This window comes from Microplitis demolitor, chromosome 8, assembly GCF_026212275.2.
Source record: "Microplitis demolitor isolate Queensland-Clemson2020A chromosome 8, iyMicDemo2.1a, whole genome shotgun sequence".
Lineage (NCBI taxonomy): Eukaryota > Metazoa > Arthropoda > Insecta > Hymenoptera > Braconidae > Microplitis > Microplitis demolitor.
This window is the reverse complement of record NC_068552.1, coordinates 10,279,695-10,351,783: the sequence shown is the minus strand read 5'-3', so window position 1 is coordinate 10,351,783 and position 72,089 is coordinate 10,279,695. Positions and strand designations below refer to the sequence as shown.

General features: G+C 33.2%; 2 protein-coding genes and 1 long non-coding RNA gene across 3 annotated transcripts; all 3 read right to left on the bottom strand.

The window, feature by feature from the left end:
* Window positions 1-39,520: 39,520 nt before the first annotated feature.
* On the bottom strand, window positions 39,521-40,426 carry LOC128668388 (ATP-dependent DNA helicase PIF6-like). The gene has a single exon (XM_053741250.1). It carries the CDS (start codon window positions 40,391-40,393, stop codon window positions 39,584-39,586), a length of 810 nt encoding a protein of 269 aa, XP_053597225.1. The 5' UTR covers window positions 40,394-40,426; the 3' UTR covers window positions 39,521-39,583.
* A 356-nt stretch (window positions 40,427-40,782) lies between these two features.
* LOC128668475 (uncharacterized) lies at window positions 40,783-44,303 on the bottom strand. Its single transcript, XM_053741555.1, has 4 exons — window positions 43,398-44,303; window positions 42,682-43,255; window positions 40,970-42,372; window positions 40,783-40,815 (listed from the first exon to the last, which is right to left on the bottom strand). The coding sequence occupies exons 1-4, from the start codon at window positions 44,301-44,303 to the stop codon at window positions 40,783-40,785; spliced, it is 2,916 nt and encodes a 971-aa protein (XP_053597530.1).
* Window positions 44,304-44,324: 21 nt separating this feature from the next.
* LOC128668384 (uncharacterized) lies at window positions 44,325-45,258 on the bottom strand. Its single transcript, XR_008404122.1, has 3 exons — window positions 45,080-45,258; window positions 44,842-44,947; window positions 44,325-44,778 (listed from the first exon to the last, which is right to left on the bottom strand). It is a non-coding gene; the product is annotated as an uncharacterized LOC128668384 (long non-coding RNA).
* Window positions 45,259-72,089: the final 26,831 nt, after the last annotated feature.

The following is a 72,089-nucleotide window of genomic DNA, read 5'->3' as shown; positions in this document are numbered from 1 at the left end:
TATGCTATTAGTTAATTATAAAAGTCAAAATATGATAAAATTATTGAATAACAGTCAATTAGTATTAGATATTATCATTTCGTTGTTCTTATTCTTATAATTTCCAATTTATTTGAATTTGTGTATTAAAGAAAAATTAATTTAAATCTTACATCACAGTTGGCGAGTTTATAATTTATATTTCCAGATAATTATGCAAAATTCATTTTTCTTTAGTTTAATGCACAAGAATTCGATTCGATTGTAGAATTTATAGTTTAAAATCACGCACCTTTCAACTTCTAACAATCTGGCAACGCTGTACAAAAATTAACATTGCGGTACATCGCCGCGACGCGACTAACTCTGTGCGGAAATTTCACGCGAGTGACGAAGGGTTAAATGATCTAATTATTCATCCTCCTACAACCACTCGATTTTAAGAAATATAGAAAGCAATTTAATTAATATTTTCGATTATTTAGAAAAAAAATAAGAATTTCTTACTAATTTGTTATAATTACATAATTTTTTCAAATCAGACTTATTAAATTTAATTGATTATTTATCCAGAACCCAGTTGAAGTATTTTGCTCTACTATCATTGTTAAAAATGACATTTATTATAAAAATGTATGTATGATGTTTTTATTGAGTTAATTTTTATAAGTAAAATTATAAAATTGCGGTTGTTGATTGCAAATAGTAACGAACTAAAAAATATTTTCATTGTTAGTTGTAAATAAATTTAATCAGAAAAATGAAAAATTTATTACTTAAAACTTAGTTTAATTCAAAAATCAATAATTATTAATTAAATAAAACTATAATAGTAAGTTATTTGAATATTTAATAATTGATTAGTAGATTTTTTCATTTAACAAGAATGAATCATGATCCACTGCGCGGAAAATTCACCAACAGTGGCTCAAAGTTGCAAATCGATAATCGGCCAGTCATAACTAGCCGTTCATTGGCCAGCCATCGGCAGCGTTGTCTTTTCGGGGGCGTTTCCTTTACGGAAAGTCATATTCTGATATGAAACCATGATGCCATAACATATACATTCAAAACTTTAAATAGAAACTCACTTCGATTGGACTACGCTATTTTGATAAAAAAAAAATGGCTACTGGTATTAACCAGGCTTGGGCTATTACTACTACCTCATACAAACACTATTCGTTCGCGATGCTTAGTTTCAGCCGCAAATCGTACTATAGGCACAAACACTTCCTCTTTTATAAAATATATACAAGATAATTTATATTAGTAATGAATTTTTATTGTCCACGAAGCGGGCGCAATCTGCTTGTTACATATATGTAAGAAGCAACCATATTGCTCCGGACACCTAGGCTGCTGGGCAGTCTAGCTGTGCCGTCAAACCCACCTTCATCACGTGACACCTCAGTTACCCCCATAGGTCAAGGGATCCGAGGGCCTTAACGGCAGAGGTAGAGGGATACATAATTGTACTGCACGCTTGAGTGGTCACATCGTTGAATAGATACACTTATGTAGAGCATTCCCGGGTTTAAGTTTATATAATAAATACTTCTTTGGTTTAAGTCTGGTGTTAGTTATTTCTTACAGTTCGGAAGTGGGATAAAGTATTCACGTGCTAGTGAAGTGGAAATGAATTATTACATAATCATTAATTATCGTGTGAGTGAAAGCATAATTAGCAACGAATCAAGAAGCTATCGACCGCGAATCGAGAGCTTGTCTACATCGATTGGCATCGCGTCCCAAGCTCCCACAAGCTACAGGGAGTAGTGGACCTCTGTTGCGAACAGGGTCAGTGCACCCCAGAAGAGATCAATCGTCGTCTCAAGATACAATGTATACGAGACGATCGAGATCTCAGAGCTCAACGCGACGGTCGATTTACAGCGGTAGACGCCGTTTACCTTCGTACAACCAAGAGTGGCATGAGGTGCTAAAAATACTGACCACAGCGGTAACGATGCTGGCGTCAATACAGTCCCAGAATTTGTCACCCAGACCATTCTCCGTAGAAGGATCACCTAATGCTTCAAGTCACCCTCGAGGTTTAGAGGAAAAAATGTTGATTCCCCTCTTTGGTCCCAAAGTAAAGAGTTAGTCCATCGAATCGTGGATTCACAAGGTCGAGGAACTACAGGGATTCTATGGGTGTTTAGATACGACGACATCGTGTTATGCGTTAGATAATCTAAGAGGTATAGCGGGTAAATGGTACCGCGGATTACCAACCATTGCGTTCACGTGGAACCAGACGAGACGCATTCATGGATAATACCAGGTATTTAGACCGCCTGAAGGTAATGATGCAGCGTAAAAAGAAGTGCAATGAGTCCATGATTTTTTCTTCGCCAAAGCCGCGTTAATCGATGCGTGCGAGATAACCGATTATACAGCGGCGGACTGCATCGCTCAGGGAATTGAGGATAACGCCCTGAGAATGGCAGTCAGCCGATTCGAGTTACAAACACCGGAAGATTTTCGCATTTAACTGAGCAGAGTTGAAGATTACGGAGAACGACCGACGGAGAGACGTCCTCTTAGAAAGTGGATCAAGAAGCCTCGCCGGCCATTTGCAAGTACTCTTGCTGCACACGTATCCTCTCCAGCTCCAGGATCTGAAGAAGAGCCGAGATGTCGGAAAGCTGGTCGAGGTAGAGCTCGAGGGTCAGCAAGGACTCCTAGTGAGCCTACTCGACCAGGTACGTTGAATTTAAATCGACTCAAGGGCATCCAGTGCTTTAGATGCCAGGAGTACGGGCACATTGCCAGCCGTTGCCCGAAGTTGAACTCAGAAAATAACGAGAAGAGAGTCCTGAGTATTGGTAGTGCTCCAGTGAACGAAGATCAACGACTCCTAGAAGCTACTGTAGGAAAAATAGCCTTGAGAGCATTTATTAACTCCAAAAGCGACTGTATCACGCTGCAGAAATCTGATGCTGATAGATTGGAACTAGAACTACAGCCAACGGACATGACTCTGCGAGGGTATGGGGGAGGTGAGTATGGCTTTAACACTATTTTTCTACTTACTTATTGCATTTTTTTTTATTTATTTTGACACTATAGTTTATAAATAAAATCACTTTACAAATATCAATACGGAATAAGTATGAAAATATTATAATTATGATCGCCACATTAGTGGTAGACTTAGATATACCTGGAAATTTCAAACTTTGGAAAAGTCAGGAACTTTGATTTTGATAAATTTATGGCCACTATGTCCCGTTGAGAATAATCATTCTTTTCATTATATTTTTTGATTTCAATAATGCTCAAAGTCAAAACTTTTTTATTATACTATAGAATAAATGTTGTAACAAGATCAAGTCTTAATATTAATATTTAAAGGTCGCTCAAAATAATACCAAAATTCGATAAATTTATTTTCAAAAATATTGAGTGACTTGTAAATATTGATATTTTGAGTTCGAATTTTAGTATGTTTCTGTACGACCTACTTAGGAATGTTTGAGCTAGTGAGAAAGGGAAGATTTAAAAAAAAAAATTGAATTTCGATGATTTCAGAAATTTAAAAAATTCTTGAGTGACCTCTAAAAAATTTTTTATCGAGTTGAAACTTAAACAAAAGTCTTCAAATACGTCAAACTAACATTTTTTCGTGTGAACTTCAAAATAAAAAAAATGTCGGAAAAAAAATTGTCACCTTAATATATATATTGAGACAATGTGAATTGTCTTCGTCGTCCTCAGCCTTGCGGTTCCCATTTTTCCCGTCTTCTCGTCGTCTGAAACTACCCAAGTCATAGTGCCGTGGTCACATGACTAATTTTCACATCGACGCATGACCGTAAGGGTGAAGTGGGGACAGAGTTCAGCGGCAAGTCCCAGACCCTCAATTATCGGTTAGACAATTCAGACTTCGATCTTGGATCTATTAGCGTCTAGACGTATTCGAATATTCTAATTTAATTAAATATTAGCCGGCAATTTACTTGCATTATATTCATTTATTATTTAATTTACTTATTATACTTTACATCTAACTGGCAACTTAGCTTGCGATTTCATTATATATCATATATTCTTATTATTATTTGAGACTAAGGCATATTTAATTTGTTAAGTTCATTAGTACGTTACCGCTGATACATTTGTAGTATCAGCGTATTAATAAAAAAATATATAAAATCAGTGTATTCTTTGATCATAACAACCAACGCTTTTCACGTGGCCATCCATTGTTATTCGGACCACCTACATTGTATTATTCAGCGACATTTATTGTAAGTAATTGAGAATTATTATAACTGGCAATAAACTTGCATATTTTCTGTATAATTTCATATTCTATCTACTACCTTTTAGTCATATCCTAAATTACTGGTAAAATTATTTAATAAGACATAATACTGATTGATTAAGTTATATACGATAATTAAATTAATTATAAGGAATAATTTATAAATAATAAGCCGTGAGGTGAGTCAACAGATTTTTATATACGTTGCCGAGTTTGAATAAGTGCGGGTCCTTGCTTTGCAAGAACTCTAGCCCATTGCTCTGTCCCAAGTAAAATAAAATTTGTTAGAGGCCAGCCTAAGCCAGGGTTCAACCCGCGAATTCTGGTGGCTGCTGGTAAAAATCGCGAAATGAAAAGCGGTTTGTCTCAACTGGCGCTCGAACAGGGACTTTGCAGTAATTCAAACGGGTAACAGAAAATTTTATTGATTTTTCTCACGGCTTTACAGCAAAAATTTTATACAATTTTCAGTAATAATCTCAAAAATTTTACCAGTATTAATAATTTCATTTTTCTACATTCATCATTCCATTACATTTCATAATTCATCATTCATTCACCTGTATTAAAATTTTATAAAATATTTAATTGCTCTTTCAACTTATTTATTTTAATTATTATCAATTTATTATAAATTATTTATTTTAAAAATTATTTATCACTGTAATATTGTGTGCCGGTTTCGTTCTCATAAATATTTCCGTATATTTTGACCTTGAGCGTATACTAGCTACACGTGTTGTAACTCGAGACACTAGTATTTACTCTTCACAGTTTATTATCCTCTGCTTACGCACAAAAGACAACCCAAAGTAACTAATAAAAATAAATACTTAAAATATTAAAATAAAACTTTGGTTTAAATATTTTCTAAGTAAAGAATTTTATTATTTTCTGTACAACACAACAGATTACTATATTCGTTTCCAGTTTAAAATAAAATATCTTTTGCTCGACAAAATTGTTCTCAAATAAACTAAGCACTTAAGTAAATTATCAATAGAATCTTTGCAGTAATAAATAAAAATCTTATGAGTCATTGAAAATTTCAATAACCAAAACAAGTTATAAATAAAATTTCTATTAGTCATCAAGGGTCTCAATAACTTAAATAAATTATTAAGTTATAAATAATTAATCTTGACAGTTTTAAAGTTTCATATTACAATAACTCGTGATTAAATAAATCTATTGATAATCTGACAAGATTATTATTAGTTCGGATTAAGAAAATTTTATTAATAATAAACTTTTATAAACTATTATTTTGAAAAATTTTACTGAGACAGTTTTCCCGCCAAAATGACACTACCGAGAACGCCGATTCCACAATCATCTCTCCCAGTCACTTCGGTTAATAATCCGGGCAATCTTATTCATTTTCCCACCGCATCAAGCGCAATGGATGATCTAGTAGATCTTACGCAGAACGATGAGATACATAATAGTACCCTTTATACCCAAAGTCAATCTGTTAATAATAACAATGTTTGTACGACCAGTTCGGGCGGTAATGTTAGCGTCCACAACCACAATGTTAGTGGGGTTGTGACAATTTCAGAGTCCCAAAATACGACCTCCGTTGCCGTATTACAAAATGTAGTTTCGGGCCTCCAGACAGAAATCGAAGCTTTGCGGGCAGAACGTCAGCACTTGCTTCGTATATCGAGCACGGTTTTGCGACCCCCAGGTACTCCATTTCCACCCTCATCTTTTCAACCAGACGCATCAAGCATGTGGATGCCGAGAGAGCTGTTCCCTGCTGCTACTGTGACGTCACAGGCAGCAAACCCCCTCTCTACTCGCCAAGTCATCTCACAGCCACATGCACCCGTATCGGCAACGCAAGCGAACGGACAACAGTTTACCATGCCTGGCTTACCTGCGCGTGAACCGTACGCGCACTCAGTGGTCCCACCACCAGCTCATACGCTTCCAATGCATACGAATGCTCAGCCGACACTCTCGTACACATACATACATCCATCTAGCAACAATAATGTACCCGTACTTACAAATACATACCAACAAGCCTCATCAGTACAAGCATACCCACACGCTCAGCCGTCAACCTGGCACAATACGTATACAGTTCCAGCGGGGAATTCAAATATGAGCGGATCTAACTCCATGCGATTGTATGATCTCAGTCGTCTCGTGAAATCTTGGAATGTTTCGTTCCCGTCTCAAGATCGATCTTCTCCCATTGACGCCAAAAAATATCTAAAAATAATCGAGCAGCGGATGATCAGCAACGATATTTCTTTTGAAAATTTCCATGCAGTGATAACTAACACCCTTCGCGGCGACGTACTCGAGTGGTATTACCAAAATGAAGGATTATTTCACAGCTGGGTGGCCTTCAAGGAATTTTTTAAGATTTGGCAGGTTCAGCAAACAGACGAGTCGGTGCTGCAGGGGATATATTCGGCCAAACAAAGCAGCGACGAGACAGGAGTTGCCTTCATTAATCGGATGCAAAGTGAATTTGCAAAATTAGAAGATCCGTTACCGCAAATGAAGCAGATTCGAATTATAACCTCGCGATTTAATTCTCAGTTTTTACAAAAATTTTCGGATACGACTATTATGACTTACGCGGAATTATATACGCGGGTCAGCGCCTGGCAGTCAACAGCTGATGCGCTGAATCCTCACTTTAAAACTCGTAAAGAAAATAATAGTAGAATTAAAACTCGCATCCAATTAAATTCTATAAAAAGTACAGAAACAGGTCAAGTAAATAGTATCGAGACGTTACAGCCTTCTGCTGTATCGCCCAATAATAACTTCGCAAATAATAATCTCAGTAGAAATAATAGTTTTAATAGAAACAATCATTTTAATAGAAATAATAATTTTAACAATAATAAAAATTTTCATAATTCTAAACACACTGAAAATTCAGTACAGTCAAATCCAGTTAGTAAAAATGTAGATTTTGAGTCTTCTCCTTTATTAAGTAATTTCGAGTCTATGATGAAAACTATTCTAGAGAAATTAGATCAAACTACGGTAAAAATGTCTTCGGGAAACGTAACTCCTATTAATCCAATTCCAGTATCATCAAATAATAATGCAACAAAAACTCCTGTCTGCGGTCGTTGCGGAAAAATTGGTCACGTTGCCGAAGTTTGCTGTGGACCAGTGACCGACGAATTACGTATTAAAGCAGGATTACCTCTCCGTCCACGGCCTCCGATTCCAAAAAACGCGTAAGCGCCCTGGTAGACACCAATCACGTTACCAGGGCTCCTGTACCAAATAATAATTCAGACAAGCCTATTGCCAATATTGAAGATAAATCAAATATGCTCAAATTAAATCCTGATGCTCCTGAATTCGTCATCAGTCGTGGAAAATTCTTTTTAAATTATCCTATAGCTGCTGATACTCCAAAATTGGTTGGTAATGAGAATCCTGATACTGATTTAATTGATTTCTCAACTCCCCTCGATCAAATTGCCGACAAGTTGGTGAGTGAAGAGTCCAGTTGGGAGACCAGTTCGGAAGCTTCTCAACAAATTCGAAATACTAAAAGGTCAAAGATTAAAAATTCTGTAAAAGTTTTAAAATCCAAAATTAAAAATTCCATAAATCCGTCGCGTAATTCTCAAAATAAAATTAATAAAAATCGATTAAAATCCCCAATTAAAAATTTACTACTAGACCTGGAAATAAACGAACTGCAACAACCAACTGTCACAAAGCTTGAGAGTACCTCGGAGACAGATGATGCCCCTCTCTGTGATCTAAGGGAGGATAATAGTCCTTTATATGATTCAGAGATTGATGAGTATCGATCTGATTCGAGTGAAAACGTTGCCTACTCTCCAAAATTCACCATTCAAATGAATTCAAACAATAAACAGAGTACATTACTGCCAATGCTCAGTAATGATAATAAACTCAGCACATTGACCTCTTCAGACAGCCTCACAGCTCCGTCAACAGTAAGTCGCATGATTGCCAATATATTTATCGGTAAATGTGAGCTCGAAGCATTACTGGACAGTGGGAGTGAGCGCAGTTATATTTCTGAGATTGCGTACGAACAGCTCAAAGAATATCAACTGCAAGACCTCACACCTGACCCCACTAGCACTCATGGAGTAACCATGGCTAACTCCAAGTCCACGCAAACTCGTGGTGGAGCTCCATTTAAAATTAAACTCGATGGTCATGCTATTATCACTTGGTTAAGTGTTTTATCTGAATTGTCGACTCCAGTAATTCTTGGTCTTGATTTCTGGCAACTAGCAGATATCCAAGTAAATTCCAAGGAGAGTATTTGGAAATTAAAGACCAGTCATGTCATTCATACATTTTTCTCTCGGTCCGGGTTCATAAATCAAGCATCATTAAACGTACTATCGTCAGCTGAACGCGTCGATCTTGAAAATTTCCTAGCAAAAGAATTTGAGAAAAATAAACAAGTCCAATTGGGTTTAACACATTTAGTTCAACACCGTATCGAATTGACAGATGATACTCCAATACGTACCAAACCATACCGTCGAAGTCCGCCAGTAATGAAGGCGATGCATGATAAAGTCGACGAATTACTCGCGAAGGGTTATATCCAGCCTTCAAATAGTGCTTGGGCATGTTCGCCAGTGATGGTACCCAAGAAAAACAATACTTGGCGCATGTGCATCGATTACCGGCCATTAAATAAAGTCACGAAAAAATCTGCTTATCCGCTACCAATTATGCACCGCATTTTATCAAGTCTTCAAGGTGCTAAAGTAATTTCGGTACTTGATGTCAGTGATGCCTTCCATCATGTTTTAGTTGAGCCAAATAGCCGTCAGTACACAGCATTTTGTGTAGATGGACGAGGATTATTTGAATGGATTCGGATGCCATTCGGTCTCACAAATGCACCCAGCACGTACCAAGAAGTTTCCGATATAGTACGACGAAAAATTATTGAGTCATTAAAAACCCAGTTTTCTTACACTGAAGCAGAAAATAAAATTTTCGCATATCTCGACGACTGGATAATAATCAGTGATGACTTACAAGAGCACAAAATTCTTCTTCAAGCCGTTTTCGAAGGATTCCGTAAGGCTGGAATAAAAATGAATGAAGAAAAGAGCCATTTTGGATGCTCTGAAGTTCATTTCCTGGGCTTTATCATTAATGAAGATGGTTTGAAACCAGATCCAGCTCGATTGGAGCCAATTGCAAACTATAAACTACCTACAAATCGTAAGGAACTGCGAAGATTCAATGGATTAGTCAACTGGTACCATAAGCATCTTAAAAATGTCGCACAAGTTCAAGGTCCTTTGAACAAATTAACAAGTACCCGAGTTCCTTGGGAATGGACAGACGTCGAAGAAAAAGCTTTCGAGGAAACGAAAGAAGCTTTGTTAAAAGCTGCAACATTGTCATTGCCACGTCCAGACTTATCGTATCGTTTATATACCGATGCTAGCAACACTGGGTTAGGTTCTGTTTTAACTCAGTATGATCCAGAACTCGATCGAGAAAATTTAATTATTTGTTTAAGTCGACCGTTAAACAAAGCCGAAATGAATTACACAACAACAGAAAAGGAATGCCTCGCTGTCGTGTGGTCCTTACGGAAACTACGCGGTTATATTGAAGGTTTACCAGTCACGGTCTACACTGATCATTCCGCATTAAAATGGCTTCACTCGCTAAAAGATCCTGCAGGTAGATTGGCCAGGTGGGCAATTGACATTTCCGCTTATGACATCAACGTTGTTCATTATCGGGGTACACAAAATGAAGCTCCAGACGCACTTTCGCGTCGATACGAAGAACCAGAGACTGCTGATTTAACTGCTTCAGATTCTAATCCATCTTCACTGTATGTAATTGCTCAAAATTCCGCTTGGTATGACGAGAAAGTCCGAGTTGTTCAGAAATATCCAGAGAATTATCGTGAATGGAAATATGATGATGATAAGTTGTATTTTTACCGTCCACTAGCTGTCAAGGAAATACTTGGTGAATTAAATCCTTGGAAAGTCGTTCTAACCGAATCAGAAATTCGTCCAGCCATCGAGAAAGCACACTGTGAAGCTCAATCAGGTCACCTTGGGATTGACAAAACTTATCAACGGATACGAGATCATTTTTACTGGCCAGGAATGTTCAAAGACGTCTCATCTTACGTTTCAGCTTGTGAAACTTGTATAATGACTAAAAGTGATCAGACAAAACCGCAAGGATATATCGGAACAAGACCACCAACGCAGCCTTGGTCTATTATTTCTATTGACACAATTGGTCCATATACCCGTTCAACTATGGGGAACCAATATGCTCTGGTTATTGAAGATCTTTATACGCGCTACCTTGAAATCTTTCCTCTGAAACAACAATCGGGAAAAATCATAAAACATCACCTGATGTCTGTATTTAATCACTGGGGTCCTCCTTGCCAAATTATTTCTGATAATGGCAAAGAATTCATCAACAAAGATATAATTAATTTAATTAGTCAATTTAATATCAAATTTACACCTACTCCTATCGGTCACCCCTGCGCAAATCCTGTTGAACGTTGCAATCGTACAATTAAACCTATGATTGTCGCGTTCACAAGCAAAAATCAAAAAGATTGGGATGAACATATCGATGATTTCAAATTCGCGTATGATACCTCGGTACATACTGCTTTAGGCGTCTCTCCATTCTATCTAAACCACGGACGTGACGCACGACTAATTAATGACACTGATCCTCTTGAAAATCTAGATGTGTCTGACGTTACCGTTTGGCAAGCCCGAATGGACCGTGCAGTTGAACTGAGACATTTTATTGAGCAAAATATGTTAAAAGCTAGGGAACGCACGCGAAAACAACACGAACAAAGATTTTCTGACATTCCTATAGATTTAAAAATTGGTGATCAAGTTTATTACCTAAATAAAAAATTAAGCAAAAAAGTTGACGGTTACAGTGCTAAATTAGCACCAAAGTATTCGGGACCCGCGATTGTCTCTAAAATTTTAAGTCCTTTAGTAGTTGAATTACAAGATAATGCCGGTAACGATATTGGCACATACTATTACAATGATTTAAAAATTCCTAGACGGTCTCGAAGATGTAACTGATTATTCTCAATATATTTCAGATCATTCATCATGAAAGTTAAAATTCATGGAAAGTCAGGATCAGATACTGAAGCCTCATCTCATGAGTCCGAGGCTGAAGTGTCTGATACTGAAGTATCATCAAGTCATGCAGTCATACCATCATCTGACTCATTATCACCCATATTTAACACCGCATCAATATCCACCGCTGAGTTACCCCTTGCTATTGAGAAGACAACAGCAACTTCGTCACCGGTGGCACCGATAATTGCAACCACCGTTGCAGCATCACCAACATGGTCTACTGGGTCAGCAACATCGACTGGACCCCAATTTGCGTTGCCGCCATGGCAAACTACGACTGGCCTCGACTTTGGTCGTCCATCATCCGCACTCTACGTGTCAAGTCCATCAGCCACGCCCACATCAGCAATGTTCGAGACGATGACTAAATTCATGAAAGATGAATTTAGTAAGTTACATGCTCGCATTGACCGTGCCATAAGTCACCGCCCGGCGGTCACGTCACTATCATCTGGGACATCAAGATTCGACATCCAGTGGATGGAACGCATCGATGAAAAGTTAGAGGACCTTCAAATTGTCATCCAGACCAACACTGATCAAGTCGCGGAGCTGAAAGAACAGCTTGATTCTTTAAAATCGTCATCAACTGCTCAAGGATCAGGTGTTACTGCTCACCTCACGGCTCAACTTCAACAACTAAATGAGCAAGTCCAGCGAAGCCAGGAGATGATTGCAAATATTAAATTGCCAAGCCCCGAAGAACTTGCCAAGAAATTCCAGGCGATCAACTCGCAAACGCAACGGACCGTTACCGATATCAGTTGTCAGACCACAACGACCTTAGCCACAACCTCTACTCCAGTCAAAGTAGAGTATGACATCGGAATCACGCCAAACAACAAAGCGGTGTTGCCATTACTGGCTCAACAAGCTTCTGCTTGCGGTCCGAATCCAGGACTCAAAATCCGCGATGGTGCATACCAACGTCCACCGCCGGAAAATGCCAGATTTCCACCATCATCACTGCTTGCTAGGCGAATGTCTCGCCAAGAGCTATCGGAAAGGGAAGTTTCGACACTACGAGCTTCGGGAGCCATTTCCAAAGACATTAAAACGAAGATCCAGATGGTAACGTTCGCCAATTCGTTACCGTATTCGCAGACAGCTCCAGCGCCAAGGTATGAGGTTCCATTGCAACCTACAGAGGCTTATAAACAATTTTTGTCTGGCTTACCACCTACTCCAGCATCAAACTCCATCGCAGCCACAACAGATCCAACAACACAAGTTGTGATCCATAATGGTATTCACTTTCTGGATTACACAAGTTTCTGTAAAGCAATTGAGAAAATTTGTGTCACTGTCAAGCCTCGAATATGCCATACCGAATTGAGGGAATCATGGACACAGACGGTAACGACTCAAGCCCAGTCGTTGTTCATCTCCAATACGTGTCAGAATTGTCGGCAACGAGACCACAAAATTGCCGAATGTCAATTACCATGGCAACCCGACATGTGCCATGTTTGCTATCAGGACCAAGTGACGACGGCAACGTGCTTCCGTCCACACGACAAGAACTACAAGGACTATATTCGGGGACGTTGTCAAGGCTGTGGCATCCCAAGCCAATTATTTGACCCACACTGCAACTTTTGTAATCGCAGATACCCGGGGTACAAAGATTGGATCTCAACGAAGTACACTCCGGAGGACATTGAGCGCTTCCATCGTAGTCACCTGCGCGCTACCAAGAAACTAGAATAAAATATCTTACGTTACCGATTTAGACTGTAAATCTAAATAAAAACACATACATAATCTCATACTCATCTCATTAATTCATTTTATTATTGTTGCCAATTGTAATAATTTTCAATTACAGCTTCGAGTCCAGTAGCAGTTGGTAGCAGAGAAAAGAAAAAAAAAAAAAAAAAAATTTTTTTTACTATTCTTTCTTTACAGCCCAGAGGCTGTAGAAAACAAATATTTAAAATTATATTTTTATTTTTATTGTATATTTTATTTTTTTAGTTCGTAAGTTGTAAAGATTTCCGGATCCAGATCGAGGTCCCAGGATCGAAGTGGGATTGAGATTAGAGTGGCTGGACTTGGAATTTAAGTCACAATACTCCTAACGGCTTGCGATCGCTCTCAAAATTATTTTTTTTTTACTGGCAATCTACTTGCATAGCTGGCGATCGACTCGCATTTTAAACACTCAGATTCACTGGCAATATAGTTGCACAGCCGGCGATCGACTCGCACTTCAAGTTTAAAATTCATACTGGCAATCTACTTGCATTACTAGCGATTAACTCGCAAAATTTTTGAAACTTACAATTTCAAGCGATTTATTCGCACTGCTGTAAATAATTTAATGTAAATAATTTAATGTACATATTTTTTTTTTATAACTATTGTATAAGAACCACTGGCAATCTACTTGCACATCTGGCAATCTACTTGCATATCTGGCAATTTACTTGCATCTCTGGCGATCTACTCGCAATATTTTCAGACAACCTAGACGAGAGGTCAAAAAGGTAACCTTGGCTTAGTGGGGGGGATTGAGACAATGTGAATTGTCTTCGTCGTCCTCAGCCTTGCGGTTCCCATTTTTCCCGTCTTCTCGTCGTCTGAAACTACCCAAGTCATAGTGCCGTGGTCACATGACTAATTTTCACATCGACGCATGACCGTAAGGGTGAAGTGGGGACAGAGTTCAGCGGCAAGTCCCAGACCCTCAATTATCGGTTAGACAATTCAGACTTCGATCTTGGATCTATTAGCGTCTAGACGTATTCGAATATTCTAATTTAATTAAATATTAGCCGGCAATTTACTTGCATTATATTCATTTATTATTTAATTTACTTATTATACTTTACATCTAACTGGCAACTTAGCTTGCGATTTCATTATATATCATATATTCTTATTATTATTTGAGACTAAGGCATATTTAATTTGTTAAGTTCATTAGTACGTTACCGCTGATACATTTGTAGTATCAGCGTATTAATAAAAAAATATATAAAATCAGTGTATTCTTTGATCATAACAACCAACGCTTTTCACGTGGCCATCCAATGTTATTCGGACCACCTACATTGTATTATTCAGCGACATTTATTGTAAGTAATTGAGAATTATTATAACTGGCAATAAACTTGCATATTTTCTGTATAATTTCATATTCTATCTACTACCTTTTAGTCATATCCTAAATTACTGGTAAAATTATTTAATAAGACATAATACTGATTGATTAAGTTATATACGATAATTAAATTAATTATAAGGAATAATTTATAAATAATAAGCCGTGAGGTGAGTCAACAGATTTTTATATACGTTGCCGAGTTTGAATAAGTGCGGGTCCTTGCTTTGCAAGAACTCTAGCCCATTGCTCTGTCCCAAGTAAAATAAAATTTGTTAGAGGCCAGCCTAAGCCAGGGTTCAACCCGCGAATTCTGGTGGCTGCTGGTAAAAATCGCGAAATGAAAAGCGGTTTGTCTCAATATATATATATATATATATATATATATATATATATATATATATATATATATCGGTTATTCCATGCAAATTCAACGACGTTGCGTCGGTGACCCTATTAGATTTTTATGATTTTTTAATATGTTTTTATACATGTAGAAAAAAGTCTTCAGCTAAATTTTTAGCTATTTATCTCCACCCCTTCCGGAATTATCATTTCTGCTCAAAAAGGATATAACTTTGTGTTGCGTAATTATCAAATGTTCGCGCCAAAACATTTGATATCTCCGCGCTCTACTCTACCAGAGGTGCTGCTATCGACGCGCCCTCTGATACTCGGAATTTCAACTCGGTAGCCAGCTACGCGGCAACTACCATTATTCTACAACACATGTAAGGTGCACCACGTACTGTTTGACAACACCGCAAGTTAATTAAAAATCAAGCTACATCGTGCGAATTAATAAATACCAGGAGATCAAGTCAATTCAGCTCATCTCACTGATTCATCAGGTAATTGGTCATGCTCATCTTTTTGTAAAATTCACACTTTTTAACTTATAATTACTGTGATCATTTTTGTTGACCGCGTGCTCACCTATCCATGCCGACTATATCTATGTATTCGCTATCACATGACTTTGCAGTCACAAATAATTAATATTCAAATCACAATTTACATTCCAATTATAATATTTACTTATTACTCATCACTCGACTATTTTATTTTGTACTCTGTACCAACTTCTGTGGTTGATGTCATCATGTAATCCACTCTGTTATGTATAATCTCAAAAATCAACTTCAAATTTTATTTGTGACTGCAAATGAATCAGTTGGCGATAAGACTCGGCACTCGACTAGTCTCTAAATTCTTGCTTGGTTCGAATTTACACACAACATGTTGCATAATAAAAATTATTTTGATTTGTAATTAGAAATTAATTGTTATGTCTGTGGATTCTTAATTTTTAATAATTTATTGCTTCTCTGCGCTGAATATAGGTCTTTTACTTCACGTGTATGGTGCCGTGTAAATTTATGATGAAACTCTACTGAAATCAATTTCATATACAATGCGCTCTGCAAAACAAACTCATGCTCAATTAATCTACAAGAACTCTATTACAATCAAATTATACTTATAAATGTGCTCTGTTAATAGTTCTCGTGCTCAATTATGTACTCAATACTATTATCTGTGATATAATTTTATTAAACATGGACAATACACCAAATATGTGATTATTATTTCTTCCACCATACCGATCCAACACAAATAAATATTTAGCGTAATTAAGCTTAAGTTAATATTTTACATTATGGTCCTTCGAGCCGGATTGGATAATGGAAACCACGTAAAAGTCATCACAGAATAAACTCGTAATCTTATGATTATGCATAACTCTAATTGTGTAATTATTTATCAGATTCAATGACGAAATTCAACGAGCAAGACTCAGCAAGAGAAGGAGGCTCCAAGACGGATAAGTTTCAACCTACCCCTCTCACTCCAACTATCGTCATCCAGACGAGTGAAGACCCTCAACTTAATCCAACAAGGATTACACCAGCTGGTAATCCCAGAGACTCAGAGGTCACCGACGTAGAACTGCAGAAGGCCCTCGCACTCGAAACCCAGGACTCGAAAAAATGCACTCGTAGGAAATCAAACAAGGGCTGTGACTTTGAACTCAAGATCAGCAGTCAGCTGTCCAGACTGAAGCTCATCTCAGACACAGAAGCCCTGGCAGTATCTCTTACGGTTGCTAAGGGTGCTGCAGCACTCAAAGCTCGACTCGAAATCCTCACCCAGGAGTGGCAGCAATTCTCTATTGTCTATGACTACCTGGGAGTCAACGCACCTGAGGGATTTCTTCAGCACTCGTACGTCAAGGATGGGGTCTTTGATGTCGCATACTGGACATACCTGGGAGCTCGCACTCGCTTATCTACGCTCATCCACGCACTCGGAATTCCAGCTCAGCCCACTCAAGCTCAGAACTCGACTCAACACAGCAGTGTGACTCTGGCTCCATTCAACATCACTCCATTCTCTGGTGACTACGCCAAGTGGCCAGAGTTCAGGGACATATTCTAGTCCGTTGTGATCAATCGTGCTGGCCTGGAAGACGTTGAACGTCTGCACTATCTGAAGACATATCTAGCAGGTCAAGTGGCTCAAGCAATTGCCAACACGCCCATGTGTAACGAGAGTTTCGTACTCACATGGGGTGCCATCTCCAAGAGGTATGAGGTACCTAGGTAACTCATTGGAGCTCAACTCGACAAGCTAGTCAATCTACCAACACTCACATCACGCTCATCCAAACAACTCTACTCGCACATTGATCAAACTCACGATGCGATCAATGCTCTCCTGGCTCAGAAGGTGAACCTTCAAGATGGTGACTGCTACCTGCTCGCTCATGTCATCATTTCCAAACTCGACTGCTCAACTCGTGAGGCATGGGAATTGTCATTGGGAGCATCGGTGGAGTTCCCAAAACTCAGACAACTGCGTCAATTCCTGACGGAGCGTACTCGTGCTCAAGAAAGGTACGAGGAGAGTATTTCAATGACTAGAGATCAGCAGAAATCCTTAACTTTCTCATGAAGCTTCTCACCATAAAGCCATTCTCAGGGACACTAGCCTCTATGCTGGTTTTATATCTTCGTCTCAAGTCGGTGTTATGAACGCCTTCCTAGCTACTGACTGCTGATGAAAGACATCTCATAAAATCTTTCCGGCCTCCTAAAGGCTTTTAACCAGGCTTATCTGATCTATAGATTCTGGTGAGCTATCAGATAATAGTGATACAGCCGAGCTCAGTGACGAAATAACTGCTCCTACATAGCCTTGTGTCTCAGTAAAGTGATCATCGCGCTTCTTGGCTATGTCAGTTACGCTGCACCTTGAGGTTAACTTTGGGAGCCTCAAACCTAAAATCTTCATTTTTAGGTTGCTTTTTGAGCAGAGATTTTCTCACCTCCTCAGTCAAGCCTTTTGACATGCAATCTTGCTACTGTTACGTTCGATTATCATTAATCTTTACTGGGGCCTTTGTCACAGGAATCTCCTCCCCCAAGACCTCTCGAAGCTCATCATTTAGATCGTAGTTCTCATCATCAAGCTCTCCTTTCTCCATAGGCTCAGTGAACTTTTCAACTTGATCCTGAGTTTCCTCAATAACCACATCTAGTAATTCTACTTCCTCAGCCTCTTTGGCTAGTATAACCTCTCGAGTCCTCTCTATTGAGTATCACCTACTTTCAATAGAGTCCGTAGCAATCTAACTATTGTATTTATTGAGCAATTTATGAAATTGATTGAATTCATATTATTGCCATGTAACACATAAAATTCAAACATCTCAATTCAAGTGTGTATATTAAATTTCGTTTTATTGACAGTGTATAAGTAATATGATATAGCAATAACATGAATCATATTAATTATGATAATAATATGAATGTCATAATAATGTAGCAATTGCACATATAACAATTAATTTTTCTTATGTAATTTATTTTTTATTATATTTCAGTCTTTACTGATAATATAGAGAAAATCTTGAAGTAACAAATCTCAAATTTTTCTTGATAAACAATAAAGCTAGTTAGAAAGTTTTGAGATTTAGAAATAAAAACAATTAAACAGCAGACTTCAAATGATAAATTTATTTTTTTTAATATTTTGTTTATTCTATATCATTCAATTATAACTCTAAAGGCAATTTTTTGAATCCTCGTTTGTTTTGGAAATCCAGGATTTGGTCAATATTACAATATATTAACAGTATAGAGATATATTAGCCGCAATAATGAGAATTTGGATTTCTAAAAAAACCTGGTTTGAAAAACTGGCTCTTAGTTAAATAATAAGTAGTTAGTTGACAGAAGCACACCCTATATATTCTAGATAATAATGAGAAATCTACGTTTATTTCGGCTGCTGAATGACCTTTTTTTCTCTTGTACTTGAATAATCTTGGGAACGAGATCTAAAGCGTGATCTAGAACGCTTTTTCGATTCTCCCATGTCTACGTCGTTTTTTATTTTCCTTGAATAAACAAAAATATTTTTAACAAATTTATCTCACGACTATTGTCGTCGACACAACAAAATAATATGAGTCCGCAAGAGCGCGCTAAGCAGTGAGGGCTTGGAGTGGAATTCAAAATTTCAAATTTAAACTCTAAAAGTTGTGTAGTCGATACGTACTTGACAGTACTACATGTATTCAATCAAATAATCATCAAAAAACAAGACCCGTAGTAGAATAAGTTATAAAATTCCATACATAAAAAAAAAAATTCCCACGTTAATCGAATGGGAAATGGAAAATCGCGATGAGACACTCCTTAATATTAAAATTAAGAGCTGACATTTTGAAAAGGTCATTTTTTTGGTATCCTGAAAAATATTTTCAGAGTACTTTTTAAATATATAATAAAAAAAGGCCATTCGATAGCCCAAATGGATGGTAGATCTTCCAATTAATCTATATGAAAAGATTCATACATACATACATATCTTGTGATACATGTTAGTGTATATTCATAATATGAAATAAAGCTCGTTTTCTAAGAGCGAGGGTAAAAAAGGACATCGGCTATTTTTGATAGAGAACTTCAGATAATTAATTTGACAAAACATTATATAGGTAATATACCAAACTAACCTTCATGCAAACGAAGTATAGAAAATTTGATTAATATATGATCATAATTGTAATCGCTATTCCGATGGCAAGACCATCATGAATAATTATTTATGTTTCTTTATTTATAAAGATTATAATTACGAAAATTATAAAAAAAAAACGTATCTTTATTTATAAAGAACACTCGTGTCAAGTAAGCAGGTTTAGATCCAAGTGAAGTGTGGAAGCCCGCGTATACATAGCAAAGATAACAGCATATTCATTCAAGTTAAGGTGCCGCCTCTGGCGCACTCCAACGACTGTTGACAAAGTCGTTTTCTCACAGGTCCACAAAAAAAGATGGTCTGTGCTGGGTGTTCAACAAAGAATTTTCGACGTATTTCTTACCGCTGAATACGAATCTGAAGTCAAAATTTAGGGACAAACTGCAAAAAAACGGAAAAAAAAATTTTTTAAAACCGATAAAATCCATGATCTAATGGTATTTTCGGTATGCTATGATCAAATTGCAGTTTCTGCTTTGCTTCTCTCCATAGTATCCATCAATGATTCGCAAGTATGTTTATTTGCTACTTATAGTGTTTCATTGAAGTCTTTTATCGAATAAATTTTGTCTTTATAAAATAAAACGTCAAGACATTGAATCGGTACATTTACCGGCAAAAACCTGCTACCACAGAGTTTGGACTACGATAACAGCTGCCCTTCAACGGGAATGTAGAATGATTTGCTAGTCAACATTTCGTGGTATCGAAGCCAGCGAAGGCGCGCTGTTTCACAAAACAAGAAAATTGTCAGTCGGAAAGCTCTCATACTTAGACCTGAGGAGGTATGAAGGTTATCACCCCTAGAATGGCTGACTCACCTACGATCGCACCAGGTATTTTAGTGTGCGGGGTATGTTTATTTTAATGGATTGTAATACTTCTTCTACTCAAAATTTAGCTGGATCTTCTAGTATTCATGACGATCATGAATGTTCTAAGAATCCTAATCTCTTTTGCTCCGTTTGTGCAAAATACGTTGGGATAAAAAATACAAAGAAACTCACAGATAGGCTTGTGACTTTGTATGAAAAGTGTTTTGATATGGAAGTTTCTTTCAATTTAAAAAATTGGATACCTAATGATGTTTGTGGTTCATGCTTTAATATGGTTAACCGATTTAAGAAGCATCAGAATAAAGAGAAACTTAAAATTAAAATTCCAGCTATACGAAAGAAGTCTCATGGTGCAAGTGATTGCTACTTTTGCACAACGAATGTTGAGACTGCGGGCCGAATTCAAAAGGACAAAATTTCGTATTCTTCTGTATCAGGTGTGCAACAACCAGTTGCAAACTTTATAGAAGGTTCAAAAGATAATACGTCACAATACAGTCTGACCAGTGGATTCGATACAATGGAAGCCGACATTGATCCTGAGAATGCAGCTCTTAATGACGAAGAGTCTGCTGCTGGCAGTGAATCTGATTCCAGTGAACCTGATGAAAAAGTTCCTTCGAGCAGTAAAGAAGAGTACAAATCGATCGGTGAAGAGGAAAAGCCAGAAAAATACAATCAAAAACATTTAAATGATTTATTTAGAGAAACTAAACTCTCAAAAAAAGTGGCTGAAATATTGGCTTCGAGTATGAAAAGGAGAAATCTTCTGATAGAAGGTACTAAGATTTCATTTTATCGGAATCGAGAGGAGGCTTTCCGTAAATATTTTGAAGAAGAGGAAGATTTGCTTTATTACACTAATGTGAAAAGACAGTTCTTCTTCACAACACCAACAAGTGTGTGTTGCTTCTTTATCTTTAGCTCACTCAACCGCACTTAAAGAAGAGTACACAAATCTAGAAACTGTCCTAAAAATAATTAAGTATGAAGAACATAAATTGCAAGTATGTGGTGATTTGAAAATTTTGTTCATGATTCTGGAACAATCTGGATTGACGAAGTTTCCATGCTGTTCATGCCAAAATGTTCATTACTCCTCTTCATATTAAACTTGGGTTAATGAAATAGTTTGTGAAAGCTCTTGATAAAGATGAAGAGTGCTTTGCATACTGCGTCTAAGTATTTAAGCACAAATCAGATGCGAAATTGAGAGAAGGCATCTTTGATGAACCGGAAATCCGGACGTTTTTAAGAGATGAAACGTTTTTTTCAGTAATGGATGAATAAGAAAAGGCATCATGTCTAAGTTTCAAGGAAGTGTGTACCAAATTGTTAGGTAACACCAAGGATGCTGATAACGAAAATATTGTAGCCAATATGATCACACTTTCAGCGTTCAGGTTGCCTAATGAATTTGAAATTTCACTTTCTTGATTCGCATCTCAACCACTTTCTGGAGAATAACGGAGACTTTAGTGAAGAGCAAGGAGAGAGATTTCATCGAGATCTCAAAGAATTTAAACGGCGATTTCAGGAGCAGTGGAGAGTAAATATGTTTGCAGATTACTGCTGGATGCTACAAAGAGAAACTCAACAGAGAGGAAAAAAAAGTAGCAGAAATCCGTTGCACAGGTCATTTTAGGAAAAAGGCCCGGAAAACGACAGAAATCATAAGATTATAATTATCATGCAGAAAAAAATATTAAATCGTAAATTTTATCGCTTTTTTTTTCATTTTTGTCCGTTTTTTGCAGTTTGACCACCAATTTAGACTTCAGATTCGTATTCAGCGGTAAAAAATACATCGGAAAATCTTTGTCGAACCCAGACCACTTTTTTTGTAGACCTGTATAATGAAAGAAATACTGTAAAATATAATATAGTTGTGAAATTAACAGGTTATTTCCTTTACAATGGAATACAACTGATGAAATTGGATTATAGTAGGACATGCATAAGTTACGTGGAATGAAATCCAGATCTTGAATATTTTTTGATTCTGTTAGAATTTTCAAAGCTTTCAAATTATGGACAGAAATAGTCAAAACATAAAGTTTAAGGTAAAAAATTGAAGCTTATTAAACAAGCTTTGAGATACTTTCTACGGAAATTGTCGATGGGTTTTAGTTTTAAAGTTATATGAACTCATCAGTAAGTAAAAACTGACTTTTTTGAAAAATCGTGGAAATTTCAAACAGCTATAACCTCTAAACTAATCAACTGATTTAGCCCATCTTCGAACTTGATCAAAGTAATCACCTGTAGAATGAGTGTAAAAAATTTCATTAGGATCTGATAGGAATTATTGAAGCAATCATGTCCTCAAAAGTCGGTTATATATATATATATATATATATATATATATATATATATATATATATATATATATATATATATATATATATATATATATATATATATATGTATATATGATGTCACAAGTTTTTGCATCATACTACAGTCATGTAGAACGTCAGATGGGCATCAAATTTAAATAGGATGCCGTGACATTCCTATAACCTACGTATGACGTCACTGTCGTTGTTGGATTTGTTTATTGATTAACACATATTACTATTGTATCATTTAAAAAGTTATTGAATAACTTTTTTTTCCATTCATGGCAAAATGAAAATTTCATTTTATTATTAATTTTTTTTAATTTTCTAAATTTTATTTGCATCTTTATTCGTAGAATGTTGTCATGGAAAACTTTGTATTGAATATGTTACCTACATACTTATTGTATATTCGAAAATAGCTATAATACATACACGCGGTGAATTTGCTGGTTAAAAATTAACGTAACAATTAGCTTGCAGTTAGCATACACTTAGCATGTAGCAATCAGATGGGAGGTGTAGAAAAGGGCTGAGGACGCCTAGTGAGGTCCTCTACACTCTCCAGTTCACTAAGAACACATTGCTGTCATATTTTGTACTAGTCAAGTCTAGTCAATTTGTTGTATTGTAAAGTTCATTAATTTATTGCCAAGTCCGTTTATTCATTGAAAAAGTCTAGTCAGTTTATTTGCTGTAAAAGTCTAGTCAGTTAAGAAATTTCATTTTAAATCTGTGTAATAAAATCAGGATTCCAAATGGTGTTGATAATGAGACTGGCATGGATACTCACGCCTCTCAACAGGGTAAAAATTTAAATTTAAGGGCAGACGTTGATAATCACGTCCCCTGTCGTTTAGAAATGAAGGACTCATCAAACGTCGTTGAATTTCCTGTTGTCAACTGTTTAAAAAATTTCTTTGAAAATAAAATAAATAAAAATACGGGTGACAAAGCTGGTAAAATTAAGGCTCAGTCTATTGTAAACAGCATGAATAGTTTTATTGAATCGAGTCATGTTATTGAACAGACTCTTGTAAGTAGTAGTTGTAGTAGTAGTGATAATGTTGTTGCTGATAAAAATCAATTTTGTGTAAATAGTTTCATTAATTTTAATGGTCATGATAATTTTGAATTCTCAGAAACTTGTTTTAGTAGTTTTTGTAATTTATTTGATAATGTTAATGGTTTTAGCGTTTTTGAGGATTTGCCTATTTTAAATAATGACGAGGTACATCTGAGGGAAGTCTTAGGTGTAGAAGAACGGTCCCGAGATGACCATACTGTGCCAGAGACCTTTAAGTCTACTGTCGATGAAAATGAAGAAACAAGTGCTGTGAATATTGAGGGCACTCCCTATTTGTGTGAATTGGAACCACTAGCAGATTCAGAAGAACCTGATGAACCATGGAAGGATGAACTGGACTCAGGATTGGAGTCAGGTTATGTAGAAGATCCAATTGCCAGTGTCCCAACGTCACCTGATACTTCTCGTGCTGCTGTCTTGCCTGGAATATTAAGAGGTAAATACCTACGCTCTCATATCATTAATAAACTTGCTTCCCATTCTAGATTTTAACCTGGCACTGGCTCACGTCCGCCAGTTATGACAGCCAGAATACCAGTGTCTGTCTGGGTATATGGAATCCAGCTGAACGGGATAATTGATACAGGTTTCTGGTCACGTTCACCAGTAGAGGTTCATAAGGCAAATGGAGATTGGCGATTCTGTGTTGATTATCGACCAATTAATCGATGGACGATTTTACCTGCGCATCCACTGCTAAATATGCTCAAGATATTAAGTGCGTTATACGGAGCTGTCATTATAACGACGATGGATTTAACCGAAGCTTTCCCTCAAATTTTAATGGCGGAAAATTCCATTCCTTTAACAGCCTTTTCCGTTAAAGGGCGTGTACAGTACGAATGGGTAAGAATGCCACATGGTTTCTTTGGAGCACCATCTACATTCCAGAAGGCGATGGATAAGTTTCGAAATCGTATTATACACCTTATACATAAAAGGAATTTACCTCGAGCTTGGATTGATAAGGTATTTGCCTATATGGATGATTGGGTTATTATCAGCGAGACCTACGAAGAACATAAGCGAATACTTTCACTTGTTTTTGAAGTATTTCGTGAAGCTGGCTTTATTAATCAATCCAAAGAAGTGCAAGTTTGCTACATCCGCGGTCAAGTTCTTGGGTTTAGTTATGGACAGCGAGGGTTTACGCCCTGATCCAGAAAAAATCGCTCTGATTTTAAAACTGCCTCGTCCAACTAGTCGAAAACAAGTACGGAGTTTTTGTGGACTTATCAACTGGTATCATCGCCATTTGCAGAATGTGGCCAAGGTTCAGGGACCACTCAATAAACTTTGCAGTTCCAATTCAGAGTAGAAATGGGGGCCTGAAGAAGAAGAGGCTTTCCAGAAGCTGAAGCAAGTACTTATCGAGGCCAAGCTTTCAGCGATACCAAAACCAGGGTTACCATATATCTTGTATACAGACGCAAGTAACACTGGATGAGGGGCGTTCCCTTTAGAGAAGGACCCCGAAACAGATAAAGAATACCTGATAATTTTTTTGAGTCGTCCGCTACGGGGTGCAGAGACACGCCATACCACTACCGAAAAGGAGTGATTAACAGTTGTCTGGGATGTACGTAAATTGAGATTTTACCTAGAGGGGGCACCCTTCACCGTCGTCACTGATTACGCTTCGCTAAAATGGTTACATACTCTGAGAGACCCTAACAGTCGTCTCGCAAGGTGGGCAATGGAGTCGCTATCCCACCAGATCACCATAGAACATTGTCGCGGACATGAAAACGAGAGGCCAGATGCCCTATCACGATAATATGAGGATGATAACCCTGTTGAATTGTCTGAAGTTTTAAAAGACGTCCAGAATGAAGTTATCGTATTTAAAAAATATACAATCTAAAGACTGGTATGACATTAAGAAATTAAATGTATTGAAACACCCTGAGAATTTTATAGAATGGAAAATTGTAGATGATAAGCTGCAGTATTTTAAACCTGATTATTTAAAGGAATTCATAGATGATCAAGATGCTTGGAAGATCGTATTGTGAGATCATGAAGTAACCGGCATACTGAAAAACAATCACGATGTGTCTGACGCTGGATATCTGGGTCGAAAACAAATGTACTAACGCATCAAGACCAAGTACTACTGGCCCGGCATGTATAAGGATGTTGCTGATTATATCGAAGCTTGTGAAACGTGCAAAAAAGTCAAGTACTAACAAACTTCCTCACCAGGACCTGTGAGGACCCGTCAACCAATTGAGCCATGGGGAATTGTAGCTGCTGATGTTACAGGGCCTTTTCCTCGTTCTAAAAATGGCTATTAGTACATCTTAATTATTCAAGACTTGTACACACGTTTCATTGAAGTTTACTGGTTACGTAAACAAACTGATCAGAACGTTAAAAAATATTTTTATCACGCGTTTTCTCGTTGGGGTCATCCCATGTTCCTGGTTACCGACAATGGTACTGAATTTATCAACCAATTGGTTAAAGATTTCTTACTTGAAACTGGTGTGAAGCTGATGACTACCACTATCGCTCACCCTCAGGGAAATCCTGTCAATCGATAAATATAGCGCGAGTCTAGCATGTAAATTTTTGGGACCCACTATAGTAGATTAGATAATTAGTCCATTAATTGTAATTTTAAAAGATGAAAAGGAAAAAACCTTAGGCAAGCATTATGTTCCAGGTCTTAAAATCCCACGAAGGAGTTTGAGATCCAAATAATTCATTAAGTTCTTTTACAGAGGCACACCCGGGATCGGTTGGTGCTGGGGCACTATTTTGATCATCCCTACCTCTATCACGATCTCACCAAGGTCCGTACGTTTGATCGGCTTGAACGCCGCAACCGCAGAAGTATCAGGCTGGGGAACGGCGAGATAATCCAGGGACAGCTGTTGGTGGTCCCAGCGACACGACCCCCATTTTCAAAACCAGATTACGCACCACTCACTCTGTGCTATCGCCCACTTGCCCAGAAGTGGTTTTGGCGCCATCTAGGGAACGCCAAACTAGCAAGTACCACCCTCTTCGCGGGTTCTGGGACCAGTACTTTAACCGTTAGCGGTGCCCGCATGTCTTGCAGCCGTAACATGCGGCAACTCCGTGGTTGCAGGAAGCCAATAGGTACCTCTGCGTGGGCGAAGAACCCCCTTTGGAACGTCTTAAAATTCTAAGGATAATAGCCCGTACACAATACTATCACTAGCATATAGTGATAATCACTCGGTAATAATAATAAACGATAGCAAGTTTATTTAACTGCTGTCTGAAACCCGAGTGAGTATAATGTGGAAGAAACTTTTTTTGGGGTAACGAGTGCAGGCTGTAACTCGCCACTAATTCTGCAGCATGTCCACCAATACATGGAATTGGTACCATGGGGGACCTAATCCAAGCCCCACTTCGACCAGAGTCTCTCTATTTCCTGAGATGGGAGGAGTGTTTGGGTCCAAGTGAGGACGGGCTCGTGGTGGTTGTTGGTGAGGCACCCACATGTATTGCATGCCTAATGGGTAAGCTAATGTGAGCTTATGCTCACATTTCGCTTTTATAATATTATGGTAGTGGATAGGCGATTACGCAGCGCGAGTATGCCCAAAAGGGCGTGGTATCGGCGTCCCGTGAAACGGAGGTGGACCTAACCGTCCCGTTACATTAATTAATTATCGCCCACCTGAAAAGCTCCGGCCTCAACATTATTTCAATTGGAGGTCAGCGGACTATGTCCGACCCGGAGATCCTGAACTTTACCAGGAGGAAAACCAACATGGCAAGGCACCTGGGGCACGCTGACGTAAGTTCCTTGGTGTAAAGGTTAAAATTATTTATAAAATCTAATTTGTCAAACTCGTGGGGTAATTTTCTAAGCTAATTTTTATCGTCTTTTATAAAGTCTTTTATTCGTATTTAATGTAATTGAATCTCTATGCATGCGGGAAAAATTATTTATTTGTTGATTTTACTTGCTAGGATTTTTCTCGACATTGATAAGTTATTTATAAAATTTAAGTTGAATTTGAGACCCGTTAATAATTATTGGAATAAATTATTTTATTGAAATTTATAAAAATAAAGTTGAGTTCCAGTATTGCGGGTATTCGAGGCTTGTTGTTCGTGAGCGCGGCGCATGCGCAATATAATCCTAGATGTTTTATTTAACTTTAAATTATTAATTATATTACTAAAGGAATTTAACGTTAACTACATTTATTAAATAAACAAATAATTATTTATAATAAAAGAGTTTAATTTATATTTAAACCGATTTCTCCATTATTTCTCAACCATTTCCCTATCCCAAATCAAGCCGCGTACTCAGCTACATCAGGCATTCAAAGCCCAGTACTCAACATTTACACGAGTATCTGAAGGAGGATTGTCTGAACTTCCTGGTACAAGGAAGCCAGGGCATACCCTTATACACGATATTGGTAAAATTACTTCGTTTTTACAAAACTATTGAAGAAAAAAATATTTTATTTGCTATGAAAAAAATGAAAAAAATCATTCTTTTTTTTATAAACTTTAGAATGACTTATGAATCTTATTTTTACATGGATTGTATACATTACAGAAATGATTCCTATAAAATAGTATATCCACTCTTTTGTATGTATTTCAATAAAGCATGAACAAATCTAAAGAAAATATCATTCACAATTTTCAATCATCAATAACTATCTAGATTTTCTGTAGAAATCTTTAATTTCCAGAACAGAGAAAGCAAACAATTATTCAATTGAAAAAAAAGTCAATCTAAATCCTTTGTCGCAAAAATGTTAGTTAAATATAACAACTATTTACACTTTACGTACTTAGTAGGCTTGTCAGCTTATTTTTTGATTTATAAACTACTTTCGATAAATACTTCATTTCGTTTGTTGGTTTATTAATTTATTACATTTATGAATTGATAATTTAATTTTAATAGACCCTGGTAGAAATGATTCTGGTCACCGGATCAGGCTTCATATAATTTGCTCGATTAGGAATAAGGGCCCGAAAAATCACCCCTATTATTTGCCTGACTACAATGTTATGCGTTTGGAGATGGCCCCGGCAAAAAAGCCCGGTCAGGTAAGTAATCGGGCAAACAGTTAATTATCCGATCGGGTGTACGTGCTAGTGTATGATCGAGAAATAATTTAGAAACCTGAGTGGGTTTTTCGTAACCACCCTGACTATTTTACAGATTAAAATGCAGTACGCTGTAAGAGTGTGTATACAACACGGGAAAAAAGTTTTTCTATGATCATATATAAACGTATATATTAACATATAATATCATATAAGAAATATATAAAAATCATATATGATTACATAAAAGCTTATATGATCTTATAAAATTCTTACAAGAATTCATATACTCTTAGGAGAACTTTATAAAAAGTGATGTGATATTATATAATATTTTACTTTATAGCATTACCAGATAAAGTTTCATATACTTATATATAATCATATAAGAACTCATATAATTTTGTGAAATTCTTGTACGAATTTATATAATTTTAAAAAAGTTGATGTGATTTTTTATAAAGTTATAAATTCATTTATAACATTAGAAGATCAAATTTTATAACATATATACAGTTATATATGATTACATAAAAAGTCACATGATCTTATGAAAATTCGTGTAATCTTATAAAATCTTTTGAAAATTCTTATAAGAATTCAGATAGTTAATAAAAACTTATGTGATTTTACATAAAGTTATAGATAAATTTGTATAATTACAAAAGAGTTTAATAAGGTTATATAAAATCATACATGAATATATAAAAGTTTATGTAGTTTCATGATTTTTATATATAAATTTTGACGGTCTTATAGGTAGATTATCTTAAAGAAACTTACAATTTTAAATAAAAGACAAATTTGATCATATTTGGTGCATTACTTGTGTAGAATGTATCAATTTGACTATTTGATTCAAGTAATATACTATGGATTGTAAATATTTATAAGTGTAAAGCAGACTAGAGAAGCAGACGACGGACGCGCGATATTCAAAATTGAACACCATCTAGGTAGTACATTAGTTGGACGGGTGACCTCTTAGTAAAATAGCAGTTAACCGATATTATATTGTAGTGAATGGTATCTTAAATTAATATTACTTATACACTACAATGATAACACACTTAAATTAGAAATAATAACACCACAAATAACACCACAATTAACAGCAGTGAATTTTATTAATTAACTTATTTATTTGAATATTCTGGACCGCGTGTCATTGAATTTATTTCTTTAGGTATCTGTTTTACGTTTACGTGGACACTGAAATTTTATCTACAAAAATGCACTTAAAAATATAAGGGTTTATAAGATTATATACTTTGTTTATTTTATTTATTTAACAATGAGTCATTGTTAAACTTTAGATTTTTCTTTTAAAATATTTTAAGTACACTTTTGTTGATAAAAGATTTTTGTTAATTTTTACGGAAAGAGTTTCCAGATGTTCTGTGGGCCTTTATTCTATTGTGACCCGAGGGGTCATTAAAAATGCATTTGGTTGTTTGCTCTAGGATTTCTACGTGCGTCAGAGCAAACAAATTTACTAATTCTAAATATTTTACAACTACATTATTTCTTATCACTGTAGGGTTATTAAAAAAAAATAAAATCTGGTCACCACGTATTTTTGTCAATGAATAAATTTAAGTAAAATAAATTTTAAAGAAAAGAAATAGAAATAATAATGTTCAGCATTTGAGCTAGACGTAACATCTGAAAAAATGATTCATATTTTTATCATCAAATTAAAAAAAAATTCAATATATTAATCCATTTTTCGGCTGATTCGCTATATCTGAGGCAAATTCAGCTACTAAAAATATTCGAGAATGATATTTTATTTATTAATTGATAAAATTTTTGAAATAATTCTAAATAATCTGTAATCTAAAAAATAAAAAATTCGTTTTTTGGGTTCGAAATAATGGCAAATAAACAATATAGAATTGTTTTTTCTTATTGAATAACAATTAGTAATTAAGCTAATCGAAGGGAAACGATTTATTAAGCCAATGATATAAAATGTTATTTTTCTACATGTAGAAATTTTTTTTTTCAACTTTTTTAAAGGGTACCCCATTTTGCCCGCCAAAAATAAAAATTTCATCTTTACTAAAGTTTTGTACATCGCAATAACTAGTCAAATGGAAATTATTGATATTAATCGTATACTCGGTAGACTGTTATGCCCTGGTCTTCTATCTCTCTCTCTCTCTCTCTCTCTCTCTCTCTCTCTATATATATATATATATGTAAAGTTGATTATTTAAATATTAAATAAGAATTTAACCCAGTCTGAGGCATTGGCAAATGGTCAGTTGCCAAGGCTCGGCTTGACAAAAATTAAACTATCAGACCTGGCCCTGGCTGAGGCTCTGGCCAATGGTCACTACCCAAGGCTCGGCTTAATTTAATAAAACCAATGGACCAAGCCTCGGCCTCGACTTGGGCCAATGGTTAGCTACCAAGGCTTGGCTAAACGTAATTAAACCATCGGGCCAAGCCCTGGCCAAGCCTTAGGCCAATGGTCAGCTGCCGAAGCTTGGCAAGTGACAACAGGGCCAAGGCTCGGCCTATAGTCATCCTTGGCGATTCCTAACTGGGTACAAGCAATTCCCCTTCTCGCCTATTCTAAACGTTCACTCAATGGTTCTCCTCTGGCGCTACCTCCCCTTTTCCGCCTCAAATCGTTCAATTTCAGCCTCCGCAAAGAAGATTCACTTCAAAAATATATTTAAATATATTATTATATACAATGATATTAGGAAGATTTACATCATTATATACAGTTATATAGGACTATATATAAATTTATATAATTTAATATAATGATATATCATTGTATATAATAATATATGATTATATCTTATTATATAAAAAATTTTTTTCCCGGGTAACTGGGTTTTCGATAATTCGGACAATGAAATCATCTCTGGACTGATACCTTCTCGAGTACATGTCATCGCGCCTTACTTTCACTCCCCGATCGGGTGGTTGTCGGGCATTTTCTACCAGGGAAAATGGAAATTTAACTAATTCATGAAATAAAAAAAAAAATCCGGGCGTCGGTTGTTTTTGAGCTCAAGGAGCTCGAAAATGTTATTGCATGATTATTTTTTTATGAGCTTTGCAAACTCTAACAAGTTACACTTTATGCTAAAGTTTAAAAGTTCAAGAATCGACAATCATTAATGTACAAGCGGTTTTTAAATTCTTAATTTCCGATTATGTTCAATAAATTAAATGTATTGATGCGAAAATCAATGTCAGTGATCGAAATCGAGATTTAAATGTTTTGGCTTAGGTCAGAGCAATAATATGTAAAATATCCGAGAAAATTATTAAAAACTGGGTTTTTTCGATTTTTTTCGTTGATAATATGGTTTAAACTAAAGAACAAGTTTGATAGCATTATATGATGATCAAAAGAAACAATAAATAAGAAAAGTTTGTAATATTTTAGACACATTTTAGTACAGTACATTTTGATTTATCTGGAAAAAATTACATAGAATGTTATTTTTTTAAATTTTCAACGCTGATATCTTTTGAACTAATTAACTAATTTTGACGTTTGAGGTGGAAATAGTCGCGTTATATTGAATTCTAGAGCTGACTAGAATTTGAAAGCGATCGATTCAGCCGTCTTGAAGATATTTGAAAAAAACCGTTTTTTACCATTTCTCCAATAATATCTCTTGAACAAATTAACCGATTGAGATAATTAAGGCGGCATTTGACGTGTTTTATTGAGTTCTAGAGCTGAGTAGATTTTGAAGTCGATCGATCAATTCGTTTCTGAGAAATCAATAAAAAACTAAAAAAAAATTTTTTTTTTCGTAATTCGCCAATATTTTCGAGTCTACTCGATTAAATGATCTGAAATTTTCAGGAAAGTTGACAGCCAACAAGCTCTTTCAAGTGCTGCCTCAAACATCCAAATCAATTCATTAGTTAAAAAGTTATAGACCATTCACACACACACACACACACACACACACACACACACACACACACACACACACACACACACACACACACACACACATACACTCGGGCATCATTCTGAAAATTGTTAGAATAGCTTCCTAGGACCTCAAAACGTCGACATCTAATGAAAACTCGATTTTCGAAAATCGGGGTGAAAGCAATAACTTCTTTAAATTTCGGAAAATCATCGTTTTTTTAAGCGGGAAGTTAAAAATTTAATAAAATAAATATTAAAGTCTGATATAAAACTTAATTACTCACTAATGTAATTAGTTAAGCACAATCTTAGGAAATAATTTTTTCTCAAGCAACCAAGTAGAAGTAGTTGACTCGAGCACACAGCGCTTTGCTAAGTATAAAGATCTTATAGTTGCATACTCTTTAAAGCATCTTTTCTCTTTTCTCGAAGTTAGCTTCCGCGAACCTGTCTCTTAGCATCGTGAGTTTTGTAAGAAAAGAGTAGAGAGGCAAGATGAAACGTTGGGTAGAAAAAGGAAGCTAGTGGCTCTGTTGAGGATAAGAAAAAGATAGTGGAGAGCAAGAGGAAGAAAGAGAAAAGGTTCCATAGTACTCAACGAAAATGGAGGGTTTTCCGGATGGAAGCTGAAGCTTGTAGAGGTCAAATACTTTTAACAGATTTCTCGTAAAGATTTTGTGTTTTACCAAGAAACGCTTGATGACAGAACGCCGCCAAAGTTCACGCTCCGGAAGTGAAAAATTAATCTGCACTTTAACCCCTCATAGAAGCGCTTGTTATGCTCTCTACTTTACTGTACTCCTGAGCCAAAACTTGCTTGACACAGGCTTATTAAAATTGCAATACTTAAAAATTCTTTTTCTTTCATTAATAATTTTAAGGAAAATTTTGTTTGTTGTAAATACTTGTAATCACTAGTGAAAAGTTTTATTATTATCACATGATTAAGTGTATTATTTATTTTTATCTATATTTGAATATTGTAGAGAAGAAAAAAATCAAAAAATGGCAAAAACCGATTGACAGAGAAATTTGCTTAAATCTATACTGAAACTTCATAAAAATATTGCTTCTCTTGAAGATGAATGTAAAAATGAAGAATACAAATAGTCAATTTTATCAGATAAAAAATATAAAAATGTTTGTTCGTGTTCTACAAAACTGTTATTGGCATTAAATATTTATTTACAACGACTCTAAACTTGCTAATATTCAATAAACATATGATGGCTGGCAATATATTTATTATATGTATGAATATTGGTTAACTACATATCAATAAATGTCGATTTGAAACGAATCAAACATAACCCGTCACTAAATATAAATAAATTTTAGTAACAGCAAATAAACTTGTCTCTCAATATAAAGATATCGGTGTATTTATATCTTTCATTACTAATACGATGGAAATATAAATATTCAATTCATTTTTATAACAGAAAGGTTACCTTGTCGAGTCCGATAGTCCTCGATAAACATACGTTGTTGCGGAACAGAGGAAGGCATTTGCTTTTTGCCAAAGTATTAACCACTGATCGGTAAACGGTCATTTATGATTCGCTTTGCAAATACGATAAGTCGCAATAAACGGGCATGCGTTGAACAAAATACTTCTTTAATCTCACGGCTACATGAATATTTTCAAGTATGACTTTTTATCATAATGGTTTCAAAAGCGACTAGTTGACATCATAAATATAATCGTAAATATAACCTTATCTTAATAGTTTTTATAACTATAGATATAATTTTATAACTCATTAATATTCGCCATGTTGTTTACAACTGATGTCGATTTATGATTTAGTATAGACATCTCGAAGCACATGATTGGAAATAATTATTTTTTCTAGGTAAAATAATTGATTTTATTTTAGAATAATTATACACATTAAGGCTGAGCCATACTTAACGAAATCTCGAATCTAAGATTTCTTATTACGTTTTAAATGTGTATGAGACCCCAATGATAAAAATCTTTTGAGGAAGTTCGTCTTTTCCTTTCTGTCGGAAGCGAAAAGAATCGCTAAAAATGATGATTATTTAATAAATAATTAGAAATCTTAAATTCGAGATTTCGTTAGGTGCTGGGGCCTTAAAGTAAAAAAAAATTCTACAAGTATAAAAATAATTTTTACTAAATTATTATGTAAATTTAGAATATTACATTGATTTCTTAAGCGTCCCGCTGAGAAAAGTGAGAATTTCCAAAAAAAAGGGAAGTTATTGGGTTCGGTCCGATTTTCGAAAATCGAATTTCCAACAGATCTTGACGTTTTGAGGTTCTAGAGAACTATTCTGACTAATTCCACATAATATATATGTATATTAGACTGTGTCAAAATAAGTTTTTTTTTTTCGATTGAACGTATCTTAAAAGTTTCTTGTATGAAAAAAATTAAATTTGAAAAAAAAATTCTTCTAAAGTTTGAGCTCAATATTTCCAAAATTGTGCTGGCGTAAAGGGAGGTCTCTTTTCCCATTTAAATAACATTGCATAAATTTTTTTTTATTTTTAAAATAACTGCACGAAGCAAATTTTTTTTTTTTCAAATTTGCTCTCCACTATCTTGTCAATTTTTTTTCTAAACTCAACAGAAATGTAGTTACACAGGGCCGAATAGGAGGAAAAAAATCTGAGCATCGGTTGGCCCTGTGGGCCAGTCCCAAAACTTCCCACTGTTTTCGAGCTCGGAGGGCTTGAAATAATTAGTGTCATTTCATTTTGGAGCTCTTCAAACTTGCAAATACCTTTGTTTCCTTTTTTTATGAGCTTTTCGAGCTCAAAAGAGTTACGTTTTGTATTAAAATTGAAAAATTTTGAATCCAAAATAATTAATGAATAAACGTTTTTCACATATTTATTCACAATTATGTTCAATAATTATCTCAATAATGAGTTTACGTGATAGGTTGTATCTATGTCATGTAAGTATATTGTGGTACGAGCGAACATGATGATTTTTGAGCAGTCACTTCCAATGACTTATATGAAGAAAAACATATTAGTTTTGAGTTATTTTACTCAGTAATTTGATGTTATTCAATAAAAAAGCAGGTACAGATTTTACATTTATTATTTCGTCAACGATATCTCTCGAACGGATTATCTGATTAGGGCGTTCTTGGCAGCAATCGAATGCTTTTATGAAGTTCTAGAGCTGATTAGATTTTGGGACTGATCGATTCGATAGTTTCTGGAATATTCACGAAAGAATGAAAAAAAAAAAAACGATTTTTTTTTTATTCTTTCATCGACGATATCTCTCGGACAGATTGTCCGATTGAGACGTTTGACATACAGCCATCACTTTGAAAATGTCTGAATAGCATCCTAGCACCTTCGACTGTCGACATATGATGAAAACCCGATTTTTGAAAATCGGGGTGAAATCAATAACTTCCCGATTTTTTTGAAAATCGTCGATTTTCTGAGCAGGAAGTTAAAAATAATTAATGAATTAATAACAGAAAAAAATGTATTATTTTAACTTATCAATTGATTAACTTAATTTAATTCATTATTCATCAAAAATTTTTAAATTAATATTATATCGAATTAATAACAATAAAAATTTACAATAAAACAGAAATTAATTATAATTATAACTAAAACAGAAATTAATTTGAATTATAATTAATTTCTGTTTAAATGTAAATTTTGTTTTGTTATTATTCGAAATAATGTTGAATTAGAGAATTTTCGATGAATAATGAAGTGAATTGAGTTAATTAATTGATAAGTTAAAATAATAAATTTTTTTCTTTTATTTATTCATTAATAATTTTTTTTCTCCTATTTGACCCTTTGTAACTTTATTTATTTTGAGCTTAGAGAAGAGATGGACATAGGCAATTTTGTAGAGAACCAAATTTCCGACAAGATAGTTGAAAGCAAAATTGAAAAAAAATTTTTCTTCGTGTAGTTATTTTAAAAATAAAAAAAATAATAATTTGAAATGTTATTTAAACGGGAAAGGAGACCCCCCTTTGCACCAGCTCAATTTGTGAGATATTGAGCTCAAACTTTAGGAGAATTTTTTGTTCATATTGAAAAAACTTTTAAGATACGTTTAATCGAAAAAAAAAAAACTTATTTTGACACCGCCCAATTTATATATATATATATATATATATATATATATATATATATATATATATATATATATATATATATATATATACTAGCCGCTACCCGTGGCTTCGCACACGTAAGTTCTACAATACATATATTACTATTATAATAAGATTTACTAAATAATTCAAGTAAATATATATATATATATATATATATATATATATATATATATATATATATATATATATATATATATATATACATATGTATGTATGTGTATGTTATTTTATGTTCTTTGAGCTTATTTCGATTCATTTTCAAGTATTATGTTTCCTATAATCATCATAGTCAGTCTCATTATTATAATTATACTAAAATCATGTCAATAGCAATTAAAATATTTTTATGAACAATTAATTATCACATAACGTAATTCTTATTAAATCAATTATTTTTTAATTAAACTTCTGTCATCGAATCTTTTTCCATTTCCTCTAAGATTTTATTACTAACTGTAGCTTCCACCATATCTATATTAAATATCAAATGTTTATATTATGATAGCGATTAATTAATTCCCTGATTAAAACAAACGATTCAAAATAATTCAAAACGATTTAATCTTAATGCTATATAGATACATATTTATTATTGAGTAAATCGCTTTGTTTAATCAGGATTAGTTCTTATTATTTTATCAATATATTATTACTTTTTTTTATCCAATCATTTTTTAATTTTTTTTGTTTTTCTAATCTTTTTTTGTTTTCTTCAATTTTAATTATCAGTTCGCCAAATTCTTCGAATGATAGTAATGTTCTATATAGGGCATCCGTGTATGATATCTATTATTTAAAAATTAGTAGTTAATAGAGTAGTTATTATAATAATATTTAAGATTACAAATAATATTTTAAATGATAGCAACTTTTCTCGCATCCTCGAAAGCTTTCCCAGTGGACTCAGACACGCCTTCATGAAACCCTACATTTTCATGAAATCTTCCAGATTTGAGAAGAACTCTTACCACCGTCGAACACCCAACATAAACAATTTTATTATTTTCATTTACAAAATCTAAATAATAAATTAAAAAATTTTAATTTATAAATAATTTTTAGATGAATAAAAAAAACTATCAATTACAGTTATTTCAAAAGCAAAATATTACCAATTGTTTGATCAATTATTTCATGAGCCCAATTATCTCTACTGAATAATTTATTTGCTTGTTCGAATAAAAATTATAAGTCATAGTGATTTACCGCCATTTTTTTCAGTTCAAAATTATTATATTGAACCAATATTTTATGTTGATAATACTATATGAATTAGTAAATAAAAATAATTGAAATGTGATAAATAAATTTTATGAAAACGTGAAGTTAGCTAATTAAAGTAATTAAAAAAAAAAACTGTTTATTTACTAAATTATATTTTCATAACGTCTATCACACATAAAAGAATTAACAAAATAATTTTGTGCATCTGGAAATAATTATAATAAATGAATAAAATCTTATAAAATAAAATTTAAATTTAAAAACTAATTTATTTAAAACAAAATGATGAAGCAATATAATATTGATTTTTCTAAAACCCATCCTTATGGAATTATTTATCCTAGAAAAAAGAGAAGGTAACCATATATATACAATAATAAAATTTATGTTTATATTATGATGTATATTTTACATGTATATATATATATATATATTGATAAATATATATATATATATATAAATATATATATTTTACATTTTAGTTTTCGCTTTCTTTTTTTTTTTTTTTTTTTTTTTTTTTTTAGTCAATTCTCATTTACACAACTAAAAATATTTGTTTGATTGGTCAATAAAAATTGATTATAAATAAAATATCTACGTATAGTTATAAAAATGATAATAGCAATAAAATAATATAAACTTTATAAATTTTAGTTTTACCGGGTACGTTTCAATGATTGTTGGGTCAAAAATAATAAATGGAAAAAATAAATTTATCTTTATTATCAACGAAGGTTATAATAATAACTATTAAATAATAGTTAACGATCGACCGTCTGAAATAGAAAATAAGATTTCTTTGAATCAAGTAAATAATTAATAAAATAGTATGTATCTAATATTTTGCAAATTAATAATAGTTAACTTTTTTATGTTGATAAAGGTTCTCAAAATCAAAGATGCATATGCAACATTCAGAATTGATTTTAATTTAGACATTTATCCTCTGTCTCATTTCAATTTTGAAGTCGACAAATTAGCAAATGTTGAAATAACACCCATTTATTTACATACAAATGATTTCCGTCAGCCGTTAAGCAATTTTCAAATTATTGTTGAGACTGAGGAAGATGAATAATTTTTATCTTAAATTATATCAGGTAGATACTTGTATTGTTTACAGTTATTTATGAGTTTAATTTAACTTAGAAAATTAATACATATATTTAATTATTTCTATTTTAATAATGATGTGGATTGTACGAAAACAATAAAAAAAATAATCAATGAAAATAAAATAATATAAATATTTTAATATTTTAATTATACTTTATACATATAAATTTATGATTATATAAATACATACATATGTATTTATGTAAGTTATGCATACATATATGTTTATATGAGTTGTGTTACTTATAAATAATATTATATCGAAGTTTATATTTTTCAAATATTAATTTATTAATTCAGTACTTCAGTATAGACTACATTACGGGTTTTTTCTCCATTGACACAAACATATACATTTTTATTTGATCTTACTCTTGATAATGATACATATAGTTGTCCATGTGAAAAACAGGGAGTTCGAAGATCTACTCCAGTAATGCTCATCGTTTGTCCTTGAGCTTTGTTTATTGTCATTGTAAAAGAAAGACTGACAGGAAATTGAATGCGTTTGAATTCGAATGGAAAATTATTAGGTATAAGAGGTATGCGAGGAATGAATACACTTTCACCCTTTCCTGATCCAGTTAATATAGTAGCTTCTATAACATTCTTTTGTAATTTTGTGACTCGTAATCTTGTACCATTACAAAGTTGAGGTGGATTTAAATTTCTCAATAAAATTATAGGAGCGCCAATTTTTAATTTAATTGTATGCGATGGAAGTCCTGGTACACTTATTGAATTTAAGAAGTCAACAGTATAGTTTGTTGCGTCATCTGGATTAATCGTGGTATTGATTGATGCATAAACCATCTCATTTGCATCAAACTTATCTATTATAGTATTATTAATACGGACTACCATTTCATTTTTAGGACATAAAATAGCTCTCTCTGATAACCACGAGTCCTCTTTATTTTTAATATCTTTTATACCTGGATATACTTTTTCTATCAAATCTTCTATAGATGGTACTATTGAACATAATTCATCAGGCAGAGATACTTCTCCATTTTCATCGTTTATATTTCCACCCCCTACATCCAACAATAAATTAGAAAATTTTTGAGAAATTGGATCACCTCCTTGATGGACTCGCATGTTTACAGTTAGTGATAGTTTTTTAATATTATTCCATAGATATGATCGTTTAAGAGATGCATTCACTTCATCAGCTCTTGTACCTCTAGTAATTACCGGTAAAGGCTGACGAAAATCACCGGAAAATAAAAAAGTTATGCCCCCCATTCTTTTTGTATTGTTTCGTAAGTCTTGTAGTGTTCTGTCAACAGCTTCTATTGCTTTCTTGTTGGCCATCGTGCATTCATCCCAGACTATTAAGCATGCATCTCTCATCACTTTTGCTTTATCACTATTCCTAGAGATATTACAAACTGGTGATTCATATCTGTCAATGTCTATCAGTATTTTGAACATGGAATGGGCCGTTTTACCACCAGGTAAAATGGTTGCTGAGATACCTGAAGATGCTACTGCAAGCGCAATTTTACCACTACCTCTAACTTTAGATAATATCAAATTTATTAAAAACGTTTTTCCTGTGCCCCCAGGTGCATCAATAAAAAACATTCCCCCTTCTAACGTGTCTATGCTATTCATAATTTCATCGTAAATTTTTTTTTGGTCTACATTAATTTTGAATTCATTTTTTTTTACAAAAGCCATCAGTATCGATTTGTCATAACTTGTTTCAGCTAGATATTCTCTGTTTATCTGAAAATTATCATTAATATTCGGTATCGGCATTCCATATTGATCTAAAGGTTTTCCCCCGATAGAAATAATTGTATTTTCTAAGTCTATGAGACAACGATTCTCAAGCTCTTCTTTATGTAAATTTAAATCAATATCAGGAAAACTTCTTATCAATTTTCTTCCATAATCTCCATATAAATATTTTTTATACTTTGTCCATAATTCTTTAGGGTCAGAAGGGTGACAAAATACTACAATAATTGCAAAAAGTTGCCTTAGTTTAAATGGACTATCGGTAACACACGCTTCTTTTAAAGTTTCATCCCAATGGGAGTCATCTTCAATAAGATCAAGAGCTTTGCAAGCTGCTTGATATGATTGATATACCACACCATTAACTGTTCTTATATCTTTAAAAGATGTTGGGCCTCTAACGGTGTGAAGTAATAGACGTAAGAAATAACACTCTGTATTACCAGGATGAATTGTGTATACTCTTCCAATAACGTGTTCTTTAAAAATACCAGGATAACCTTCAACAGGATTTCCTCTTTTCCTCCTCTTGAATACTTTAGATTGTTTATCAAATATATAATATGCAGGTACTTCGTCATATAAAAGTGTCTTTGCGAAAATTTCCTCTCGGCATAATTGAAAATAGGCCAATAATGTTGTGTTTTTGGGATTAGTAATTTGATCAATAACATTTTCTGTGTTGAAATATACTCGCTGTCCATTTTCTAAATGAACATCCAAGTGAACCACGGGAGGAAATCTCTCATGTATTGGGAAAGACATTATACGCCAAGTTGCTTCTGAGGTACTAATGTATCTCCCAGATTGGTATTTCGTTATCTCATCGTTTTCATTTTTAAGTCCAAACGTTGCTTGATCACTTCCTTTATTCACATATTTACAAATGTATTTTATAGATTGCACACTGCTACAATACTCGACATTTAAATGTGTTTCAAAAGTTCGGGATAATACTGGTGAATAAGGGACGATCCAACGATTATCTACTTCTATATTATTTCCATTTACCTTAACTTGAGCGACAAATCCTCCCGCTTCCGTTGATCTCCGCCGGTAAGATGGATAGCCATCCTCTCCAGTTATCGTTTCATTTACAAATGCTTTCGGAAATCGTTTACTACAACGATTGTCTTTCATACACGGAGATTTTGAATTAATTATTCCACATGGTCCATGAATCATATGTTTTTTAATAATATTATATAAATCTAAATCCTCCTGAGGATTAGGAAATTCTGCTTTTATAATACTATCTATTCTATTAGGTGTTACTTTATCTTCAAGCCATAAGAGAATATGAGCATGAGGAAGACCTCGTTTCTGCCACTCTACAGAATACATATAACATTTAACGGATCCAAAAATTTTTCCTTTAAATAATAAATCAATTAATTTTTTCAACTTCAAGTGAAAAACTCTAGATATAATATCGTGCCGGTTAGATGCAGATTGCCCTTCGTACAGCTCTCTTGTTATTTCTATCCAATTAGGATTAGTGGTCATAGTTATAAAAAGATCAGGACGACCATACTTCTTTACATAACTAAATGCATCTTGTGTTCGCTCATGCATGTATCTTGGGCTTCCTGTAAAACTGGATGGGAGAATAACTAAACGACCTAAATGATCAATATTACTTTCAACGCGCAAAGCATCTTGTAAGTGAATATAGTTTTCGGCTCTAAGTTGTTTTTGACTATTTCTTATAAATGACAATCGCTCGGTTTCAATTTTCGCATACATATCAACCCAAAATTGATTTGAAATTTGACGATAACGGTGTAAATTATTAAACTCATTAGATCTCATCATAAGTCTGTAGCAGTAAAATTGTAAAGCTGAAATTTTTTTATTCGTGTCTTCTGCTTGTTGTCCAGAATGAAATATATTGAAATTATAGCCGTCTTCTCCACGACAAAATATAAGTGGATATTGAAGGGCATCATACGACCGGTGAGTCTCACTTATTCTTTGAAGATCTCCTGTACGCAAAGATAGAACAATATCTCTCTTTTGACACTCTTGATCAACTAACACTACAGCTACTTCATTTGTAGAAGGCTTATTATACCGGCCTTTATGATCGGAAATTGGTTTACGGTCTGCATTGATTACTAATTGATAATTATCTTTGTTTTCGAGTGGAATAGATTCTAAAGCCGATTTAAAGTCATGCACATAAGGATACTTGAAGGAGCATATTTTGTAGGTCTGTTATGAGATTTTCATTTAAATTATTATTATAGGACATTCGAAGATTAATTTGCTCATTATAATCAGCTATAAAATATATCTGTAAAAATTTTGAAGGTTGATCACTTTCAGGAAACAATGAACCAATTAAATGGTATACTTGTCCCTGGATTTTAAAAGTCGGCATAAAGTTTCCCTCAGATACAATATTTGCACCGAATGAAGTCATCTGAAAAGCATTGTTGTAAGACCTTACAGCGTTCAAAAATGATTTTGATTGAACGTGTTTTCCATCCAGCAGAGATTTTAAAGGTTCGGGAGGTTCAAGTAAAGGTGTTAATCGAATTTTACCTGATGAACAGCATAATCCAACAGATTCACCGACCCACTTTAATGCATTACAGTAATTACAAACCTTAGTCATTGGACCAACATCAGATTCCTGTTTGTAATTAATAGACGGATCGTAGGAGAAACCACTATTCAATTTTGATTGCCAACGGATATTTCGTCTCTGAGTTTGTCTATTCTTATCAGCATTTAATCGTTGCTGATGTTCTGAATCAGATTCTAACTGTCTATGGACGGTATGCCATTGGCGATCCAAAGACAATCTTTCTGTTCGTCTGTCGTTAAACTCTGATTCACGAAGAGCCGAAATTCTTTCGTTTTCCATCATTAAATTTGCTTCTTTTTTCTTCTTTAACCTGTAGTATCTATTTCTAGCTGCAGCTCTACTTTCATCGCGTTTGAATGCAGATTCTGATCGTCGCTGAAGAGCGTGATGTTCTCGGTCGATCATTAGGCGAGTTTCACGATCAAATATAGATTCCTGTGAGCGAGATAAAGTATGGTGTTCACGATCGTGAGTCAATCTCTGATTACGATGTTCATCTGATTCGTTATTGCGTGCAATAGTGTGCTGTTGACGATCACGTGATAATCGGTGGATACGTCGTTCATCAGATGCATTATGATATGTAATAAGGTGGCGTGCACGATCATCCGCCAATCTTCTTTCATAAGCTATCTCTGATTCGACTTTCCTCTTATTAGCATGTTGCATTCTATCAAAAGCAAGGCGAATTTCAGATTGTTCTGGTGTTTCATTAGCTCGTAAATTACTTTTCCTTTCTTTCTGAATTTTCAGTCTCTCGTCTCGTTCACATTGAGTTTCAGATAGGCGAAGAAGTTTGTTGCTTCTTGCTTTGGCTGATGATGAACTCAAATTTGATTTTCGTTTTTTAGGCATTTTTAATGAAAATATAACGAATAATAACGATACATATCTAAAATATAAAATTATTAATTACGATAAGTTATATTGAATTGGTCAATCTTGGTTACCTTAGCATACAAAAATAAAAATTACTATAGATAACTAAGTGAAATCAAGTACTTATCTTTATCTTTTGAATCCAATTTTTTATATAAGTTAATGCACAAAAATTGTTTATAAATAATATAAATGATTATTTATAGGTTATGATCTTCATTTATTTTACATATTGCGTAAGATACGTAATTTTGTCTTTTTAATCCTATATATCATACAATAAATTAAAAAAATTCAAGTAATAAATTAAATAGATTTACATTCTTACTTAGTTACAAATAAGTCAGATTAGACACTCTTATTTTGACTGCTTAATGAAATGTGATAGACGATTCAATTGACAGAAACAATTGATAAATGAAACAAAATCTAATCTAAAAAAAAAAAGTATAAAAAACAATTGATACGCGTTATATAAAAACAATTGACGCTAATGGAATAAAAACAATTGATGGCTGTAATTTAACTGTTTTTTTCTTATACTTTTAGAAAAATAATTTATATACCCGAATTCTGATTTATAATTGATTTAAAAAGTAGCCTATATTTTAAGTGACAGCATCTTGTATATGTATAAAAAATTTCATCTCAATCAGATAAGTGGTTGATTAGTTATAAAGGTACAAACCGACAGAGAGACAGACAGACGAAAATTCTAAAAAAGGTAGATACAGTATGAGTAGGTCATAAAAATGATATTTGACGCGTAATTCGAAATAAAATCACCATGTACAGACAGAGCCTATAGATTTATATATTAGTATAGATATAGATATAGATATAGATATATATATATATATATATATATATATATATATATATATATATATATATATATATATATATATATATATATATATATATAAATATTCAGTCGAGACAACTAAAAAAAAAGCTGTCGAACTTTCATTAATTACCGACATTTTTAAACAAAAGGCACTAAATAAATAGTAAACAAAACATACTCAAATCTGTAACTTTGTTTATTTTTTATAAATATTGCTCATAAATAAAAATATCACAAGTCCATGATTTAATCTAGTTTTGTCCTTGCAAATTTTCAGAACTTAATTTTTTTTTTTGTTCAAGACTTAATCTAGTTTTGTTTGCCCGTAACGCAATTGTTTTTTACAACAACAGATTGAAAACAGCTTAAAATTTTTATAGAAGTTCAAAAACAGATCAACTAGTCCAATTAGATTGAAATCAGATCAAATTTTTCGATCCGGGTAAATCAAAAACAGATTAAAATTTTTATAGAAGTTCAATTACAGATCAAATAATCCTAATACAGTCCAGTTAGACTAAAATCAGATCAAATTTTTCAACCCGGGAAGTCTAGGCCGAGGTTTGGTCCAATGGTTTGATTAAATTAAGCCGAGCCTCGGGTAGGTTTCCACTATATTAAATTAGTGTAATACCGTACGATGGGTGGTGTGGCTCAATAAGTTGTAGATGAAATTGAACGGAATATAGTACAGTGCCGGATAGCTCAACTGGTAGAGCACTCGGCGTGATACCGACATGGTCTGGGTTCGATTCCCAGTTTGGGCTATCTATATTTTTCTCAATTTATCTATAAATTGTCTTATTGAGAAGGTTTGCATGTTTTAGGTTTCCACTATATTAAATTGGCCCGAGCCTCCACCAAGGCCAGGCTCTGTTTTAATTTTTGTTAAATCGAGCCTTGGCCGCTGACTATTGACTCAAGAATCCCGGAGGTTTGGCTGAGGTTTGATTTTTTGTTTTCCAAGCCTTGGCCAACGCTCGAGTTTTTATTTCCAAGGCTCGGCCGAGACTTAATGTTTTGTTTTCCAAGGCTTGGACCAATGCTCACCCAATGGTTCAGCAAAGGGTTGACCAAGGCTTGCGCCAAAGCTTTTTCTTTTTTTTAAGTTTATTTATTTAAATAATAACATTCGTACATTTTTTTCATTTTAATTGTTTTCTAGTGTATAGCCGCAATTACGGCCTTTTACACTTTTTGCCTTTATATGGCAAACTGCTTTACTTCTCCTCCTCTGTCTTCCGTTGTGCGGCTGTGGCCCGACTTGTGCTTATACTGTACTGCATCATTACGGTGATGCTCTGCAACCTCCCTTGTATAATGGAGGTGCAGTGGCTAGGGAAACCACAGAGAAAACCTAACCAGTACAGTTCGGTTTGGGTGAAGCTTCAATGATCGATAAAATTCCCATTTCACCGATCACTGGATCTTCATCCCGCGCCTAGCGAACAGAGACCTTCGTTCGGACCCGCCGTGTGGCTAAATGGTCACCCAGCCAAGTAGTGATCATGCTCGATGCTACTTAACTTCGGTGATCACCCGAGCCACGCGCGCCGAACGGCTGCCTCAGCCGCCTATAACATTCGTACATTTTTTTTTAAAGTGTAAATAAACTAATTTAAAAAAACTCCTTATTCTAGTGAGTACTTTAAGTAAGCGCTGGCTGTCGTTGACAGCTCTCGGCTTCTTGCAGTCTGTTTGTCATTTTAGCAATTTAAATCTCTGTTTTGATTTCGATAAGATATAAGTTTTTTGTTTATCTATCTCGCTTTATGGTGTGCTGTGTGGGAAAAAATTTATAAAAATCAAAAAAATCCCGAGCATGTATCTTAATTTTTACCCTTAAAACTAACTTATTACTAGTATTTATATACATATTTACATTTATTAGAGTGTTATTATGATATCTTATTATAATATTTGGTCTTATTTTTGTTTTAGTATAAAAAAACAGAAAAAATTTATAAATTTTTGTACTTATTATTTAGTCACTGTATTATTGTTATTAGCTATTTAGGATCATTTGTCTTTGACGAAGTTCCTTGTACTCGTTAGTGGTTTTATCAATCCACTAATATTTCTTTGCATCTAGTCTGTAGAAGTCAAGAATATTTGTTAGGCTTATTCTTAAACGCCTTAAGGTCTAAGGCCTTATTACTTTTATGTCTGCTTTTATGATATAGGATTGGTACATTCATACCATCGTGTATCACTCCATATTGTGCCGATTAGATAGTCATGAAAATGATTTATAATTAAAATGTATATTAATCCGTGTAGCCATACTGTATCAAATGCTTTTTCTAAATCAATGAGGGTAGCTCCGACTAGTTCTTCATCTAGGTGTGCTGTGACATCTGATAGTAGTTTGTTAATTGCATGTGGAGTGCTGGAACTTAAACCCAAATTGATTATCAGGGATTGTCTTATGCTCGTTGCTGTGTGCTATTATAGTGTCGTTAATTATGGCTCCGTACACCTTACTGATGTTAGGGGTGAGGCTTATTGGCCTGTAGCTTGATGATAGATTAGCTGGTTTATCTTTTTTCAGTATTGGGATAGTTTTCGATATTTTCCATATTTCAGGGAAGTATGGACGATTTAAAGAGTTGTTAAAAAGTGTGGAGTAGTCTCTAATCATTCTTGACGGAAGGTGTTTCAGTACTATATAGATGGGATACCATCAATACCAGACGAGGTTTTGTTTGGTAGCCGTTTAAGAATATTATTTACTTTTGTTGGAGTACAGAAGAAGTCTTTTGAGTCATTTGGTGCGTATCCTTTATTGTCATCTGAGAACGTTGTGATTGTTATATTGTTATTTTTGTCCTCCTGCAGTTTGTTCAGGAACTCAGTAACTTTTTGGTCCACCGTATTTTTGAGTGCAGTTTTTTCATTTAGGTATCGGGAATAGTGAATTCTCTCGTAGTATGCACCAATTACATTGATTTTCTCTAATTCTTCCTCGATTATGTACACTTCATCTATTTTGCTTAGTGTCTCTTTGTTGATTCCGCACCAATCTAGTAGGCGTGCTTCTTCTTCTTTGACAGTGAGATTTGGTGTGTCTGTCCTTTCGCGTGGTCTGAATATTTTATTGATAATTGGGAAAAATTTATTGGGGTCTCGATGGTCGATTTTCTTGGTGATTTTTTCCCAGTGATTTTCCATATTTGACTTTATTTCTGATTGTATTTTGTTTCTGATATCCTCCAGGTGCTGTTTGATACTGTTAATAAGTTTGTGATTGCCTGCGTCTGTTTTTTGAGACTTGTGAAGTCGCGTTTAAAGATGTGATTTTTGTTTATGAAGTCTTTCAAATTTGTTGTTGATATAGTAACTATAGAAATTATTGTTTCTGGGGTTTTTTGGTACTATTGTTGCTATTGCATTTGTGATGTGATTATTTTTGCTTGAATGTAGTTATCTATTTCTAGTGTGGTTAAATTTTTGTCACTGGGAATGTCAAGGTCATAATTGTTGACAAGATGCTTGGTGAATTTTTTCCAACCTGTTTTTTTATATTGTAGCGTGTCCATGCTGTCCACTGGTTTATTTTTCAATGAGACGTCTTGTAGGTCTAGGTTCTTCAGATTTAATAATTTCAATCTGTTGTCAGCAATGCATATGTCCAGGAACCTTTTTTTTTCGTGGAGTGTAGGTGGGCTCATGAGAAACGTAATTTTTTGTCCTGCAGTTGATTTTCTTTTTCCCATTTAACCAGCCATCTGCCTCTTGTTTTTGTCGTTCTGTCACCCAGTTCTATATGTCTTGCGTTGTAGTCTCCGGCTATCATGTAGTATGTGTTGTTGTTGTTCAAGTTTAAATTGGAGAACAGTGCATTCATTTCGTCTAGAAATATTTGCTTTGATTCCACTCTTTTAGATGCGTAGAGGCTGCCGATGATTAGTTATTTCGCATTGCTCAGTTTGACCATGATAAGTATGAACTCAATTATTTTGTTATTGTTTGACTTCGGGTACGTGACTATTGTGAACTCGATGTTATTCTTAATTATAATTGCTGTCCCTTCACCTCTGTTTGATTTGGACGGTATTTTGCATTGTCGTTTTGCGTTTTTGACATAATCTTTCTGTACTCTACATCCAGCATTTCTCTTGTGATGTTTCTTTGTTTTTGTATTTGGCCTCTTTGAATCTTATTCACCAGGTTGATATTACCTGTATCTGCGCTCTTTCTTTTAGTTGACATCGCGGCCTTTTCGTCCGCCATCTTGGACGTGGTATTGTTTTTGGCTAGTTTATTCACTATTGTAGGTGGTTTGATGATTTTTTCACTAATAACACTGTTTACTGGGTATTGTTGAACCCTCTCGGGTTGTTTTTGAAATTTTTTATTCACTTTAATTATGATTTATTTGTGTAACTTATCGCAGCGAAACGGAACGTTGTTCACTCAACGGCGCCCTCTTGCCATTCGAAAATGCTTGCGCCAAAGCTCGGAACTCTGTCATGACGACTGGCCACTAGTTTGATCGAGTGCAGGTTTATTTTTTGCGAAAACCCATTTGCGTTGTCCAAGAAATTATCAATTTTGTAGAATCCAGCCTAAGCCAGGATTCAACCGGCGAGTTCTAATGGCTGCTGGTAAAAATCGCGATAGTAAAAAGCGATTTGTCTCAATATATATATATATATATATATATATATATATATATATATATATATATATATATATATATATATATATATATATATATATATATATATATTGTCTCAATATATATATTAGGGTGACCCAAAAAAACCGACTGTTTTTTGTTTCGAGTCTCTCTTATGAAAATTTGCTGGCTTACGATGTTTGAGGAAGCCTCTTAAAAAATCAGATCGATAACAAATTTTCAAGAGATCGCTCACGAATTTTGAAAATATCAAAAACGATCGAAATTTAAATGTTTATTTCGAATTTTTTTCTTTCTCGTGACAGCAATAGTTTATATTTGTGAAGTCATGACTACGCTGAAAATTTAAGCCCAAAATTTGAATATTTAAACCTCGCTCAAGAATTTTAAATGTTTCCAAGTGCTATCTTTTGAACGTTTTCGAACGAACATTGAATATCAATACTAAAGCTACTCGATTTTTTCACCATCAATTTGCATCACAATGAATGAAAATATAACCCAAGAAATATTTTTATTGTTTAAAACTGTCCTGTATATTTACGGTTATGCAAAAGTTATATTTGAGTGAAATGACAATGACTGAGTTATAAAAAAAAGGCCATTCGGCAGCCGAAATGGAAGTAGATTTTTTATTATTTATTAAATTATTTAAATCCGTAAGTTAGACGGCGGCGTTTAAAGGTTCATCTAAAGCTTATAAGATCAATTATATTTCTGCTTGTCAATTTTGAAAAAATACTTGATGTATACTTTAATGTTGAGATTTTGAACGTGTTCCACGGCAGTAATCAGAATGGAACAGTTACATGAATTTATTGAAAAGTGGAAGAATGAATGCAACAGCTAAATTTCAATAAATAAATAGGTAATTTTCGTTGAATATAAAAAAACAGTACTAAAACATGAAGCTCATTAGATAAGCTACATAAAAACATTAACAGGATCCAACTATTATGTATTATTTGAAGGTTATTAAGTGAGAAAGTAAAAGAAAATACTTTCATCTATTTTTTTGAAAGTTTTGAAATTTATCAAAGTATTAGAAAAAATGATCTAAAGAGTAAGTAACATAGCTTAAATTAAGGCAAATCGAATAAACATAAAGATTCAATCACCAAAAATAGATTATCTCTTTAGGATCAAAAGTTATTTAAAAATAAATCAAGAAAAGTTAAATGTTTTGGAAAATTAAAAAATCTTTAAACGGCTATAACTTTTAAACTTTTTGGCCGATTTAGCTCAGCTTTGAATTGAACCGAGCTTTTTAGCTAGAGAATATGTAAAAAAATCTCTCAAGAAGTTATTGTTTTCACCCTGATTTTCGAAAATCGAGTTTTCATTGGATGTCGACGTTTTGAGGTCCTAGGAAGCCATTCTGACTATTTTCAGAATGATGTCCGAGTGTCTGTTGCATGTATTTGTGTGTGTGTGTGTGTGTGTGTGTGTGTGTGTGTGTGTGTGTGTGTGTGTGTGTGTGTGTGTGTGTGTGTGTGTGTGTATGTGTGTGAATGGTCTATAACTTTTTAACTAATGAATCGATTTGGATGTTTAAGGCGGCAATTGAAAATGCTTATTGGCTGTCAACTTTCCTGAAAATTTCAGATCATTTGATCAAGTAGACTCGAAAATATTGGCGAATTACGAAAAAAAAAAATTTTTTTTAGTTTTTTATTGATTTCTCAAAAACGAATTGAACGATCGACTTCAAAACCTCGTCAGCTCTAGAACTCATAAAATACGTCGAATGCCACCTTAACCATCTCAATCGGTTGATTTGTTCAAGAGATATCGTTGTAGAAACAAATGGTAAAAAACGGTTTTCTCCAAATATCTTCAAGACGGCTGAATCGATCGCTTTCAAATTCTAGTCAGCTCTAGAATTCAATATAACGCGACTATTGCCATCTCAAACGTTAAAATTAGTTAATTAGTTCAAAAGATATCAGCGCTGAAAAGTTAAAAAAATAACATTCCATGTAATTTTTTCCAGATAAATCAAAATGTACTGTACTAAAATGTGTCTAAAATATTACAAACTTTTCCTATTTATCGTCTCTTTCGATCATCTTATAATGCCATCAAACTTGTTCTTTAGTTTAAACCATATTATCAACGAAAAAATCGAAAACACACAGTTTTCAATCATTTTCTCGGATATTTCATATATTATTGCTCTGACCTATGCCAAAACTCATTTAAATCTTGATTTCGATCACTGACATTGATTTCTGCTTTAATACATTTAGTTTATTGAAAATAATCGGAAATTAAAATTTAAACACCGCTTGTTCATTAATGATTTTCGATTCTTAAACTTTTAAACTGTAGCATAAAGCGTAACTTGTTAGAGTTTGAAAAGCTTATAAAAAAATAATCGCAAGCAATAAGATTTCGAAGAGCTTGAAAATATAGTCACATTAATATTTTTGAGCTCCTTGAGTTCGAAAACTGCGGGAAGTTTTGGGGCTGGCCCGCAGGGCCAACCGACGCCTGGATTTTTTCAATACTTTTCTCTTTTTAAATATTAGTATTGCATTTTTCTAAAATTTTTTTATTTTTTTTTTTAGTGCTGCCTTCTTACGGAAGCAAACGTGAGTTAACGGTAGGACCACAGTGGCCTCACAGTATTTCCGCGTCGGTTTTTTGGCGTTTTAATCGTGGTAGCTCAGTATTTCCTTGTTGTTTCCACGATGATTTCATGGTTTTTTCACCATTGATATATTTTTTTATTATAGTTTTCAAATCACTGTATCAATCATATTTTCTTATTTTCGTAGTATTTTTGATAATTATCCTTCTTAAAGTATGTTATTGAAGTATTGAAGTGAACATAGCTCAGTATTTTAAGTAATCTTATCAACATATGTACAAAGAAAAAAGGATTTTCTCGTTGCAAAAAAGCTTCACTCGCCACGATAAAATTTTGATTCGCCCTAAAATATTTTTTGCATAATGAATTAAAAGCGAAATTTTTTTTTGGGCCCAAAGAAATTTTTGATTTCATTCCATAATGCAAAATTCTATATAATTGAGTTCTAGCCTATTCTATTTAATTGCGATTCCTAAGTAAATATCATGTTGTGCAGGTGTGTGAATCATAAGATTTTGTAAAATAATTCAGATACGACCAAATAACGTAGCATTTTCGGAAAAAAATGATTTTACAATGTTTCATAAATCTTACAAAGTCTATGAAATTTTTTAATTTGCCGTATCCATAAAGGTTATAAAGTATACACTTTTTTAAAATTTTTGAAAATTGGCTAACAGAAGAAGACTATTAGCGAAACAGTTAAGAGCATTTCGACGTTTTAATAATAAATTCAGTTACGACAAAATGATATATTAAATTAACAAAATTGTAGTTAAGTTTGAAAAATTTTAAGCTTCTCATTTATGTAATTTACCAAAAAAAGTACTTACTGTCCTATATAATACAAACAAGAAAATCAATAATTTATTTGATGTCTTTAATTTTCTTAAGCTCATTTGTGTCCAAATAAACTCAATCAACCACATTTTGGAGTGTATGGTTCGGCACAGTGGATACCAGATCAAGCTTTGGATTCAAAGGTGTTTGGATTGAGCCTACGAGTCAGTGTTATTTATTTATTTTTTTCGTGATAACATTTGTGGATATATTATGGAACCATGAACTCGTCGTGGAATTACTGTGGATTCACAGTTAAAAAACTGTCAAGTTATCGGAAAACCATTGTAAACTCATCGTGGAGATCGGTGAAAACCACTGAGGAGTTACCGTGGAAACACTGTTGAAATTCAGTGGGAACGCCGTCAGAATATAGTGGTGCGACTACACAAAAAATACCGTGGTTCCATTGCATTGCAACCACGTTCCCACAGTCATTTCACGGTGGTTCCACGATATTTCCAACGTGCGTACTCAGTGGTGCTAAAACCGCAAGGGTCTATTTATTTGAATCCCATACGAAGCCGCCGTTAATGGAAAAAATGCCGTAGGTTGGCCGATGTCTGATTGCCGTCGATCGGTCAAGCATTGGCTACTAGTAATGGCCCAGACCTGGTTAATTACCTGCAGCCGTTTTATTTTTTATCAAAACAGTATAGTCCAATCGAAGTGAGTTTCTATTAAAATTTTTGAATGTATATGTTATGACATTACTGGTTTCATATCAGAATATGACTTCTCGTAAAGGAAACGCCAGTTATACGACGCTACCGATGGCTGGCCAATGAACGGCTACTTATAATTGGCTGATTATCGGTTTGCAACTTTGGGCTGTTGTTGGTCAATCAGTGGTCCATGATTGATTCTTGTTAAATAAAAAAATCTACTCATCAATTATTAATTATTCAAAAAACTTATTACAGTTTTCTTTAATTAATAATGTGATTTTCGAATTAAACTAAGTTTTAATTAACAAATATTTTAATTTTCCGATTAAAATTATTTGCAACTAACAATTTAAATATTTTTTAGCTCGTTATTATTTGCAATCAACAACTGCAATTTTATAACTTTGCTTATAAAAAATTAATTCAATTGAAAAATAAGACATATATTTTAAAAATCAATGTAATTTTTAATAATGGTGGTAGAGCAAGATAATTCAACTGGGTTCTTAAAAAAAAATCAATTTAATTTAATAAGTTTTATTTTTAAAAATTACGTAATTATAATAAAATAGTACGAAATTCTTATTTTTTTTCCTAAATAATCGAAAATATTAATTGCATTGCTCTTCACATTCCATAAAATCGAATGGTTGTAGTAGAATAAATAAGTACAACATATAAAAATTACAGTTCAACACTAGTAGGTTCGTCCAGTAGCCAGCGTTCGGACCCAGCAATTAGAAAGACGGTAGTTCCCGTCCAGAGCCCAGCAGAATTTTCACCGAGTTTTTTTCACATCGATTACTCCACTTAAATAGTTTAAACGTTAATTATCATGAATTCTTTTAGGATAATAAAAATGAAATTTTTTGTTAATTTAATTTATTTGCTTGCTTGGCTGATTGCTGGCTACCATTAGTTGGTTGATAGTCGAGCGCCGCTACTGGGGCGAGATTATCATCCCGGCTATAAGCTGTTTATCAGCCAATAAATTGCCATTGTTGAGCTATTAATCGACATTTTTGGCCCAGTAATGGCCCGATATAGGGCCGATTTCCAAACTTTGTATGGGATACTTATAACTTAAAATGATAAAATTTTAATTATAGTTTAACCTACTCGATAATCCAGCAACCTCATAGCGATTACATGACAAACCAAAGTCAGCCCGATGAAAGATAATTTTACATCATTATATATGATTATGAACATTGGCCAGGTCTGATCATTTATAGTCATTCATGAACGAATACAGTCATTTACAAAATCTCATTTACCATATCCGTGAATTACTAATTAAATTGGCAGTCATTGACTCCATTAATATAAATGTTATTGATATATAATTTAAAAAAATACATTTACTATTGGTTAACTATTTTACGAAGGGATCACCCATCCAATTAACATCCCACTTCGATGCTGCTGAACTTTTGTTATCGCTGAATTGTAATCTGCTCCTCTCATCTAGCATACACATACAAATATGAATAATTTATGACATCGCTTAACTTAAATAAAAAGAGCCATCCGGGCTTACCCAGGATGGAAGGGTAGATTTCTTTTTTAAATATGAAAATTTTTGGAACTATAAAAAACAAACTGCTCAATCGTAAATAACGCTACACTCGTGTAATCGATACTCATATTATAAGCTACAACATGGATTTAAATGAATTGAGTTATACCTTATACCTTATCATTCAGAAATGATTAGAAGACTAAGCTGTAAAAATGAACTTTTTCGATTTATTGAGAAATTCCCGAGATTATCAAATTGTTAAAAGAGATCTTTTAAAAAATAAGTGATGTAGTCACAATTAAATCTAATCGTACGAACTTTAAGAAAAATTTTACAAAATTAAGTTATCACTTCCAGTTTGAAAGTTATTTAAGAATAAAGCCACAAAATTTATTTTTATGGAAGTCAAAAAAAATTTCAAATACCTAAAATTTCCAAACTATTCAACCGATTTGGCTCATCTTCGAACTTGATTAAGGTAATTGTCGAATGAATCAGTGTATAAGATTTCATGAATCCGACCAAAAATTTTAATGTAAGACCAATTAAGTCCCCATTGGGGTACCCCATTGGGGCCGTACATAGGTATGTCACGCAAAGCTCTGTCTGACCCTTATTGGGCAATCCCACTTGTGTTCCGATTGAGCTGCCCAATGAGAACCCTACATTGGAATGTAACGCAGAAATGTACTTGGGTCCCGATCAGGCAATCCTTATAGGTACCTAATTAGGTAAGACCTACTTGTTCCCGGAATGAACGATCGTAATTTAAAAAAGTATTAAATTGCGAAAAAAATAAGATAATTTTGATTAGATCCTAAACGTAATCTAATGTATCAGAGCGTATCTAACGTATTAGGAGCGTTACTTAAAGAGATCATATATGATTTTGATTGATGAATAAATCCCGGTGACTGCTGGGCTCGAACCAGCACTTTTCCGATTCAAAGTCTTTGATGCTATTTACTGCACTGACCTACGTATGCGATCGTGTAAGTGTATATAATGTATTTATTATGATACCAAAAAATACGTGACGATGAAATAAAATAACCGTGATTCAATGATCAATGTATTCTTTGTTTAATTATATTATTGTTCTGTACTTTTTTTTTTTTATTTTAAAATTCTTCTATTAAAATTCTGAAGAATATAATGTTACATTCTAAGGTATTACCCCAGATTAATTAAAAATATAAATAAATTTATATTATTAAATTAAATTTTCAGATTTTGATATCATTAGGGTGTCTATCGAACCCAGGCGTGTCCGTCGTCAATTGTCAGTGTTTATGAATTTTTTTGAATATTTTATTAGGGTTATATAATGTTACACCAATAAATGGTACACCAAATTAAATAAATTTAGGTATGTTTTAATTAATAAAATTAAGGGTTCAATCAGTCAGTCACCTGACCGAGGTCCGGGTGACTTAGATGTTCGTCGGCTGACTGACTGTTCTCTCTCCACAGATCCAGTACAGAAAAATTATAAAACTATAAATCGTCCAACATTGCATCTCAGATTACCCTAGAGAACATTGTCGAGGCCCGGGTCTCATGCCTCGTCAATGTTTAGACTACGGGCCACGACGGTGTTCCCGAAAATCACCTATCTGCTGTAGTTACTCTGTTGAAGAATTCTTCTTCATCACAGTGACCAAAGTTTTATTATATATTACCAAAAGAAATTAAAAAATTTTTTTTAAATATAATTAAAGCCAGAATGAAACAATCACCATACTCATATTTATGCTTAGTATAACATTTTATCATTAGTTTTTTTACTGAAGTTACTGTAATAAATTAATCAAACTCCAATTATATTATGATTGAAAGATGTTTAGTGGGATACTAAATTTAAAATAATAAAATTATATGAAAAAATAAAAAAAAATGTTGATGAATTTTCTTAAGATTTAGAACTTGGATGGAAGATAACTGCAATATTAATAGGATAGATAAAGTAAACAACGCATCGACGTAGTTCAAGCACTGTCTGTTTACTTGTGAGTAACTAGCTTGTAGGCGTTCAAGCGAACATGCCTTCACTTCTAGAATAGCCCTCTCTCCAAACATTAATCAAACACTGTGAAATTTGTGTGGCAATATCTGTATGAAATGATTTTTTACTTTAGACATCATACTCTCAAAAAATTTAACTCTATAGAATAAATTAATGAGTACCCTTGGGTCATCACAAAACCCACCCCATTTTCTTTTATTTGTATTCAGCCTGTAATTTATATAGTTATTCATTTATGTAGTCAAGAATTTTCAATTTTTTTTTCATTCGTACGTATAAAAAAATATAAAATAAACCATTTCACTAATTTCTAGTAAAATATTTACAAGATTATCCAATTAAATTGATTCATTGAGATGATTTTTGAAGCAATCAAAGTCTCGGATGCCTGAAACTGCTTAAAAATAATTGCAAAAGTTTATTACTGCAAATTATTTTCTATGTCATTGAGTAAAAAAAAAACTTTTCCAGAATTTTTTGGCTACCTCATTTTACCTGACCTCGACCTATAGAGCAATAATTGAGCCTTATAACGCGAATATTGTAATATATTAAGGTGAATTAAGAGAATAAAACAAAACACCATCTCGCCCGATCAAGTCTTCGGGTTAATCATATATATCCAAGTTTTATGTCAAGTTCTATTGATTGGATCGAACTCCTCTCTGAATAATAACTACTATATTGAAGTTCCAGGATCAGCCACTCAATATTACCTTATCCGGAAAGAACAAGATGATATCACTGGCCACCGTCCTAGATTATACTAAGTTACATCTGAGGTAAAAAATAAAATGTCAGATAGTACTCATCATAATCTAGATTGTATTCAGTTCATCTCAGATTTAACTCAGTTGCATCCCAGATGTAACTCACATGGAAAAAAAGTATTGTGACTATCACGATACAGTATACTACCTGTCCCCATACTCGTTTAGCTATTTGGAGGTTAGTGCGAGTGTTAATACGTATAGTGCTGACAACAATTCAGATCGTGAATGGGACTGGAATGGATAATGGATCGCCACGGTGGATATACAGATCGCTTCTTTCACGATACACAAATCACTATACATTAGATCAGTCTAATTACAATATTTTTCTCTTCGTGCAGTTACATATTAGATGTTACTATTTGCAATTTTTTTACTTCAGATGTAACAGTACAAACCGGATGGTAGCTAGTACCATCTTGTCCTTTTCGTGTAGGTATTAGAAATTTCATAAAAATTTGAAGGAGCTACAAAATAATAATATTTTAGCCAATACGTATAGGGGAGTGTGGGGTCGATTGAACCAAAAATACTTTAACATTTTTTTTTATATGATTAAAAGCATAATGATAACTTTTTTTTTATGAAATCATAGTTCATTATACAGACTATTATTTCTCATAAGCACATAACTTAACAAATGATGAAAATTTTTAATAAATACAAAATTATGCAACTGCATCAAATGGTTCAATCATCCCCTTTGTCGGGGGCAATTGAACCAAGAGTATTAGAACCACAAACGAATGACTTTAATCGATAATTTACTATTAATTACAGCTTAAAACTATAATTACGACACTTCTAATAATATTAATTATTTTATATAACATTATATGTTATAACAATCACTTTTAAAACTTCTGTCAATATAATTATTTTTTTTCTTGTTTAGTTAAGATTGTTTTCACATTCTGTCAAGATGCGCGCGCATGTCTGATGCTCACAGTTTGATTCGTGTGGTTCAATCGTCCCCGACAGTACTGGTTCAATTGACCCCATATGATTTTATTAAAATAATTAGCTTAAAAAAAAATATTCAAGAACAATTTTGCTAGAAGTAAAGTTAGAAATTTATGACTAATATATGTTTAAAGGTATAACAAAAAAAATTTTAAGATTACATTTGAAAATTAAAAAATTATTAAGCATCTTGGCAAGAGCTGAAAAAAAAATTCAGATGCCTAAAAACACAAAGACTTGAATTTTTTAAAATTAAATTATTATATTGGTTCCGAATTTTGGCCAGACTAAGGTTTAGTGTATTAAAAAATAATTCCAAGAGGATGACTCATTTTTCTATTTTTTTCGATTTTTTAAGTTTACTGGTTCAATTGCCCCCTGGTTCAATTGACCTCACTCTCCCCTACTTATATATCTTTAGCGATAAATCGAAAATACACAATCATATTCTTACGATTTTCAGAACTTGAAAAATTTTATGTCGACAAAAATTACCATAATCCGACTTGCGACGAAAAAATTTCAAAATAAGTGTCGTTATTGTTACCCTGATACATTATTCGATATCTAAATGTAATAGATTATTTATCGAACATTGATTTTTAAATAGTAAATAAAAATATAAATGAAATTTAGTAAGTCAAAATATAAAATTTATTCAATAATCTGAAAATCCGTGTATATATGCACGTGGTGTTAAAATCAGAACGAAAAATAGAAGCAAAGGGGGTTGAAACTGACAATATTGGTTATGTTCAACACGTAGTTTAATACATACATAGTTTAGACCACAGTTTTTAATAAATATGTAGGTATTGAAGGCAAGTCGGTGAAGACAAAAAAGTGAGACGCGATAAAACCAACGAACAAGAATAAATAGAAACTGGAATAGTGAACATCGAGAGTGAGATATTTCTACATCGTTATATATATATATATGACATCTGAAATACTCCATTCCGCATTCAGAATAAGCAATTTTTCCGAAAACAAAGACATAAATCCTGGTAGCTATAAACAATATAATGAAATACGTGGTTCAATTTGAAGTATACGTATAAATAACGAAACAGTTGCAATCATTTTCTGTATTATATGTAATTGATGTCTACAAAGACAGCCCTCTAATTACTAGAAGAGAAATATCCTTCACAATTTATAGATTATTACATAATAAATTTAATAACACTCACTTTGCATTACGGATCCCACAAGAGCATGTAAAAAAACGGTTTTCTTGATAATCAATTTATTTTGGATCTAGAATTATTAAAATCAAAATTTTGATAAATTTAAATTATTTTGATATGCTTTTAGATAGCTGGAAACCATCAGAGTGAACCATTTTTTTTTTTTGTGAGATTATTTACTTCCATTTACAAGGGTAAATAATTTTAAAAAATCTGAAAACCCTTTGACCCTGCGTGCCAGCCCTGAAACTTCCCGCCGTTTCCCGCTTATGGAGCTCGAAAACATTATTACCGATGCATGTTTGAGCTTTTTGAATTTTGTATCAATCTCCGAGAATTAGAAAAATTGAAAACATCCAATAAGGATCGTTCTTTAAAGCCTTGCTCACGATTATATTTGATTAACTGAAGGTTTTTAGACAGTATATTATTTTAATGATAAAAAGGGGAGAGTCATGATCTTCGAATTTAAGCAGCGAGTTAGAATATAGATATGAAGAAAATATCAGAATGAATGGTTTTTCAAAATTTTTAATGATGATACTATTTGAACTAACTAACTGATTGCAATAATTTATGAAGCGATTATTAAATAATTTAAAAACAAAGGGGTGGTACAAGTTATAATGGGCTTTTCACCACCGGGGATCTACCGGAGAGATGTCCGTACACACTTACTATTTAGCAACTTTGTTCAATAAGTACTAAAGTTGGGCACCAGGTGATTCAATAATCACCAATAAACAAATCTTGAAACAGTCGACTCAGGGTGGCGGATCAGGTAAAGGTCAGGCAGATAAAATTACGATTAAATGATTAATCATAATTAAACAAATAATTATCATATATTGAACATAAACAAAATATGCTGATCGGTATCACAAGTAAAATTATTAATTATACCAAAATATAAATCACGGGTAAACAGACATTTCATACCCAAAAAAAAAAAAAAAAAAAAAAAAATCGGTTGTCGAAATAAAAAAACATTTATTTTATTTTTAGAACACCCATACAACGGATGTATTAACGAAACTCTTGAAAAGTGACGTCAGAGTATTTTTCACGGCAAAGGCTCGACTGCCGTTACGAATGAGATATGGATAATCCACAATTCTCAGAAATTCTCGAATAAAATACATTAAAAATTTAAAATAACTTTATTTTTATCACTCGTTTAAATTAACAGGCAATTATTATACGTAATTAATTATTTAATTTCAATTATAACATAAAACTCACAACAATGCACTTCACTTGTTCAAAATAAACAGTCGTACTCGTTAATTAGATGCTTCAACCTGCTCACTTGTTCACTAAAATTGGATTATTGTTCAATCGCAATCATTTTAATATCGGTTAATTTAATTCCTTGTTATAAAAAAAAAACTCGGAATTTTTTTCAAAACTCGTAAATCGAAGTTGTTCTTTGTCATCGGGAGTCGAATTGTTCAAGCACCCCAGAAAAAAAAAAACGTGGCCGTTCTCTACGGCGTCTCAACCGGATCTCTTGTTTCAATTCATGCGTTGGATCAATTGCATGTTTGAAGTCGGAATTTTCGATTTTGGATGTCATCAAATTTTGCTCGACGGGTACCGAATCATTGTTTTCAAATAATTTATAAACCACGAGTCAGCGTTGAATTTTCCTCATGTTACCGTGTTTAGGACCATATAATTAATTACATTGGGTGTTATCCGCAAAAAATAAAGTAAATTGTTATTTTTTCAACTTTTCATCGCTGAAATCTTATGAGCTGATCAACTGATTTTGAAGTTTGAGGCAACATTTGACACAGTTTTTCAGTCTTCAATGCTCAAAAACTATTGAGATCGATCAGTTCAGCGATTTTTTAATTTTTCAACAACGATATATTTTTAAGAAATAATCCGATTTCGATTGTTATGACAACAATCGACGCGTTTCATTGACTTATAGAGCTAATTGAAATTTAAAAATAATCCAACTTTAATGTTTAGGGTGACAATCTACCGGTTTTATCAAACTCTAGAGCTGATTAGATTTTTGAATCGTTTAGCTTAGTTGTTTTCAAAATATTTGTAAACAACCGTTTTTAACCATTTCTTTCTTCCACGATATTTCGCGAACGAATCATTCAATTGAGACGGCTTTCGCAGCATTCGATACGTTTTATTGATTTTCAGAGTTGATTAGATTTTGATATTGATCAATCAAGTCATCTTTTAGAAATTTCGAAAAAACTATTTAAAAAAAATCTGGGCATTGGTTGGCCGATTATTGAAGTCAAAACATAGGTTATGTTTGGTTATAGTTTTAAATATAGTATATATAAATATTATAAGATTAAATCCAATATTTAGAAGCAGAAAAATATTCAAGAACACAATATTAATGATAAGTCTAAGTTAAATGTCCCAATACCGGAACGGGACCCAATACTGGAACGATTTGATAATCATTATATTATATTTCAACTCGTACACGATGAAACTAAATAAAACTTTCTTTATTTGAAACCTTAATCTTTCAGTTAAAAAATAAGATATAAAATAGATTTTAGAAAATATTCAAAATATGAAAAAAAAATGTTAATTAGAGCAATAGTCTCGGATTCATGACTTTTTCATGTCTCTTAATGGTTTTGCTAAGAAATCAGTTAATGGTCTTAAGCTTATAGAAAATGCATAGAATTACTTTTCAATAATTTTTTTTTGTATATGCATCTTGAATGACATAAAATTCAAGAAAACATATTGAAAATATGAAAAAAATAGTATTATTATATTAATTTTACTGTTCGTCTATTGGTACACCAAAATGAACACGTGCCCAGTACCGGAACAGCCAATCATATTAATGTTATCGATAGACATTAACGGTGAATTTTATTGACTGGCTAAATCAAGTACATTATTAATTATTACTGGAGCCCTAATATTTAATGCAGTATGTATAATTGTTATAAAAAATAGATTAAGTATAGATAAACTCTAATTTAAATCATAAAAAATAAATTTTTGTGTTCAGTTTTTTTTTTAATTATTTTTCTAGTATAACCTCAAATAATTTATTTTGTTTCTATTCTTTAGTTCAAAACATTTATTTTCATTGACTATTTAATCATTTTTAAATTTTAAATACATTTTACATTATGGGTGTGATATAGCAGACATCAGACAAATTTAAAATTATTTATAAATCGAGCAAATACTTAATAATATAAAATTTTAAAAAATGCAAATTCAAAAAATTTAAAAATTAATAGTGCTTTTTTTGTAAATATTATTTTTTTAATTATTTATCTTATTTATTTATAATTTTAAAGTTCTCTGATGTCTGCTACATTCATACTCGTTTTACATTAATATTATTTAATAATTATTAATATTTTCACCATGAATAGATGCAAAAAATAACTTGTTTTATTTACTGTTCCGGTATTAGGACAACCGAATTCCCGTATTGGGACAAGGCTATTTCAGCGTTCCGGTATTGGGTCTTTTGGGTGTCAGAAAAAAAATTTTTTTTTATATTAAATTTAAGAAAAATGAACTAATTTGATTATGTTTGCATTGGTAAATGTCTATTCTATATGATGTAATAAATTACTTTGGTTTATCATTTATTTGAATATTTTTAAAACGATAAAAATCAGTCATATACCCTTCGTCGTTCCGGTATTGGGACATTTACCTTATGTTATTATTATTATTAATTATTTTCAGTATAAATTATGTGATTTTTTTTATCCCTCATTGAAATCAATTCATACCAATTGAAAATTCTCGATGGGATTCAATGGAAATTAAAATATGATAAAAATGTTCTGAAATATATTGATTTCGTTAAGTAGTAATAAAAATATATCTTTTAGAAAAATTAATTTTTAAATTATAAGGCATTATTTTTCGTAAAATTTAAAAGGTGAACAAGTAAATAAACTATTAATTTCTTTCTCAAATTTATTTATTTATGATTTCTTTTATAATTTGATTAATGTACAGCATTACTGATATTAATAAAGATTATACAAAAAAATTAGTAACTACATTTACGCAGTATTGATGGTAATCCGATAATGTATTGACTACTCTACAAGGATCTATTGTGACTCAGATCAGTGGCATTCCCAGAAAGAAAATTACCACGGGCCCAGGCTTGGCCAAACTTTGTAGAACCTTGGGCCATGCTTGTAAGCCAGTCTTCGTCCAGTTCTGGTAAAAGTCTGAAATGATAATCTCGGGCCAAGCCTGGTTGCCAAACCTGGCCCATGCGTGGTTATCAAACCTGGGCCATGCATGTTTACAAGGCCTGGCCCATGCTTGGTTGCCAGGCCTGGCCCATACATCGCAGAAACGAATAAATTTAATTAAAAAAATTTTTTATTTTTATCAACCGCGTAGAGTTTATAATCCTTAACGTTTAAACTATCTAAAGGAGGTAATGATGTGAAAAAAACTCGGTGAAAATTCTGCTGGGCTCTGGACGCGAACCGCCGTCCTTCTGATTGCTAGGTCCGAACGGTAGCTACTGGACAAACCTACTACTGTTGAACTGATCCATTTATATGATATACTTATTAAACGCCCAAGGCTAGGTTACCCAGTCTTGGCCCAAGTCTGGGTAATCATTGTAACGGCCAGGACTGAATACCCAATCTTGAGCCAAGCATGGGTCAATACAGGTTTGCCCAAGCCAGGTTCTCTCGTACTGGGCCTCGTACAAGGGCCCGTCGTTCAACTCTGGCAGGTCCTGCATGGAAGCGTTAATATATGAAATATTCGATAAAAATTTAAAAAACGCCGTTTTTTCTATTTTTAACTTACCGCTAAGAAAATTGAAAAATTAAAAAAAAAAGAAGATATTGATTTCGGTCCGATTTTTGAAAACCGAGGTTTCAACAGATCTCTATAAAAATGTCAGAATAGCATTCTAGTACCTTCAAAAGTCGACATCTGTAGAAAACTCAGTTTTTGAATATCAGGGTAAAACCAATACCTCTCTGAATTTTTAGAAAATAGTCGATTTTCTTTGCGGGAAGCTAAAAAATTTTTTTTTTTTCGTTTATTTAATATACTACCAATAGCCTAGTTACTGTATTACTTTTCTGTATATAATTTGAGCTTTTCAGTTAAAGTAAGGTTTTCATTACATTTTTTTTTGTATTTATTTTAACCCGTAGAATCCGTATATCATATTACTTCTTTTAGAATTTTTATTTTTTATTTTTACCTGAACCGAAAAAATTCGATTTTCATAAACCTTGGGCGTTAATTAAATAAACAAACAATAATTCATTTATGACTTTATACACATCATCGGAAAGGGCATTTTTTCTACTGTTTATTCATAAAATCAAAATGTCGATAATATAAATTTATCGTTTTCAAAAAAGCATTTGAAGTCAGTGCTTTCTCAAAAATAAATCAAAATACTTGTTGGCGTATGCGCAAGAGGACCTATATTGCTTGCTCTTACACAATCGAGACAAGAGTAAGACCACGTCAAGTGGATTCCCCATTCTCCACTTGATCATGAAAATTAAGCCTATGAATTTTTTTCTTAAATAGTCACTATGAAAAATTAATCACCCAAACGATTTTTCAAAATTTTCATTTTAACAACAATTTTTTTAACAATGAAAATTTTGAGTACTTTAAATTAAAAAATAGAGACCAAAACAACCGTTGAAGATAAATTAATTACATTTTCATGATTACAATATCATTAATCTAACAGAGTTTTATATGTTTTGTAAAATTACAAAACCTACAATCTAAAATAATAGGCTAACTCTCAAAAAACATTTTGTAATATTACTATAACTACTTTGTAATATTCCGAGGCAAACAGAGTAGAAAACTTTTTGTAAAATTACGATAGAAATTTTTAACAGTACACTCAGAAAATTAAGTAATAGGATTTACTATCTAGTTATGGTAACAATTTCTACTATCAATCAGATAGTAGTAAATATGTCACGTAGCGATTCAAACGAGAATTGCTGCGCACGCTTTCCCACCTCGCCGTGAATTCAACTACACCTCCTAGCTCAAATCAAGCGCATTTATTTATTATAATTTATTAATATTTAAATATTTATATTATTTTGATGGATTATTTTATTATGAATTTATTTATATTATTGTTTGTATATATATTTTGATAATTATTTTGAATTTATGTACTTAATCGATATTTTCATTTCAGTTAGTAGCACACGTGCGCGTATATTATAGATAAAAATATCAACCGAAGGGAGAGTAAGTCGATATAGTGGAGATAAAAATCAATATTTTTCTTCAGCCACGTGGTGCACTAAATTAATTATTGTTTTATTTTTTGAAAGAGATAATAATGATAATGTTTATGTTTATAGATAGGAAATATTATTTAATTTATAATTATGATATAACTCAGGGTGTGTGACAAATTTATATATTCTATTTTAATTGATAATTTCGGGTCCGAGGTCATTAGAGGGGATAACACGTGAATGATACCCATCCCTCGGAAAACCGATGCGAAAATATAGTCAGAAAGGACCGGGATTTCGTAAAGGTAGGATGTGTTGTTGTCCGCGAGTTTTAAGTAAAATTTTTCTGGCCCAGTTGCCGTAATAAAATAATCAAATAGTTAAAGTTTACTTAATTTGGATGATTAGTATTTTGTTATATAAAGTAAAGATACAGTTTATGTGATATTTAATATTGAAAAACTCCAGAAGTTAATTGTTGTCAACGCCGGTAAGTCAATTGTATTATCATTTTCTGCCTTGGCTATCGCTGGACCTTTACTAAAGTAGATCGCGATAAAGAATTTACAAATAATTGAAACTGAGTTATTTCGTAATAATAAGTTAAATTTGTTTGGCGTACGTCCCATGTACATAGACGCGTTGAACAAATTCCTTGGAGGATTAGACAGGGATAGCAAGTCTGGCTCCTTGTCTTACATTAGCATTATTTTAAAATTATATTTGAATATTTTAAATATTATTTCTCTGGGTAAAATTTGTTTTAATGGTATGCAATCCAGTGTTGCCAAATATATTTTGAGTACCCACGTCTTTCTCTCCCCAGAGTAAATAATATAAATATACAGAAAAAGATTAGTAATATTTTATTTGTTTACAATTTTTATTAACTTTTGAAGATAAATTTGTGATCTGTAGTTGAGTTCCCCAGTGGATAATATAATTTAAATGCAATTTTATCATTATTAATTGGCTAGATTGAGCATATTATTTTCTAATAAAAATTTATTATAAAGAATTCATTATCTTAAACAATATTTGGGTATTGTAATAATTGCTGAGTATTTATACATATTTGGAATTGAATATTTTAGTAATAAAAATCCAGTGATAGCCGGTAGTTATTTATTTATTTCCTGGATATATTTAGCAATATTATTAATTATTATTTTTGTTCATTATATATTTATTTGGTTGTCATTCCGTTTGGTGCATACATTCTCGCTCGAGATTTCGTCCCGTGATCTCTCCCCTGATTTGTTATCATTTTTGTCGGTTTTGTAAAACGGACTGGTGCCCTCGTGCACTAACCCAGCCTGAGGAGCTGGTTCAGGCACCCCTTTATTTTATTCATAATTTTTTTTTTATTTTTAGTTACATTCATTATTATTATTTATAATTTTTAATACAATTGGGTGACCACATACGACTCCGGGTTTGTTTCGCGTCTTCGTCGTGAAAATAAAAAGGGTTGACATTATCAATATCATCTATATTGTAATATTTACCATATTAATGATAATTGTTACAGTCCTGTATGTTAACTGGAGTTCATTATTACAATTATTTCGAATAGTTATATTTATAACCCAGATGATAACAGCCCAGTGAACACATGACCTTGTTTTGACATCATACATAGGTCATAGAAATGTCACGGCATCTTATGTAAATTTGATGTCAATCTAACGTTCTACATGACTTTAATATGATGTAAAATCTTGACATCATATTGACGTAAGCATGACTCTTGTATGACGTCACAGTTATGACTTATGTATTACGTACGCTAGACATAAAATCTAGATCACATTGTTACATAGTAATAAAGTCATTATTGTATATCATAATGTCGTAATTTAAAAATCATACATTTATGAGAGTAGTGAAGTCACGGTTATACGTAATATAGATGTCACTCTTAAATCATATCTTTGTATCAGTGACAAGTCAGTATTTTACGCAATGCTGATGTAATTTCCGAGTCATAGTTTTTTATCATCTATTTATTAAAATAAAACAATCATAGAATGAATTTTTAAAAATGTGTAAATGTGTAAAAATAAAAACTAAATGTCGAAAATTTTTAGGGTCGAAGTAATCGATAAACTCGAAAATAGATTTCAGACGTTTTAGATTGAAACATTAGCGTGAACATAAAAAAATTAACTTTATAGTTTTAGATGATATACCGAAAATATCATTGAGGATGAAAAAAAAAATGTAACGACAGTTTGAACTCTTCTGATATCAAGATTGTAAAGTATAGCATTGCAATTTTTCAATCGATTGAATTTTATAAAATTATGTAATATTTCACAAAATATTATATAAGATTTTTTTTAATTTCACATCACAGCAGAAAATTCAAAAATTTTAAGAAAGTTAATAAAATTTTATATAATTTTTTATAATTATCATCGAAGCCGACTTATTGTTTTGATAAAATTTCATTTAAGTTCATGGAGTTTTTTTGAATTTTGTAAAAATCTACCATGAAAACTTATGAACTCTGTCTTTACCGGCATTTCACTCTAAATACATCAATTAAGCACGAGACAAACTCTCGTGATGTGGACAACAGGAGCCGTGTTCGAACCTAGCAGACGCCCAGGATTTTGTCATCATTTACTGCTATCAAATCATTGTTTCTGAATTCGTAATGCGTTCACGCAGTAATAATCAAATTAAAAATTCGGTATTTGATTTTTTTTCTCTTCAAAAATGTTTTTTCCGGATTGATGATTTGTACATCACCCATATGTCATACTGACGTCATGGCATGTCACACAGGATCACATTTACGTCATGTATATGTCATTAGTTTTACATCATAATCTTACGTAAAAAAAGTGTGAAATAATGAGTCACACCTGACTCATTCATGACTTATATCTTACGTAAATGATGACATAGCGTAACGTCACTATGACGTCAAATTTACGTCCATGTGTTTACTGGGAGTTACCATCAGAAATTTTAATAGTTACCATCTAAGGTAAGTAGAATAAGAATTACTTCAATTAAGGGAAGGGGGGGGGGGGCATAGTGGGCCCCTCAAAATTTTTTATACGTCAATAAATTCGGACGAATAATAAGCTTATTGAAATTTCTTATACAATGTAGGATAAAATAGACCACCAAAACTGTTCATTAAATATACATTATCAAGAAATTTAGAGATAGGGGAAACTGGGGCACGACGGCCCCCTTAAGTCGATTTTTCTTTTTGTGTATTTTAACCATCAAATTCGTTTATTTTCCGTCTATTTTGAAAGAATCAGTCGAAACTTTGCAAAAAATCGAAATTTTTTTTTTCCCGTCAAGTTATGACCTCTTTAATGCGTTTATCATATTTTAGGCCAATATGTAACATGTGGGGTAAAATGGACCACTCGAAAAACAAAATTGTAACGAAAAAAATTTTTTTTTATTTTCCTTCAAGTTATGACCTCTATAATGTTTTTATTATATTTTAGGTCAATATGTAATGTGTGGGGCAAAAGGGATCGTTCGAAAAAAAATTGAAAACGGGAAATAAAAAAATCATAAATTTTTTCGTTACAACTTTTTTTTTCAAGCGGTTCATTTTGCCCCACATATTACATATCGACCTAAAATATAATAAAAACATTATAGAAATCATGACCTGACGGAAAATGAAGGAAAAAATAATTTTTTCGTTACAATTTTTTTCCGAGTGGTCCATTTTATCCCACATATCACATACTTGCTTAAAATATGATAAAAACACTATAGTGGTCATAACTTGACGGAAAATACAAAAAATAAATTTTTTAGCTAATTTTTAAGGGGGTTCCACTCTGACCCTAATTTTCGATTTTTCAATTTTAATCGACGCCGCATAATGAAGTGAAAATAAGTAACAAGGATCTAAAATAAGGAAACGCGTTGGAAAAACTTACGATATTATAATTTTTTTCCTTAAGGGACCCACTCTACCCCCCTCCCTTCCGCCCCTATAATAAAACCGTCAGACAAACCATCATTTTACAAGGTTGAAAAATTAAAAAAATCGGTCTATTGGTTGACCCTGCGGACCAGCTCTAAAACTTCCCGCTATTTTCGAGCTCCTTGAGCTCGAAAACATTGTTGTGAATACGTGTTCAAGCTTGAAAATACTTTCGGATGCCGTTGTTATCGAAAAAAACGCCTTTTACCATTTTTTCTTTAACGATATCTCTCAAACGAATTGACCAATTGAGACGGTTAACGTAGCAATCCACGCATTTTATAGAGTTCTAGACCTGATTAGATTTTGAAATCGATTGAAACACCACAAAATGACATGGAAAATAGCGCCCTTTTTTCATGAATTTTGTGTGTGCACAGTTAAAAAGATGTACCCACAGATAAAAAAATATGAAAAATTGCAGTAAGTTCCTGAACTCTGCCGGGGCTTCGTCCCCGGACCCCCTGATTGAGAGACTCTTTTTTCACGGAAGCAAAAAGCAAAGAGATTTTTTTTTCTTTCTTTTCTTTTTTTAATTGATTTTTATTAAGAATTTACTAGATTTCTATTAAAAGTGTCAGAATTAAGTGATGAATTGTCGAGGATGAGTTGTCAAAGGATAATCTGTCTCGGGGATGAATTGTCGGGGATGAGCTGTCGGGGATGAATAGTCTTGGTCCCAAAAAGCGTCACACCATGTCGCGGGTGTTTTGGATTGTGGGTGTGTTATCGGGGGTGTTTTGATTTGCGGGTATTTTGTCGTCGGCTATTTTGGCATCGAGTATTTTGACGTCGGGTATTTCGTCGCGGGTATTTCGGCATCAGGTCAATTGTCGTGTTACCACTCAGTACTTGGATGATTCTTATTTTGATGAACATACTCAATCATTCAAAGTTCTTGACAGAAACTTGTAGCGGGGTAGAATCTTGTAATTTATCTTGAATTCGAAATCGACTGGCGCCAAAATCTAAAGCCACCTCCTCCTCCAACAACGGCCGATCAAGTAAACTTCTACTTATCATTGGTGTCGCTCCGGTCGAGTGTCAACAAAGTTTCTTGGTTTTAGAAGTTGGTAGTCGTGTGAGACTGAAGGTATGAGGCTCAGAGCCGACGAGCAATCTGTCTCTTGGTTACTGGCACGCATCATCGACGGACGTACCTTTCTCGGACCGCTACCATAACACTACCACTACTTTTACTACATCATCTAGTACATACATATACGCCATTTTATAGCCAAGAGCTCATAAGCCCTCGTTGCGGGGAAGCTTATTTTGTTCAGTTTATATTAAATTATAT

Excerpts from the sequence above, each read along its gene's own strand:
- LOC128668388 (XM_053741250.1), bottom strand. The coding sequence starts at position 40,393 with ATGCGAGTCCATCAAGGAGGTGATCCAATTTCTCAAAAATTTTCTAAT.
- LOC128668475 (XM_053741555.1), bottom strand. The coding sequence starts at position 44,303 with ATGCAACATGCTAATAAGAGGAAAGTCGAATCAGAGATAGCTTATGAA. Across the intron at positions 42,373-42,681 it reads AGATGCTTTGCGCGTTGAAA|AGTGGCAGAAACGAGGTCTT; the intron begins GTAATATTGATC and ends TGTATTCTGTAG. Across the intron at positions 40,816-40,969 it reads AATCGATACTGATGGCTTTT|TTAGAGGTAGTGGTAAAATT; the intron begins GTAAAAAAAAAT and ends TATTATCTAAAG.